This window comes from Salvelinus namaycush, chromosome 38, assembly GCF_016432855.1.
Source record: "Salvelinus namaycush isolate Seneca chromosome 38, SaNama_1.0, whole genome shotgun sequence".
Classification (NCBI taxonomy): Eukaryota; Metazoa; Chordata; class Actinopteri; order Salmoniformes; family Salmonidae; genus Salvelinus; species Salvelinus namaycush.
Genome location: NC_052344.1, coordinates 14,621,134 through 14,693,222, shown reverse-complemented (window position 1 = coordinate 14,693,222; position 72,089 = coordinate 14,621,134). Strand labels below are relative to the sequence as shown.

The following is a 72,089-nucleotide window of genomic DNA, read 5'->3' as shown; positions in this document are numbered from 1 at the left end:
CTAATGTTATAGAGTAGTAGTGGTAGCTGACCCTCTCCTCTCCTAATGTTATAGAGTAGTAGTGGTAGCTGACCAACTCCTCTCCTAATGTTATAGAGTAGTAGTGGTAGCAGACCCTCTCCTCTCCTAATGTTATAGAGTAGTAGTGGTAGCTGACCCTCTCCTCTCCTAATGTTATAGAGTAGTAGTGGTAGCTGACCCTCTCCTAATGTTATAGAGTAGTAGTGGTATCTGACCCTCTCCTAATGTTATAGAGTAGTAGTGGTAGCTGACCCTCTCCTCTCTTAATGTTATAGAGTAGTAGTGGTAGCTGACCCTCTCCTAATGTTATAGAGTAGTAGTGGTAGCTGACCCTCTCCTATCCTAATGTTATAGAGTAGTAGTGGTAGCAGACCCTCTCCTCTCCTAATGTTATAGAGTAGTAGTGGTAGCTGACCCTCTCCTCTCCTAATGTTATAGAGTAGTAGTGGTAGCTGACCAACTCCTCTCCTAATGTTATAGAGTAGTAGTGGTAGCAGACCCTCTCCTCTCCTAATGTTATAGAGTAGTAGTGGTAGCTGACCCTCTCCTCTCCTAATGTTATAGAGTAGTAGTGGTAGCTGACCCTCTCCTAATGTTATAGAGTAGTAGTGGTAGCTGACCCTCTCCTAATGTTATAGAGTAGTAGTGGTAGCTGACCCTCTCCTCTCCTAATGTTATAGAGTAGTAGTGGTAGCAGACCCTCTCCTCTCCTAATGTTATAGAGTAGTAGTGGTAGCTGACCCTCTCCTCTCCTAATGTTATAGAGTAGTAGTGGTAGCTGACCCTCTCCTCTCCTAATGTTATAGAGTAGTAATGGTAGCTGACCCTCTCCTCTCCTAATGTTATGGAGTAGTAGTGGTAGCAGACCCTCTCCTCTCCTAATGTTATAGAGTAGTAGTGGTAGCTGACCCTCTCCTAATGTTATAGAGTAGTAGTGGTAGCTGACCCTCTCCTCTCCTAATGTTATAGAGTAGTAGTGGTAGCTGACCCTCTCCTCTCCTAATGTTATAGAGTAGTAGTGGTAGCTGACCCTCTCCTCTCCTAATGTTATAGAGTAGTAGTGGTAGCTGACCCTCTCCTCTCCTAATGTTATAGAGTAGTAGTGGTAGCTGACCCTCTCCTCTCCTAATGTTATAGAGTAGTAGTGGTAGCTGACCCTCTCCTCTCCTAATGTTATAGAGTAGTAGTGGTAGCTGACCCTCTTCTCTCCTAATGTTATAGAGTAGTAGTGGTAGCTGACCATCTCCTCTCCTAATGTTATAGAGTAGTAGTGGTAGCAGACCCTCTCCTCTCCTAATGTTATAGAGTAGCAGTGGTAGCTGACCCTCTCCTAATGTTATAGAGTAGTAGTGGTAGCTGACCCTCTCCTCTCCTAATGTTATAGAGTAGTAGTGGTAGCTGACCCTCTCCTCTCCTAATGTTATAGAGTAGTAGTGGTAGCTGACCCTCTCCTCTCCTAATGTTATAGAGTAGTAGTGGTAGCTGACCCTCTCCTCTCCTAATGTTATAGAGTAGTAGTGGTAGCTGACCCTCTCCTAATGTTATAGAGTAGTAGTGGTAGCTGACCCTCTCCTCTCCTAATGTTATAGAGTAGTAGTGGTAGCTGACCCTCTCCTCTCCTAATGTTATAGAGTAGTAGTGGTAGCTGACCCTCTCCTCTCCTAATGTTATAGAGTAGTAGTGGTAGCTGACCCTCTCCTCTCCTAATGTTATAGAGTAGTAGTGGTAGCTGACCCTCTCCTAATGTTATAGAGTAGTAGTGGTAGCTGACCCTCTCCTAATGTTATAGAGTAGTAGTGGTAGCTGACCCTCTCCTCTCCTAATGTTATAGAGTAGTAGTGGTAGCTGACCCTCTCCTCTCCTAATGTTATAGAGTAGTAGTGGTAGCTGACCCTCTCCTCTCCTAATGTTATAGAGTAGTAGTGGTAGCTGACCCTCTCCTCTCCTAATGTTATAGAGTAGTAGTGGTAGCTGACCCTCTCCTCTCCTAATGTTATAGAGTAGTAGTGGTAGCTGACCCTCTCCTCTCCTAATGTTATAGAGTAGTAGTGGTAGCAGACCCTCTCCTCTCCTAATGTTATAGAGTAGTAGTGGTAGCTGACCCTCTCCTCTCCTAATGTTATAGAGTAGTAGTGGTAGCTGACCAACTCCTCTCCTAATGTTATAGAGTAGTAGTGGTAGCAGACCCTCTCCTCTCCTAATGTTATAGAGTAGTAGTGGTAGCTGACCCTCTCCTCTCCTAATGTTATAGAGTAGTAGTGGTAGCTGACCCTCTCCTAATGTTATAGAGTAGTAGTGGTAGCTGACCCTCTCCTAATGTTATAGAGTAGTAGTGGTAGCTGACCCTCTCCTCTCTTAATGTTATAGAGTAGTAGTGGTAGCTGACCCTCTCCTAATGTTATAGAGTAGTAGTGGTAGCTGACCCTCTCCTCTCCTAATGTTATAGAGTAGTAGTGGTAGCAGACCCTCTCCTCTCCTAATGTTATAGAGTAGTAGTGGTAGCTGACCCTCTCCTCTCCTAATGTTATAGAGTAGTAGTGGTAGCTGACCAACTCCTCTCCTAATGTTATAGAGTAGTAGTGGTAGCAGACCCTCTCCTCTCCTAATGTTATAGAGTAGTAGTGGTAGCTGACCCTCTCCTCTCCTAATGTTATAGAGTAGTAGTGGTAGCTGACCCTCTCCTAATGTTATAGAGTAGTAGTGGTAGCTGACCCTCTCCTAATGTTATAGAGTAGTAGTGGTAGCTGACCCTCTCCTCTCCTAATGTTATAGAGTAGTAGTGGTAGCAGACCCTCTCCTCTCCTAATGTTATAGAGTAGTAGTGGTAGCTGACCCTCTCCTCTCCTAATGTTATAGAGTAGTAGTGGTAGCTGACCCTCTCCTCTCCTAATGTTATAGAGTAGTAATGGTAGCTGACCCTCTCCTCTCCTAATGTTATGGAGTAGTAGTGGTAGCAGACCCTCTCCTCTCCTAATGTTATAGAGTAGTAGTGGTAGCTGACCCTCTCCTAATGTTATAGAGTAGTAGTGGTAGCTGACCCTCTCCTCTCCTAATGTTATAGAGTAGTAGTGGTAGCTGACCCACTCCTCTCCTAATGTTATAGAGTAGTAGTGGTAGCTGACCCTCTCCTAATGTTATAGAGTAGTAGTGGTAGCTGACCCTCTCCTCTCCTAATGTTATAGAGTAGTAGTGGTAGCTGACCCTCTCCTCTCCTAATGTTATAGAGTAGTAGTGGTAGCTGACCCTCTCCTCTCCTAATGTTATAGAGTAGTAGTGGTAGCTGACCCTCTCCTCTCCTAATGTTATAGAGTAGAAGTGGTAGCTGACCCTCTCCTCTCCTAATGTTATAGAGTAGTAGTGGTAGCTGACCCCCTCCTCTCCTAATGTTATAGAGTAGAAGTGGTAGCTGACCCTCTCCTCTCCTAATGTTATAGAGTAGTAGTGGTAGCAGACCCTCTTCTCTCCTAATGTTATAGAGTAGTAGTGGTAGCAGCCCCTCTCCTCTCCTAATGTTATAGAGTAGTAGTGGTAGCTGACCCTCTCCTCTCCTAATGTTATAGAGTAGTAGTGGTAGCTGACCTTCTCCTCTCCTAATGTAATAGAGTAGTAGTGGTAGCAGACCCTCTCCTCTCCTAATGTTATAGAGTAGTAGTGGTAACTGACCCTCTCCTCTCCTAATGTTATAGCGTAGTAGTGGTAGCTGACCCTCTCCTCTCCTAATGTTATAGAGTAGTAGTGGTAGCTGACCCTCTCCTCTCCTAATGTTATAGAGTAGTAGTGGTAGCTGACCCTCTCCTAATGTTATAGAGTAGTAGTGGTAGCTGACCCTCTCCTCTCCTAATGTTATAGAGTAGTAGTGGTAGCTGACCCTCTCCTAATGTTATAGAGTAGTAGTGGTAGCTGACCCTCTCCTAATGTTATAGAGTAGTAGTGGTAGCTGACCCTCTCCTCTCCTAATGTTATAGAGTAGTAGTGGTAGCTGACCCTCTCCTCTCCTAATGTTATAGAGTAGTAGTGGTAGCTGACCTTCTCCTCTCCTAATGTTATAGAGTAGTAGTGGTAGCTGACCCTCTCCTCTCCTAATGTTATAGAGTAGTAGTGGTAGCTGACCCTCTCCTCTCCTCCAGCTGCTCCCTCTGTCAGGCCCGCAGTATCTCTGCTCCCCCCTCCCTCTGAGCAGCACTCTTGCCTGCCTGCTGAGCGGCTACTCCCCCCAGGGGGCGATGGTGAACTGGGAGGTGGACGGGGTGGAGGTGAAGGAGGGGTCCTGACCACCACAGAGGAAGAGAAGGGCGGGCGCCGCAGCAGCACCCTGACCCTGAGCAAGGCACGCTGGGAAGAGGGAGAGGTGAACACCTGCAGGGTCGCCAACAACGACACCAGTGATTCGGCCGCCTTCCGGAGAAATCACTAGTGTCTAGAAGCCATTGCTGGAGGATAGAGTCTCCACATGGTGTTTGTGTTTTAGTGTTTTAGAGCTGAATGTTACAGTATAATAGTGAATAATATCAGTAGTGCTGTGTGATAAACTATTTTGAGATTTAGTTGTACATGTCTTCTTGCCTCTGAGTTTAAATAAAGCTTGTTTTGATTGAAATATAACCCCAGGAGTTGATTTAAGTGGGATTCCAGTGATCACTATCTCATGAATAGGCAGCATATTTCATACTAATTTATATCAATCAGCTTCTTTCATAATTTAACATTGTAGTTTACAGCTACTCTCATGTTTTCAAACAGAATTAAAAGGGCATCTGATCAAACAAATACTTTGTAATCATTTATACAACTGTATGATTCTGTTAACACCAATACCAGTGATAATAATTAGTGATATTTGATAATAAACCTCTAAGATTTGCTCTCAGAACTCACACTGCTAAACAGTTACTTTCCATAACATATGTATGTTTCCAATGTTTAATTCTTAATATGATTTTATTAAATTAGATGTTTTAGCAATGGTTTTCAACAATATGTAGTGTAAACTACTCCATAAAATTTCCCAAGATCTTCTCTACCTCCAACCCCCTGGGGACAGAGTGAACATCTGGTGACAGTGCTGCTCTATTCTGGGACAAGCAGAACCACCCAGTCCTGTCTATGTAAATCTCAGTTTCACTCCCACAGCTACCAGTCTAGCAGTTGACCAGTTTCACTGTCTGAAACACCCTGGACTGGGACAGATGTGAGGGAGTGTCTGGTTTTAACTTCTATAGTGGATGCAGGAAGGGAAACATAACAGATATGCCATAATGCAATTGATGACAGATAAAATGTGTATTATACTTTATGTAGTATGTGTATATAGTAGTTGGATAGTATACATGTGTTTAATGGTTGAGTCCAGCATCAGGTCTCATTCACAGGTCTAGCAGTCAGTAACCTACTAAGGACAACAAGTTAATATTTTGCTGTAGATGAATATATCCATTTAAATCAGACATTAGGTTCAGGTCCATATGAGGACTTGTTTTGGGGTCTGAAGTAATGAAGAGGTCAAAACACCTTTTGTTTAGCTTCTCATGTGGACTGGTAATAGCTCCCATTTGACCTGTGTACCTACATTGTCCAGCAGACAAATGACAACTATCGTCTACACATGACTGTATCTTGTTGACTGTACCTAAGGCCTGTACAGAGCTGGGGGCAAAAAGTGTTCCAGTTCTCTGATAATGATGATGATGATGATGATGATGATGATGATGGGGAACATGTGATCTGAATGATGCTTTCTAACCTTATTCAATGTTTCCTCTACTAATCAGTGTTCCATGTCACTGTCTCTTCCCCCTCAGCACCTGCAGTAGGTCCCAGCTGTAGCAGGACAGTCACTGTGCAGTCTGACTGAGGGAGGTTTTTGTACGGCTCTGTATCATTGTGTGAACACTGGACCACTGTGTTCACTCTGACAGTAGTAATCTCCTGCATCTTCAGCCTGGACTCCACTGATGGTCAGAATGAAGTCACTCCCAGATCCACTGCCACTGAATCTAGATGGAATCCCAGACTGAAGTGTTGTAGCATAGTAAATAAGGAGTTTAAGAGCTCCTCCAGGTTTCTGTTGGTACCAGGCTAGATAGTTATTACTATACACATTACTGCTGGTTTTACAGTTCAGAGAGATTGGCTGTCCTGGGACAACAGCTTTCACTGCCGGAGTCTGTGTCACAACGTACTGTCCTCTGGATTCTGAAAAATATAGTAAAAACATTTATATGAATGAAATGTTACATATTGTAATGAATAGTTCTGAATAGAAATAGTAACATTGATATACTGTTCATGTAAACACTGTAGATTTAATAAATTTTCAACAATAAATTCTGAAAATTGTAACCTTGTATGTAGAAAACAAGTGTCCAGATGAAGATGGTGATAAAAGTCATGGTTGTTGTGGGTTCTGTTGTCATGAAGGACAGCTCTCAGTCATGAAGTGTTAAACTCACAGGGATATAAACACTCCCAGAGCACTGAAGCATGTTCTGTCTGTGCAGAGCATCATCACTATGCAAATAATCTTTTGGTCTTCTCCCCATCCACCATTATTCAGTAAACTTAGACCACTAAGGATTCATTTAAAAAAAAAAATGTTACCTTTATTTAACTTGGCAAGTCAGTTAAGAACAGTTAAGAACAAATTCTTATTTTCAATGACGGCCTAGGAACAGTGGGTTAACTGCCTTGTTCAGGGGCAGAACGACAGATTCCATCAGTCGGATTAGAACTGATTCCATCAGATTAGAACTGAGAGTCCATTACAATCTGATGATCTTGTCACCTAATAATCATAGAATTCCATAATAATATGTAAATAAATAAATGTAATAAAAAGGGTATAAATACAATGCTATTATTGGTTTAAGGGCTATCACATATGATCACTATCAATATTGTACAGCAAGACTATACTATAATGAATGCTGGAGAGAAGAAAATACAAGTAATACATTATGTTATCATATAACATACATCACTTTGTCTGTTAATTAGTGTTATGGTAATATGGTATGGTAACATACTGATGTCTATGGAAAAGAGGAATACCAGTCAGTTTGCACCTCCTAGTGATCATTGGCCAGGTGTCGCCCCCTGCATGGAGACTAGTGTTAGTGCAGTGAGCTGTGTGGACTGAGTGGACTGAATACTGTACTACTGGACTATTGGACTGACACTGAGAGAAGAGGGGCTCCACTGTGTATGACTGCTACTCTGTCCCTGACTGAGTCCAGCTCCCTCCTCTCCTCTCCTGTGTCTCTGATCAGACACACTGGGACTCTGTAGACTACCATTACAGTACATGAAACCCAGCATCTCCTCTACATCTTAAGATTTCATTTTATTTATTTATTCTTATTTAAACTGAACTGAATGACTACCGACCCGTAGCACTCACTTCTGTCATCATGAAGTGCATTGAGACGCTAGTTAAAGACCACATCACCTCCTCCCTCCCTGGCACACTCGACCCCCTCCAATTCGCCTACAGCCCTAAAGGGTGAGGCCAGTCACGGCCTATCTACATAACTTTGTCTTTATTATTCCTGTTCCTAAAATGAAAAACTTGAACCACCAACTAACCATACTGTGCCAGAGCCCGGACTTGAACACGATCGAACATCTCTGGAGCGACCTGAAATTAGCTGTGCAGCGACGCTCCCCATCCAACCCGGCAGAGCTTGAGAGGATCTGCAGAGAAGAATGGGAGAAACTCCCCAAATACAGGTGTGCCAAGCTTGTAGCGTCATACCCAAGAAGACTCGAGGCTGTAATTGCTCCCAAAGGTGTTTCAACAAAGCACGAAGTAAAGGGTCTGAATACTTATGTAAATGTGATAAAACTTCTTTTGCTTTGTCATTACGGGGTATTGTGTGTAGATTGATGATGGGAAAAAACAATTGAATCCATTTTAGAACAAGGCTGTAACGTAACAAAATGTGGAAAAAGTCAAGGGGTCTGGATACTTGCCGAATGCACTGTATACCACTACATCATAAAAAACACTTTAACACTTCTGCAGTAAAATCTTGTACACCAGGTACTTCTCTTCAGTTACCACCTACACATTAAAACCCACTACCCCATTCCACTACTTTGACCCTATCTGCTCCTGTACCATGCCAACGACCTGGGAGGACGGGACACCACCCCTCAACACACCCTATAACTCTTCTGAAGTCTAATCTCGTATACCCATATACTTCTCTGCAGCTGCCACGACAACATCTATTCTCTGTGTTTTACCTACCATTCCTGTGGAACAGTTGATAAACATTGCTATGAACGCTAAGACAACAACCTTACTGAAGCGTAATTCACTCGTTGCCCTATCCCTCTGTGCTGGCACAAATCTACTACTCACTGTGATCCTCTCAGGATGCCTCACTCTTGACCCATCCTCCTGCACTTCATTCACTGCCTCAGCATATGACACCCTCTGCACTACTCAGACTCTGGCCACTTCAACCTGCCTCTCTCACACCGGACACTTCAGACCTCCAGCAACATCAGCACCCCTACAGTTGACACACACAACTTTATCCAGCGAAACTACACAATCCTCTGTCCCATGCCCTCCTGCAGACTTCCAACACCTGAAACAGAGCAGTGGTTTCTGCACAAAAGCTTTAACAGGATAACTAATATATCCTAACATGACTTTGTCAGACTCAAATCAAAAGGACTGACAATGACTCCTCTGTTTCACCACTCTCCCCATTGGGTCTGCGTCGCACCAAACGGCGGGCGTCACAAACAACAGAAATGTTAAACTGCAATTGCTCCACCTCCACACTTAATGCTATCCCATAAATCACCCCTTTCAATTGTGCCCTGTTTCTAAGAACAAAGCAAGAAACAGACATTTACCCAAGTTGTGTGAGACGGAGCGCCCGCTCCCTCTGGTCAGAAGAAACACAAACAAATATCACAGGTCCACTACAGGTTACCTTCACTCATTCAGCTGCAGCTAACTCCTTTCTCACCCACCCACCCTGATACCACAAATTATATAAACAATCTAACTTCTACATTCATATTTAGACGGCATTTCCAAATCACTTTATTGTGATGTGTACTTTGCTGAAGATAATCTCTTACTGTAGCTGTACTTGGAGTTACTTAGTTGATGTGATCTGTTTGTTCCAGGTAACAGTGCCCCCACCCTCACCGTTCTGCCCCCCTCTAGTGAGGAGCTGTCCAGTGCAACAACAGCCACACTGACGTGTCTGGCCAACAAGGGCTTCCCTTCAGACTGGACCATGAGCTGGAAAGTGGACGGGACCAGCCAGATACAAGAGGCCAGTTCTAGGGTCCTGGAGAAGGATGGTCTGTACAGCTGGAGCAGCACCCTGACTCTCTCTGCCCAGGAGTGGACCAAGGCAGGAGAGGTGACCTGTGAAGTCCAGCAGAAATCCCAGACTCCAGTCACCAAGACCCTGAGGAAGGCTGACTGTTCTGGGTAGGACCCCTCAGTCACACATCCCTGTGGAGAGAGGCTGCTGGTTCCTCTGCTTTGACTCTGTTCTGAGATCAGATGTTCTCTGTCTTATTGATCACTGACATGTAGACTAACAGAGGACTTTCCTCTCTGAGAGTGCAATCCTCTCTGTAGACTGAGGTTGTATCAGTGATAGATTTGATTTGTTCTGTTTTATTGGTATTAGATACCAATAAAGTAGGTATCCTTATACACCATGACAGCGCAACACACAACGGGTGGAACAGTGGCAAAGGTACCCACAGGACAAACAGAATAATATTAGTCTGAGGAGAGATTAAATAGCATTAATACAACAAAAATAATTCAAAACACACTCCTTTAGTTTACACCAAAGTTAAACAGATGTATTTTTTCTTCAGTAGGAATGTTTGTTTTGATGCTTTGATTAATAGATGAAAATAAAGATTTCCCTTTGGACAAATATTTTTATTGTCTCTTTCAATAATTAGACTTTAGTCTTAAATGTTGAATGATATAGAAATACATTCATAATGCCAGATTCACAGTTTCTATGAAAACTATCCGACCTAAACCTTATTGCTTAGTTATTTATGTTCTAACCACAACGTCATCAACCAGTAGTTCATACTAACAAAAGATACTACTATTTTCACAGATTAACAGGAGAGGTTTAGCCATGTGTATTAGGTACTCTATTCATGTTTCTTGGAAGTTTTTGACCTGCTTGACTTATAGACTTATAAAGACAGTAATCTAATGCTATTGAAGATCGATATCTTCGATTACCACCAATGTGATTACACCTCCATTAAGCTACATTTGCTTCAAAAGTTGTTCACATAATATCACCAGTATCATATCTTCAAGATAGTCATAGAGTCTTCTCTACCTCCAACCTCCTGGGAACAGAGTGAACACCTGGTGACAGTACTGCACTATTCTGGGACAAGCAGAACCACCCATCCCTGTCTACGTAAATCTCAGTTTCACTCCCACAGCTACCAGTCTAGCAGTTGAACAGTCTCACTGCCTGAAATACCCTGGACTAGGACAGATGTGAGGGAGTGGATTGGATTTAACCTCCATGGTGGATTCAGGGAGGGAGACATAACAGATATGCCATCATGCAATTAATGACAGATCAAACGGATATTATACTTTATGTACTATGATAGTGTATGTAGTGTAGTGTAGATACATAGTGTAGTGTATATGTTGAATGTAGATAGTGTATGTAGGTAGTGTAGAGTAGATATTGTAGAGTAGATAGTGTAGAGTAGATATTGTAGAGTAGATAGTGTAGAGTAGATAGTGTAGAGTAGATAGTGTAGAGTAGATAGTGTAGCTGGTGTATGTAGATAGTGTAGTGTAGATCGTGCAGTGTAGATTGTGTAGATAGCATAGTGTAGACAGTGTAGCGTAGATAGCGTAGATAGTGCAGTGTAGATAGTGTAGTGTAGATAGTGCAGTGTAGATAGTGCAGTGTAGATGGATAGTGTAGTATAGCTAGTATAGATATCATAGTGTAGATAGATACTGCCTCTGATCTAGCAGACTCACTGAACACAAATGCTTCGTTTGTAAATGATGTCTGAGTGTTGAAGTGTGCTATCAGTAAATTTAAAAAACAAGAAAATCATGCCGTCTGGTTTGCGTAATATAAGGAATTTATTTTTATTTATTTATTTATTAAAATTTTACCCCCTTTTCTCCCCAATTTCGTCATATCCAATTGTTAGTAATTACTATCTTGTCTCATCGCTACAACTACCGTACGGGCTCTGGAGAGACGAAGGTCGAAAGCCATGCGTCCTCCGAAGGACAACCCAACCAAGCCGCACTGCTTCTTAACACAGCGCACCTCCAAACCGGAAGCCAGCCGCACCAATGTGTCAGAGAAAACACTGTGCACCTGGCTACCTTGGCTAGCGCGCACTGCCCACCACAGGAGTCGCTGGTGCGCGATGAGACAAGGCTATCCCTACCGGCCAAACCCTCCCTAACCCGGACGACGCTAGGCCAATTGTGCGTTGCCCCACGGACCTCTCGGTCGCGGCCGGCTGCGACAGAGCCTGGGCGTGAACCCAGAGTCTCTGGTGGCACAGCTAGCGCTGCGATGCAGTGCCCTAGACCACTGCGCCACCCGGGAGGCAATATAAGGAATTTTCAATGATTTATTCTTGTACTTTTACTTTTGATACTTAAGTATATTTTAGCGATTACATTTACTTATGATACTTAAGTATATTTTAGCGATTACATTTACTTTTGATACTTAAGTATATTTTAGCGATTACATTTACTTTTGATACTTAAGTATATTTTAGCGATTACATTTACTTTTGATACTTAAGTATATTTTAGCGATTACATTTACTTTTGATACTTAAGTATATTTTAGCGATTACATTTACTTTTGATACTTAAGTATATTTTAGCGATTACATTTACTTTTGATACTTAAGTATATTTTAGCGATTACATTTACTTTTGATACTTAAGTGAATTTTAAACCAAATACTTATTAACTTTTACTCAAGTAGTATTTTACTGGGTGACTTTCACTTTTACTTGAGTCGCTTTCTATTAAGGGATCTTTACTTTTACTCAAGTATGAAAATTGGGTACTTTTTCTACCACTGGTAGGTTCACGGATCCCCCATTTACTGCTGCTCATTCCGTTCACCAGCTCCGGAGGTCTATGTCGGCGCTCTTCTAGGCATCACGCAACTAGATTCATTACCACCAAAACCGGACTGTCTTGTCTCATTACGCACACCTGGTTCCCATCCCCCCTGATTAGTATGTATATATATGTGCCCTCTGTTCCCCATTGTCTTTGTCGGTTATTGTTGGTTATTGTTATTGTGGTTGTAACTGAAGTAATTGTAACTTTGAAGTAATGTTGATGTCACAACACCTTTTGTTTTACTTCAGTATTTACATATGGAAAGGCATTGTGTTTCAAAACATCTAATAAATTGTATATACACTTTCAGGGCATAATAAATACTATAAGTAATAACCATGATGATGATGATGATTATGGTCATGTGATCTGAATGATTGCTTTCTAAACATATTGTCACATGTCACAGTTGACCTCGTCTAGTAACCAGTGTTCCATGTCACCGTCTCTTCCCCCTCTGTACCTGCAGTAGGTCCCAGCTGTAGCAGTACAGTCACTGTGCAGTCTGACTGAGGGAGGTTTTTGTACGGCTCTGTATCACTGTGTGAACACTGGACCACTGTTGTAACTCTGACAGTAATAATCTCCTGCATCTTCAGCCTGGACTCCACTGATGGTCAGAGTGAAGTCACTATGAGATCCACTGCCGCTGAATCTAGATGGAGTCCCAGACTGAAGTGTTGTAGCATGGTAAATAAGGAGTTTATGAGTTCCTCCAGCTGTCTGTTGATACCAGGCAAGACGGGCATCAGAGTAACCTGCTCGATACACATTACTGCTGGTTTTACAGTTCAGAGAGACTGGTTTTCCGAGAAGAACAGTTTCCACTGTAGGAGTCTGAGTCACAGTGTACTGACCTCTGGATTCTGAAAAATAGACTCATTATTATTTAAGAACTCATTATATATGTGATAACATTTGACCATGTTGTCTAAATCTCTAATGTCTAATTTTCTCAATTTGAGGCAAAATTAAGATACAATATTTGAAGAAAGTAATTTTAGACCAACAAAGTATAAATCATACCTTGAATTAGGAACATCAATATCCACACACAGCTCATTATAAAAGTCATTGTTGAAATTCTGTTGGTCAGGACAGCTCTCAGTCATGAAGTGTTCAACTCACAGGGATATAAACACTCCCAGACCACTGAAGCATGTGCTGCTAATGCAAAGTGTCTTATATGTAAATAGTCGTCCTGGACAGTCAGACTTTATTAATAAATGTTGTGTGATGTGATGTAGAAACATGATAACTATTTAATCCCTGACATGGTTTCTGATAGAACTGCTGAATTGGGAGTGATATTGATTTTAGACATCTACAATTGAAGCATATTCAGTAACTGCAGTCTGTCTGTGGACTGTGTGATGCTGCTGGCTGATCTAAAGGGGAGATCTCCAGAGCTCTGACGTCTCCAGTCTCCTGCTTCACCTGCTGCTCTCTGGAACTACGTCAGTAGTGTGAGGGAGGATGTCTGGGCAATGTTTAGGGGTTTTATTGTACGTTTTTGTATCATGCTGATGAAATTCTAGCTATTCGAAGTGCAGGTCACTATATATTTTACCTCTTGGTGATGTCATTCGGAAACATAATGTTAACTTTCACTGCTATGCGGACCATACACAGCTGTACATTTCGATGAAACATAGCGAAGCCCCAAAATTGCCCTCCCTGAAAGCCTGTGTTTCTAATTTAAGGAAGTGGATGGTGGCAAATATTTTTACTTTTAAACTCTGACAAAAAAGAGATGCTAGTTCTAGGACCTAAGAAACAAAGAGATCATCTGTTGGATCTGACAATTATTCTTGATGGTTGTAAAGTCGTCTCAAATAAAACTGTGAAGGACCTCTGCGTTACTCTGGACCTTGATCTCTCTTTTGACGAACATATCAAGACTATTTCAAGGACAACTTTTTTCCATCTTCGTAACATTGCAAAAATAAAGAACTTTCCGTCCCAAAATTATGCAGAAAAGTTCATCCATGCTTTGTCACTTCTAGATTAGAATACTGGAATGCTCTACTTTCTGGCTACCTGGATAAAGCACTAAACAAACTTCAGTTAATGTCACGATCGTCATAATGATTAGACCAGATGCAGCGTGGTATGTTTCCATCTCTTTTATTAGGAAGAGAAAACTCAAAGAACAAAAACAATGAAGCGAACTAACGAAACGTGAAGCTAATATAATGCTCACAGGCAACTAATACATAGTCATGATCCCACAAATCACAATGGGGAAATGGCTACCTAAATATGATCCCCAATCAGAGACAACGATAAACAGCTGTCTCTGATTGGGAACCATACCAGGCCAACATAGACATATAATTCCAGCTGGGTTCAATTAAAGAATGAGAAGGTGCTGAAAGGATCAAGCCAGGAGTGACAGGAGAGGAATTATGCCTTGACAGAACAACAGGACTTTTTAGGGGGTTATAATCATGTTATATCATCTCAATAAAATGTTTTGATTCTTTGATTGAAATTCACTACCTGACTGAGGGACCTTACAGAAGCTGGGTTATTTATTCTGAGATGATGTGAGACATTACTATTGCACATAGATGGAGTCCATTCAAATTATTGTGTGACATGTTACGAAAAAGTTTGACGTTGAGAAAAGGATGGACATTACATTATGACCGTTGGTGAAGAAAAATTATAATAGGAGACGATAAAAATAGAACCCATACCTTACGAGTTGTGAAGGGAAATACCAATTTTATTTTATAAGAGAGTTGTTATAATTGTATTAATTGTGTTAAGAAAGACTAGCCTTGAGGTTAGCCTAGCATCGTGTGACACCGAGAGAGAATTGCTTGGGAAAGATTAACGAGTTCATGTTCCCATGGGATATTGGTTACTGCTAAAGAGTACTGTCTGCATTGATAGCGGTGCTTGGTGTGGATCTTGTGAGGAAACCTGCAAGGAACTGCCATACTTCGCTGAGGGAATATCTACGAGTAGTGAGTAACCACAACGGTGGGGTGCTTCGGGACTTTGTGTGTGTCGTAAAAAAAAAAGCTCCAACGGGTTAAGCAAGCTTTGGACATGTGTTGTGCACGACTCATTGGGGTTTATTTTTTATCTTTATTTTGGTGTGGTGCATTGAAAATGTAAAAACACATCTTGAACCTAATGTACTGTATGTTGCTTTGGTGGAGTCATTTCCTGTTTCAATTTCATTTAAATGGGAGCTTATATCCTTATACAATAACAAAAATCTATAGTCATTCCATCTGAAGTTAATACCCTATTTGTCATCACCCTAGATAGTTTACAACAGGGATTCTTATTGGAGATGTCCTTCTCACCTAACATCCCATGCTGTTGAGATTCTCTACGTAAGTTAATATTGTTAATAAGTTAATATTGTGAGAGTCAAATTCGAGCCTGGTGAGAGGGTTACACAACATTGTAGAGGGTTACACAATGTAGAGGGTTACACAACATTCCGACTGTAGCATACAGTCGGAAGTCTACATACACCTTAGCCAAATACATTTAAACACATTTTCATAATTCCTGACATTTAATCCTAGTAAAAATTCCCTGTCTTAGGTTAGTTAGGATCACCACTTTATTTTAAGAATGTGAAATGTCAGAATAATAGTAGAGAGAATTACTTATTTCAGCTTTTATTTCTTACATCACATTCCCAGTGGGTCAGAAGTTTACATACACTCAATTTGTATTTGGTAGCATTGCCTTAAAATTGTTTAACTTGGGTCAAACGTTTCCGGTCGCCTTCCACAAGCTTCCCATAAAAAGTTGGGTGAATTTTGGCCCATTCCTCCTGACAGAGATGTTGTAACCAAGTCAGGATTGTAGGCCTCCTTGCTCTCACACGCTTTTTCAGTTCTGCCCGCAAATTTTCTATGGGATTGAGGTCAGGGCTTTGTGATGGCCACTCCAATACCTTGACTTTGTTGTCCTTAAGTCATTTTGACACAACTTTGGAAGTATGATTGGGGTCATTGTCTATTTGGAAGACCCATTTGCGACCAAGCTTTAACTGTCACGAATCCCGCCGAAGATGGTGCCTCTTCCTGTTCGGGCGGCGCTCGGCGGTCGTCGTCGCCGGCCTACTAGCTGCCACCGATCCCCTTTTCTGTTTCAGTTAGTTTTGTCTGATTAGTTTCACCTTTTTCTTGTTTGGGTTTTGTTTTGGGCTATTTAAACCTGCTTTTGTGCGGGCTTGTTTTTCTGTTCATGGTGTGTGGATTATTTTGGATTCCGTTTTCCTGGACAGTTTCATCCTATTTGTTGGACTGGGTATTTTATGCGCCCTTGTGTTTGGCGTGACCGTTACTCTGTTCTTGGAATAAAGATCCACGTTTTGAACTACCCTGCTCTCTGCGCCTGACTCCTCCACACACTACTCCTAGAAGCCATTACATTAAATTCCTGACTGATGTCTTGAGATATTTCTTCAATATATCCACATAACTTTCCAACCTCATGATGCCATCTATTTTGTGAAGTGCACCAGTCTCTCCTGCAGCAAAGCAACCCCACAACATGATGCTGCCACCCCTGTGCTTCACGGTTGGGATGGTGTTCTTCAGCTTGCAAGCCTCTCCCTTTTTCCTTCAAACATAACGATGGTCAGTATGGCCAAACAGTTATATCTTTGTTTCATTAGACCAGAGGACATTTCTCCAAAAAGTACGATCTTTGTCCCCATGTGCAGTTGCAAACCGTAGTCTGCCTTTTTTATGGCGGTTTTGGAGCAGTGGCTTCTTCCTTGCTGAGCGGCCTTTCAGGTTATGTTGATATAGGACTCGTTTTACTGTGGATATAGATACTTTTGTACCTGTTTCCTCCAGCATCTTCACAAGGTCCTTTTCTTTTGTTCTGGGATTGATATGCACTTTTCGCACCAAAGAGCGCTCATCTCTAGGAGACAGAACACGTCTCCTTCCTGAGCAGTTTGATGGCTGCGTGGTCCCATGGTGTTTATACTTGCGTAATATTGTTTGTACAGATGAACGTGATACCTTCAGGCGTTTGGAAATTGCTCCCAAGGCTGAACCAGACTTGTGGAGGTCTACATTTTTTTCCTGAGGTTTTGGCTGATTTCTTTTGATTTTCCCATGATGTCAAGCAAAGAGGCACTGAGTTTGAAGGAAGGCCTTGAAATACATCCACAGGTGCATCTCCAATTGACTCAAATTATGTCAATTAGCCTATCAGATTCTTTTAAAGCCATGACATCATTTTCTGGAATTTTCCAAGCTGTTTAAAGGCACAGTCAACCTAGTGTATGTAAACTTCTGACCTCCTGGAATTGTGATACAGTGAATTATAAGTGAAATAATCTGTCTGTAAACAATTGTTGGAAAAATTACTTGTGTCATGCACAAAGTAGATGTCCTAATCGACTTGCCAAACTATAGTTTGTTTACAAGAAATGTGTGGAGTGGTTGAAAAACGAGTTTTAATGACTCCAACCTAAGTGTATGTAAACTTCCGACTTCAACTGTAAATTTACTCTCATGTTTTCAAACAGAATTAAAAGGGCATCTGATCCAACAAATACTCTCCAATAATTTCTACAACTGATAATTTGATAATTAACCTTGAAGGTTTGCTCTCAGAAATCACACTGCTAAACAGTTACTTTCCATGACATACTGTATATATTTATCATGTTTAATTCCAAATATGATTTTATTAAATGAGATGTTTTAGCAATGGTTTTCTTCAAAGTGTAGTCTACACTTCATTATATTTCCCCTGGTCTTCTCTACCTCCAACCCCCTGGGGACAGAGTGAACATCTGGTGACAGTGCTGCTCTATTCTGGGACAAGCAGAACCACCCAGCCCTGTCTATGAAAATCTCAGTTTCACTCCCACAGCTACCACACTAGCAGTTGAACAGTTTCACTGACTGAAATACCCTGGACTGGGCCAGATGTGAGGTAGTGACTGGTTTTAAGCTCTTTGGTGGATTCAGGGAAGTTACAATAACAGATATTCCATCATATAATTAATGACAGATAAAATATATATTATTCAAACATGTTTCATGTTTGAGTCCAGCATCATGTCTCATTCACAGATGTAACAGTCAGTAACCTGCTCATCAAGATAGTTCATATAATGCTAGATGATCACATCACATATTTGGTTATGAGGTACATATGGGGATTTGATTTAGGGGTGGTGATGCTGATGTAAATTCACCATTATTAATTTTTTACATCTGTAGATCTGACACTGCATATGAACTGATAATGTGTGTTATAAAACTTCATATAACTTTTATAAGTGATCTTTTCGGCCATGACAATAATTATTCACAAGCATGATGATGATGATGATGATGATGGGGAACATGTGATCTGAATGATGCTTTGTAAATATATTCAAAGTTCACCTCCTCTACTGATCAGTGTTCCATGTCACTGTCTCTTCCCCCTCAGTACCTGCAGTAGGTCCCAGCTGTAGCAGTACAGTCACTGTGCAGTCTGACTGAGGGAGGTTTTTGTACGGCTCTGTATCACTGTGTGAACACCCAGGCACTTACATGGTGTGCACTCTGACAGTAATAATCTCCTGCATCTTCAGCCTGGACTTCACTGATGGTCAGAGTGAAGTCACTCCCAGATCCACTGCCACTGAATCTAGATGGAGTCCCAGACTGAAGTGTTGTAGCACGGTAAATAAGGAGTTTAGGAGCTCCTCCAGGTTTCTGTTGGTACCAGGCTAAAAAGTCACTGTTGTAAACATTACTGCTGGTTTTACACTTCAGAGAGACCATCTGTCCTGGGAGAACAGTTTCCACTGAAGGAGTCTGAGTCACAGTGTACTGTCCTCTGGATTCTGGAAAATAGAATAAAACATTTATATGAAATAAATGTTACATGTTGTAATGAATAGTTCTGAATAGAAATATTAACATTAATATACTGTATGTTATACCTTTGTGTAGATGTAATTATTTTTAAACAACAAATTCTGAAAATGTTAACCTTGAAAGCAGAAAGCAAGTGTCCAGATGAAGATGGTAATAAAAGTCATGGTTGTTGTGGGTTCTGTTGTCATGAAGAACAGCTCTCAGTCATGAAGTGTTAAACTCACAGGGATATAAACACTCCTAGACCACTGAAGCATTTGCTGCCTATGCAAAGTGTCCTCTCTATGCAAACAGACTGTATTGATCCCCAGGGAAACTGTAGTTGAAGAGCTCTTCTTCTTCTTCTGAATTGGGTTGGGTTGGCAGATCTCATATAATTTAAAGGTGCATACACCTCCACCTCATTAGTCCTGTTCCTAAAAGGACAAACTTACACACCAACTAATCCTACACCTATATACCACTATTTCGTAAAAAATAAAATCACCTGCCCATTAACTCTTCTGCAATAAAATCCCATACACCCTGTTACTTCTCCTCACCTACCACCTACACATTAAAACCCTCTACCCCATTCCACTACTTTGACCCTATCTGCTCCTGCACCATGCCAACGACCTGGGAGGACAGGACACCACCCCTCAACACACCATGTAGCTCTCTGAAGTCTAATCTTGTATAACCAAATAGTTCTCTGCAGCTGCCACGACAACATCTATTCTCTGTGTTTTACCTACCATTTCTGTGGAACAGTTGATAACCAATTCTATGAATGCTAAGAAGACAACCTTACTGAAGCATAACTCCCTCTATGCTGGCACAAATCTTCTACTCACTGGGATCCTCTCAGGATCCCTCCAACCTTGACCCATCCTCCTCTACTTCATTCACTGCCTCAGCATATGACACCCGCTGCACTACTCTGGCCACTTCAACCTGCCTCTCTCGCACCGGACACTTCCGACCTCCAGCAACATGAGCACCCCTACAGTTGACACACAACTTTATCCACCGAAACTACACAATCCTCTGTCCCATGCCCTCCTGCACACTTCCCACATCTTGGAATCTCCCTCCTACACACTGCTGCAACATGACCATAAATGTTGCACCTGAAACAGAGCAGTGGCTTCTGCACAAAAGCTCTGACAGGATAACTAATATATCCTAACATGTTTGGCTCAAAATTCAAAAGGACTGACGATGACTCCTCTGTTTCACCACGCTCACCACCGGGTCAGTGTTGCACAAAACGGCGGGCGTCACAAACACCAGGAATTTTCAACTTCAATCGCTACATCCACACTTAATGCTACCCTAGAAATCACCCCTTTCAATGGTGCCCTGTTCTTAAGAGTAAAGCAAGAAACAGCTCTTGACCCAAGTTGAGTGATACAGAGTGTCCGCAGCCTCTGATCAGAAGAAACACAAACAAATATCACAAGTCCACTACAGGTTACCTTCACTGATTCAATTACCCCCAACTCCTTTCCCACCCACCATGAAACCACAACTGGATCTGACAAAAGGCAAGGCTCCACCTTCTTTATCATGTCTGATGCCATTCTTCCTCAACACACATCTTCCCACTACACTCAGCTCTTCTCCTACTTCCTCGCTGTCCACAATCACATCTATCTGTTCTATGTAAATCTCAGTTTCATTCCCACAGCTTCCAGTCTAGCAGTTGAACGGTTTCACTGCCTGAAATACCCTTTACTGGGCCAGATGTGAGGGAGTGGACTGGTTTGAACCTCTATGGTGGATTCAGGGAAGGAGACATAACAGATATGCCATCATGTAATTAAGGACAGATAATATGTCTGTTTGAGTCCAGCCTCATGTCTCCTTCACGGATGTAACAGTCAGGAACCTGCTCATTAAAATAGTTCATATAATGCTAGATGATCACATCAATACCTGGTTGTGAGGTTCATATGGGGATTGTATCTAGGGGGGCTGATGCTGATGTAACATCACCTTATTTTTCTTTACTTCTCTACATCTTGTTTTGCATATTGGACCGGTATTGTGGGTATTTCAGAACTTCAAATAACTTTTGAAGGTGCACTACATTGATGATGATGATGATGGGGAACATGTGATTAGAATGATGCTTTCTAAACATATTCTAAGTTGACTTCACTGCACCACTGTTCCATGTCACTGTCTCTTGTATGACAGAACCTCAGGTTGTTTTAGTGGGTTATAATCATGTTATATGATCTCAGTAAATATTGTTCAATCTTTGCTTGAAACTCATTACCCAATAGAGGGACATAACAGAGATGGGGATATTTATTCTGAAATCATGGGAGACATTATTATTTCACATAGATAGAGTCCATTCAACTTATTGTCTGAAATGTTAAATAAAAGGTTTGTTAGCCACAGCAAAAGGGAAGGCATATTTATGTAGTCTGGACCTATGGGTGTTGTCAGTTCAGGAATGATTTCACATGAAGGTGGATAAATTAACATTATAGTCACCATCACTGATATATTTAGCTCAGTGTATTTTAGTTCAGTCAGTGTTCCATGTCACTGTCTCTTCCCCCTCAGCACCTGCAGTAGGTCCCAGCTGTAGCAGTACAGTCACTGTGCAGTCTGACTGAGGGAGGTTTTTGTATGGCTCTGTATCACTGTGTGAACACGCTGACACTGTTGGGATAGTGGAAACTCTGACAGTAGTAATCTCCTGCATCTTCAGCCTGGACTCCACTGATGGTCAGAGTGAAGTCACTATGAGATCCACTTCCACTGAATCTAGATGGAATCTCAGACTGAAGTCTGTTTGAAGAGTGCATCAGGAGTTTAGGAGTTCCTCCAGGTTTCTGTTGGTACCAGGCCATACAGGTGTAATCCCCAGGACAACCATCTGCTACATTTGTACTGGTTTTACAGTTTATAATAACTGTCTGTTCTGGGAGAACAGTTTTCATTGTAGGAGTCTGAGTCACAGTGATCTGTCCTCTGGATTCTGAAACAGAGACATTCAATAACTTTTAATTGATCTGTGTTTGTTTTGTCTAATTGTAGGTATTATTCAGTTTACATATTTCAATTAAATATTACATATTTAGATTACATATTACTTGTAAGGAAGTCATTTTAGGAGCAATAAATTGTAAAATCTTACTCTGAATTAAGAATATCAATATCCACAAAAAGCTCACGATAAAAGTCATGGTTGTTGTTCTGTTGTCATGAAGGACAGCACTCAGTCATGAAGTGTTAAACTCACAGGGATATAAATGGTCTCAGAGCAGCGGAGCAGATGCATTATGCAAATGAATGTTTCAAATCTATTTCAGTTTCCAAGTAGGCTCCCATCAGAATATAATTTGGCCTGGTTGAGCTTTCTTTTATAATAATTAGGTGGGTGCTTAAATGTGTCCTATTTCACACATGTACACGTGTGTTTTATGACCATGTGTGAATTAGATTTTTTTTTGTTGCATATCCCAACTCCCCTTGAGACATCCTATGAGAGTAGGTTCGAGACCAGGGTCTGCCAGTGCCTTGCTCAAAGTACATCAACATATTTCTCACCTTGTCGACCCGGATATTCAAAATAGTGACCTTCCAGTTACTGGCCCAACACCTCTAGCTACCTGCTGCCCCTTTAATTATATCAAACAGCAACTGTTTACTCAGATAACTAATGTATGGTAACTTTATGTCACACCACCATTATATTGTTATTCTGATGATGATCAGATATAATGAACTGTCTGTTCACTCATGCTTGGTCTCTCATATAAGTTCCTCTAATCAGTTAGTGAACAATTCTCTAAACTAAAGCTGGTAGGATTCCTCTGGTAGTGTTCTCTGTCCTCTGTGACTTTACCACCACTGTTAAATCTGAGATCAACATGTTTAATAAAGGAATATACAACATGGATCACTATCACTACTGCTGCTGCTGTTGTCTTTCATATGGACAATATGGAGGAATACTAGCAACACTGATCTAATGCTGGACTGTACCTACACACTAGGAGAACACCTGATACACAGAGGAAGGAAAAAATACTCTGGAAACTCTGGATATCTGGATTTAAGATACAATTCATATGGGTATTATCAGGAAAACAGCTAATATGAAGTGTTTGTTCTACCTGGAAGATGTTAAAGTGTATTTATGTTGATTATGATTCTGTATGAGTGATCTTCATTGTAACAGCTACAGCAACACAACACAGAGAGGTTTTTGTACCAGCAGTAACGGGGATTGTATCACTGTGGTGGACTTTTGGTAGCGGCACCAGACTTGATGTTGGAAGTAAGTAACAACCTCTCTTGATATTTCTTTCTGATGACATTTTTTTTGTATTTTACTTTCTTAAACTCTGTCTCCATGAAAATATACTTTTGGCTGAGCCTTCTTTCAAATAACATTTTATTGAATAAAATGATAAATTGTAAGTTTATTTATGTCTGGTTTGTATGATTGAGGACTATAACTCCTAACTCTGGAAAATAACTATTTAATAGTATTGTAGATAATATTCATCAATGTTGCATTGTGTTCATGGTAGCCTTCACAGTTAGTGTGAAGACAAAGGGTCTCAGTTATGGTTGTAACTGACTTCATAATCTAACATGGATGATATGTGATGAAAATACTATGAATATGAGTAGGCTATTCTGATCAGATCCATTACTAAACAATATCTGTATAACATGTATAACTGACACCATATGACTAGTAACTCTAGTTATTTAAACACTTTCTACTTGTTTGGTTCATAAATCTGCTTTGTGTCATATTACTTTAGTGTTTTCTCCACATCTTCTAAACAATCTAACTTTAACATTCATATTTAGAGGGCATTTCCAATTCACCATATTTTGACATGTACTTTGCTGAAGATAATATTTTACTGTAGCTGTACTTGATGTAGTTACTTAGTTGATATGTTCTGTTTGTTCCAGGTAACAGTGCCCCCACCCTCACTGTCCTGCCCCCCTCTAGTGAGGAGCTGTCCAGTACAACAACAGCCACACTGACGTGTCTGGCCAACAAGGGCTTCCCTTCAGACTGGACCATGAGCTGGAAAGTGGATGGGACCAGCAAGAACCAGGAGATCAGTTCTAGGGTCCTGGAGAAGGATGGTCTGTACAGCTGGAGCAGCACCCTGACTCTCTCTGCCCAGGAGTGGACCAAGGCAGGAGAGGTGACCTGTGAAGCCCAGCAGAAATTCCAGACTCCAGTCACCAAGACCCTGAGGAAGGCTGACTGTTCTGGGTAGGACCCCTCAGTCACACACCCCTGTGGAGAGAGGCTGCTGGTTCCTCTGCTTTGACTCTGTTCTGAGATCAGATGTTCTCTGTCTTATTGATCACTGACATGTAGACTAACAGAGGGCTTTGCTTGAGTTCATGCGTCAATCCTCTCTGTAGACTGAGGTTGTATCAGTGTTAGATGTGATGTGTTCTGTTTTATTACTATTAGATACTGTAGGAATGTTTGTTTTGATGCTTTGATAAATAGATGAAAATAAAGATTTCCCTTTGGAACAAATATTTTTGTCTCTTTTAATAATTAGACATTTGTTTTAAATGTTGTTGAATGGTATATACATATATTAATAAAGCCTGATTCACAGTTTCTTTGAAAACTATCAGACCTAAATGTCATTGCTTAGTTATTTATGTTCTCACTTGAAACCACATCTTCAACCAGCAAATCAAATCAAATGTTAGTCACATGCGCCAAATACAACAGATGTAGACCTACAGAGAAATGCTTAAGTACGAGCCCCTAACCAACAATGCAGTTAAAAAAAAATACGGATAAGAATAAGAAATAAAAGCAACAAGTATTTAAAGAGTAGGAGTAAAATAACAGTAGCGAGACTATATACAGGGGGGTACCGATACAGAGTCAATGTGCGGGCACCAGTTAGTTGAGGTAGTATGTACATGTAGGTAGAGTTATTAAATTGACTATGCATAGATGACAACAGAGACCAGCAGTGGTGTAAAGAGGGTGAGAGGGGGGAGGGCATTGCAAATAGTCTGGGTAGCCATTTGACTAGATATTCAGGAGTCTTATGGCTTGGGGGTAGAAGCTGTTTAGAAGCCTCTTGGACCTAGACTTGGCACTCCGGTACCACGTGCGGTAGCAGAGAGAACAGTCTATGACTAGGGTGGCTGGAGTCTTTGACAATTTTTAGGGCCTTCCTCTGACACCGCCTGGTATAGAGGTCCTGGATGGCAGGAAGCTTGGCTCCAGTGATGTACTGGGCCATACACATTACCTTCTGTAGTGCCTTGTGGTCAGAGGCCGAGCAGTTGCCATACCAGGCAGTGACGCAACCAGTCAGGATGCTCGATGGTGCAGCTGTAGAACCTTTTGAGGATCTGAGGACCCATGCCAAATCTTTTCAGTCTCCTGAAGGGGAATAGGTTTTGTCATGCCCTCTTCACGACTGTTTTGGTGTGCTTGGACCATGTTAGTTTATTGGTGATGTGGACACCAAGAAACTTGAAGCTCTCAACCTGCTCCACTGCAGCCCCATCGATGAGAATGGGGGCGTGCTCGGTCCTCTTTTTCCTGTAGTCCACAACACTCTCCTTTGTCTTGATCACATTGAGGGAGAGGTTGTTGTCCTGGCACCACATGGCCAGGTCTTTGACCTCCTCCCTATAGGCTGTCTCGTCGCTGTCGGTGATCAGGCCTACCACTGTTGTGTCATCGGCAATTTTAATTTATGGTGTTGGAGTCATGCTTGGCCATGCAGTCATGGGTGAACAGGGAGTACAGGAGGGGACTTAGCACGCATCCCTGAGGGGACCCTGTGTTGAGGATCAGCGTGGCAGATGTGTTGTTACCTACCCTTACCACCTGGGGGCGGCCCGTCAGGAAGTTCAGGATCCAGTTGCAGAGGGAGGTGTTTAGTCCCAGGGTCCTTAGCTTATTGATGAGCTTTGAGGGCACTATGGTGTTGAAAGCTTAGCTGTAGTCAATGAATAGCACTCTCACATAGGTGTTCCTTTTGTCCAGGTGGGAAAGGGCAGTGTGGAGTGCAATAGAGATTGCATCATATGTGGATCTGTTGTGGCGGTATGCAAATTGGAATGGGTCTAGGGTTGCTGGGATGATGTTGTAGATGTGAGCCATGACCAGCCTTTCAAAACACTTCATGTCTACAGACGTGAGTGCTACGGGTCGGTAGTCATTTAGGCACGTTACCACTTGCCAGTTGGTCAGCACATGCTCGCAGTACATGTCCTGGTAATCCATCTCGCCTTGCGGCCTTGTGAATGTTGACCTGTTTAAAAGTCTTACTCACATCGGCTGCGGAGAGCGTGATCACACAGTCTTCCATGACAGTTGGTGTTCTCATGCATGTTTCAGTGTTATTTGCCTCGAAGCGAGCATAGAAGTAGTTTAGCTTGTCTGGTAGGCTTGTGTCACTGTGCAGCTCTTGGGTGTAATTCCCTTTGTAGTCTATAATGGTTTGCAAGCCCTGCCACATCCGACTAGCGTCAGAGCAAGTGTAGTACGAGTCGATCTTAGTCCTGTATTGATGCTTTGCCTTTTTGATGGTTCGTCGGAGGATATAGCGGGATTTCTTATCAGCTTCCGGGTTAGAGTCCCGCTCCTTGAAAGCGGCAGCTATAGCCTTTAGCTCAGTGCGGATGCTGCCTGTAATCCATGGCTTCTGGTTGGGGTATGCATGTACGGTCGGTCACTGTGGGGACGACGTCATCGATGCACTCATTGATGAAGCCAATGACTGATGTGGTGTTCCTCAATGCCATCGGAGGAATCCCGGAACATATTAGTCTGTGCTAGCAAAACAGTCCTGTAGCTTAGCATCTGCTTCATCTGACCACTTTTTTTATTGATCGAGTCACTGGTGCTTCCTGCTTTAATTTGAGCTTGGAATCAGGAGGATAAAATTATGGTCAGATTTGCCAAATGGAGGGCGAGGGAGAGCTTTGTATGCGTCTCTGTGTGTGGAGTATAGGTGATCCAGAGTTATTTTTCCTCTGGTTGCACATTTAACATGCTGATAGAATTTTGGTAAAACGAATTTAAGTTGCCCTGCATTAAAGTTCCCGGCTACTAGGAGCACCGCCTCTGGGTGAACGTTTTCTTGTTTGCTTATGGCGGAATACAGCTCATTCAATGCTATTTTAGTGCCAGCCTCTGACTGTGGTTGTATGTAAACAGCTATGAAGAATACAGATGGAAACTCTCTCGGTAGGTAGTGTGGTCTACAGTTTATCATGAGATACTCTACTGAAGGTGTGCAATAGCTCGAGACTTCCTTAGATATCGTGCACCAGCTGTTATTTACAAAAATACATATTCTGCCGCCCCTTGTCTTACCAGACGTCGCTGTTCTATCCTCCCGGGAACATCGTATAACCAGCCAGCTGTATGTTGATGTTGTCGTCGTTCAGCAATGACTCCATGAAGCATAAGATGTTACAGTTTTTATTGTCCCGTTGGTAGTTTAATCTTCCTCGAAACTCGTCGATGTCTCCAAAGATTGCACGTTTGCTAGCAGAATGGAGGGAAGTGGGGGTTTATTAGATTTGCCTACGAATTATCAGAAGTCAGCCCGCCCTTTCGGCCCCTCTTTCTCCGCCTCCTCTTCACGCAGATCACTGGGATTGGGGCCTGTTCCCGAGGAAGCAGTATATCCTTTGCGTCGGGCTCGTCAGAGTCGGAAAAGGAAATGAAGGACTCTGCTAGTCCGTGGTAATCGCAGTCTTGATTTCTAGAAGTTATTTTCGGTCATAATAGACGGTAGCGGCAACATTATGTACAAAATAAGTCAAATAAGTACAAACAACACAAAAAAATTGACGTAAAATGTCTGCCTTCTTCTCCGGCGCCATTTTACAGCAGTTCATATTAACACAAGATGCTACAATGTCAACAGATTAACAGGAGAGGTCTAGATACTACAACGTTAACAGATTAACAGGAGAGGTCTAGATCCTAGAATGCTAACAGATTAACAGGAGAGGTCTAGATACTACAACGTTAGCAGATTAACAGGAGAGGTCTAGATACTAAACTCAGCAAAAAAAGAAACGTCCTCTCACTGTCAAATGCATTTATTTTCAGCAAACATACGTGTAAATATTTGTATGAGCATAACAAGATTCAACAACAGACATAAACTGAGCAAGCTCCACAGACATGTGACTAACAGATATTGAATAATGTGTACCTGAACAAAGGGGGGTCAAAATCAAAAGTAACAGTCAGTATCTGGTGTGGCCACCAGCTGCATTAAGTACTGCAGTGCATCTCCTCCTCATGGACTGCACCAGATTTGCTGTGAGATGTTACTTCACTCTTCCACCAAGGCACCTGCAAGTTCCCGGACATTTCTGGGGGGAATGGCCCTCGCCCTCACCCTCCAATCCAACAGGTCCCAGACGTGCGCAATAGGATTGAGATCCGGGCTCTTCGCTGGCCATGGCAGAACACTGTTATTCCTGTCTTGCAGGAAATCACACACAGAATGAGCAGTATGGCTGGTGGCATTGTCATGCTGGAGAGTCATGTCAGGAGGAGCATGCAGGAAGGGTACCACATGAGGGAGGAGGATGTCTTCCCTGTAACGCACAGCATTGAGATTGTTCCACAATAAAAAATATTGCAGGCAAACAAGATATAAGACAACAAAAAAAACTAAACAACAGTCCCAGTCTCGAATCTCTGGAAGACTGAAACAGGTTTCCCGCAAGAATTTCCCAGTATTTAGCACCATCCATCATTCCTTCAATATTGACCAGTTTCACAGTCCCTGACGATGAAAAACATCCCCACAGCAGCATGCTGCCACCACCATGCTTCACTGTGGGGATGGTATTCTTAGGGTGATGAGAGGTGTTTGGTTTGCGCCAGACATAGCGTTTTCCTTGATGGCCATAAAGCTCAATTTTAGTCTCATCTGACCAGAGTACCTTCTTCCATATGTTTGGGGAGTCTCCCACATGCCTTTTGGCAAACACCAAACATGTTTGCTTATTTTTTCTGGCCACTCTTCCGTAAAGCCCAGCTCTGTGGAGTGTACGGCTTAAAGTGGTCCTATGGACAGATACTCCAATCTCCGCTGTGGAGCTTTGAAGCTCCTTCAGGGTTATCTTTGGTCTCTTTTTTGCCTCTCTGATTAATGCCCTCCTTGCCTGGTCCGAGCAATTTGGTGGGATGCCCTCTCTTGGCAGGTTTGTTGTGGTGCCATATTCTTTCAATTTTTTAATAATGGATTTAATGGTGCTCTGTGGGATGTTCAAAGTTTTGGATATTTTTTTATAACCAACCCTGATCTGTACTTCTCCACAACTTTGTCCATGACCTGTTTGGAGAGCTCCTTGGTCTTCATTTTGCCGCTTGCTTGGTGGTGCCCCTTGCTTAGTGGTGTTGCAGACTCTGGGGCCTTTCAGAACAGGTGTATATATACTGAGATGTATATATACTGTGACACTTAGATTGCACACAGGTGGACTTTATTTAACTTATTATGTAACTTCTGAAGGCAATTGGATGCACCAGATCTTATTTAGAGACTTCATAGCAAAGGGGTCGAATACATATGCACGCACCACTTTTCACCAAGGGGGGTGAATACTTTTGTAAAGCACTGTATATACTCATAAAGACAGTAAGCTAATGTTAATGAACATTTGATCGATCACACCTGTATTGAGCTACATTTGTTTTACAAGATCCACATCATTCCACCGGTATCACATCTTCAACATAGTCATAGAGTCTTTTCTACCTCCAACCCTCTGGGAACAGAGTGAACATCTGGTGACAGTGCTGCTCAATTCTGGGACAAGCAGAACCACCCAGCCCTGTCTATGCAAATCTCAGTTTCACTCCCACAGCTACCAGTCTAGCAGTTGAACAGTTTCACTGCCTGAAATACCCTGGACTGGGCCAGGTGTGAGGGATTGGACTGGTTTTAACCTCTATGGTGGATTCAGAGAGGGAGACATAACAGATATTCCACCATGTAATTAATGACAGATAAAATGGGTATTATACTTCATGAGGATAGTTTATGTACAAGTAGTTTACATGCGTCTCATGTTGAATTCAGCATCAGGTCTCATTCACAGAGCTAACAGTCGGTAACCTACTCATGAAAAAAGTGAATATGCTGCTGTAGATGATCACATCCATTGAATTTCCACAGTTGGTTGTAAGGTCCATTTGGGGACTTTTGAGGGTTTGGGAGCCTGAGGCGATTGTAACTTTCAAGTAATGTTCAATTACGTGAATAAAAAGGGCAAAAATACAATGAATTCCAGTCAGTTTCCACCTTCCAGTGATCATTGGCAAGGCCAGCCCGCTCATTAGGCAGGATTAGGCGACATTTTTTGAGCTAAACTGACCAAGACACACATTCAGCAACACATAAAACCTCACATAATTTTGCCCAAAAACAATGATAATTTCTCTCAACCAGTGGCATATGGGCTTTTTAGGTGAGCGCTGATGCAGCCCTATGATTAGCAGTACCCACTTTGACAAAGGCAGGGGTGCAAAACATTTTGCTTGTCCATTCCCAGTGCTCCTCTCCAGGGTGCTGTTGGAGAGACACATCGCTGTGGCGTTCCACCAACGTTCCATAGAAAATAATCATCTAACATAAATCATGTAGCGGATATAGGATATGGTAGAAAGAGTATGTGGCTTTTTCTGTAGCCTACAGGACATAAAATGTATGACAGTGTAATGAGACGGACACTTACATCATGCAGGTTTCTCCGATCAATTTCTCTATTTATTTCACCTTTATTTAACCAGGTAGGCCAGTTGAGAACAAATTCTCATCTACAACTGTGACCTGGCCAAGATAAAGCAAAGCAGTGCGACAAAAACAACAAAACAGAGTTACACATAAACAAAGGTACAGTCAATAACACAAAAGAAAATAAAAATATATGTACAGAGTGCAAATGTAGAAGAGTAGGGAGGTAGGCAATAAATAGGCCCTAGAGGAGACAATAATTACAATTTAGCGGCAGGTAGCCTAGTGGTTAGAGCATTGGACTAGTAACCGAAAGGTTGCAAGATCAAATCCCTGAGCTCACACTGTAAAAATCTGTCGTTCTGTTAACTTCTAATTGGTCCCAATCCCGGATCCAGGAGCACCCCCATCAGTAAAAAAGCTGACTAGCATAGCCTAGCATAGCGTCACAAGTAAATACTAGCATCTAAATATCATTAAATCACAAGTCCAAGACACCAGATGAAAGATACACATCTTGTGAATCCAGCCATCATTTCTGATTTTTTAAAATGTTTTACAGGGAAGACACAATATGTAAATCTATTAGCTAACCACGATAGCAAAAGACACAACTTTTTTTTCCCACCATTTTTTTCCTGCATAGGTAGCTATCACAATTTCGACCAAATAAAGATATAAATAGCCACTAACCAAGAAACAACTTCATCAGATGACAGTCTGATAACATATTTATTGTATAGCATATGTTTTGTTAGAAAAATGTGCATATTTCAGGTATAAATCACAGTTCTACATTGCAGCTGCAATCTGAAATAGTGCCGAAGCAGCCAGAATAATTACAGAGACCAACGTCAAATACCTAAATACTCATCATAAAACTTTTCTGAAAAATACACAGCGTACAGCAAATGAAAGACCAACATCTTGTGAATCCAGCCAATATTTCCAATAGTTTTACAGCGAAAACACAATATAGCATTATATTAGCTTACCACAATAGCCAGAAACACAAGCCGTTTACCAGCAGCAAAGGTTAGCGATCCTAACAAACCAGCAAAAGATATATAATTTTTGACTAACCTTCATATACTTCATCAGATGACAGTCCTGTAACATCATATTACACAATGCATATAGGATTTGTTCGAAAATGTGCATATTTAACGGCACAAATCGTGGTTATACAATGTGATTAGTAGTCAAACTTCAAGCAATCTGTCCGGCGCCATCTTGGAGAGGCACCTAATCTAATCGATAACTAATCATAAACTTGACTAAAAAATACAGGTTGGACAGCAAATGAAAGATATATTAGTTCTTAATGCAATCGCTGTGTTAGATTTTTAAAATTAACGTTACTATGATATACAGCGTGCGCTAAAGCGAGACCGCACCGCAATTCATGGCGGAATTATTGTTTCACATTTTTCAACATAAATACGAATTAATAGCATAAAGACCTCTTACTATTTGTTGAGCTTCCATCAGAATCTTGGGCAAGGTGTCCTTTGTCCAGAACAATCGTCTTTTGGTTGAAAGATGTCCTCTTCAACCGTGTAATTAGCAGCTAACGTTAGCCATATGCCGGAGAGGTGTCCAACTCGCGACGACGCATGACAAAGAAATTCCAGAAAATCGCAATAAACTGCTATAAACTGCTATAAGTCGGTTTAAATTAACTACCTTATGAAGTTTTTAAGACAAAAAAACAAATTAAATCAGAGCCGGAGATATAGAACTGCTAAACCGAAAGCTTTTCAGGACGCCATGCTTGGTGTCCCTCCTGCGTCAGGCCCCGCGTCGAAAAGGTCGGTCCTTCCGTTCCAAGAGGATTTATACTCCCCCAGATGGTGCTATCCACTCCATTCAAAGTCTCACCGCTTACTGACATCTAGGGGAAGGCGTATGCAGTGCATGTAGCCCCATAGCTTACAAGGGAATTTATAAACCGACCCTGGAACAGAGACCTCGATTTCAGAAATCTCACTTCTTGACAGGAAGTGAGCTGCAGAATGAGTTCTGTTTCACTCAGAGAAATAATTCAAACGGTTTTAGAAACTAGAGAGTGTTTTCTATCCAATAGTAATAATAATATGCATATTGTACGAGCAAGAATTGAGTACGAGGCAGCTTAATTTGGGAACGAATGTTTTTCAAAGTGTAAACAGCACCCCCTATTGAGAAAAGGTTCCCACTGTTCCTAAGCTGTTATTGAACATAAGAATTTGTTCTTAAATGACTTGCCTGGTAAAATAAATAAATACTGGAGTAATATATGTGCAGATGATGATGTGCAAGTAGAGATACTGGGGTGCAAGAGGGTAAGTAATAATATGGGGATGAGGTAGTCAGGTGTGCTATTTACAGATTGGCTGTGTACAGGTACAGTGATGGGTAAGCTGCTCAGACAGCTGATGCTTAAAGTTAGAGAGGGAGATATAAGACTCCAGCTTCAGAGAGTTTTGCAATTCATTCCAGTCATTGGCAGCAGAGAACTGGAAGAAAAGGCAGCCAAAGGAATTGTTGGCTTTGGGGATGACCAGTGCAATTTACCTCCTGGAGCGCATGTTACGGGTGGGTGTTGCTATGGTGACCAGTGAACTGACATAAGGCGGGGCTTTACGTAGCAAAGACATATAGATGACCTGGAGCCAGTGGGTTTGGTGACGGATATGTAGTGAGGGCCAGCCAACGAGAGCATACAGGTCTCAGTGGTGGGTAGTATATGGGGTTTTGGTGATAAAACGGATGCCACTGTGATAGACTACATTCAGTTTGCGTGTTGGGGGCTATTTTGTAAATGACATTGTCGAAGTAAAGGATCAGTAGGATAGTCAGTTTTACGAGGGTAAGTTTGGCGACATGAGTGAAGGAGGTTTTTTTGCAAAATAGGAAGCCGATTCTAGATTTCATTTTGGATTGGAGATGCTAAATGTGAGTCTGGAAGGAGAGATTACAGTCTAACCAGACACCTAGGTATTTGTAGTTGTCCACATATTCTAGGTCAGAACCGTCCAGAGTAGTGATGCTAGTCGGGTGGGAGGGTACGAGCAGCAATCGGTTGAAGAGCATGCACTTAGTTTTACTAGCATTTAAGAGCAGTTGGAGGCCACAGAAGGAGTGTTCTATGGCGTTGAAGCTCGTTTGGAGGTTTGTTAGCACAGTGTCCAAAGAAGGGCCAGATGTATACAGAACGGTGTCGTCTGCGTAGAGGTGGATCAGAGAATCACCAGCAGCAAGAGTGACATCATTGATATATACAGAGAAAAGAGTCGGCCCGAGAATTGAACCCTGTGGCACCCCCATAGAGACTGCCAGAGGTTCGGACAACATGCCCTCCGATTTGACAGACTGAACTCTATCTGAGAAGTACAGTAGTTGGTGAACCAGGCGAGGCAGTCATTTGAGAAGCCAAAGCCATTGAGTCTGCCGATAAGAATACTGTGATTGACAGAGTCGAAAGCCTTGGCCAGGTCGATGAAGACGGCTGCACAGTACTGTCTTTTATCGATGGTGGTTATGATATCGTTTAGGACCTTGAGCGTGGCTGAGGTGCACCCATGACCAGCTCGGAAACCAGATTGCATAGTGGAGAAGGTACGGTGGGATTCGAAATGGTCGGTGATCTGTTTATTTACTTGACTTTAGAAGATTTTTGAAAGGCAGGGCAGGATGGATATAGGTCTATAACAGTTTGGGTCTAGAGTGTCTCCCCCTTTGAAGAGGGGGATGACCGCGGCAGATTTCCAATCTTTGGGGATCTCAGACGATACGAAAGAGAGGTTGAATAGGTTAGTAATAGAGGTTGCAACAATTTCGGCGGATCATTTTAGAAAGAGAGGGTCCAGATTGTCTAGCCCAGCTGATTTGTAGGGATCCAGATTTTGCAGTTCTTTCAGAACATCAGGGTTGGGGTAGCCAGGTGGAATGCATGGCCAGACGTGGAAAAATGCTTATTGAAATGATCGATTATCGTAGATTTTTCGGTGGTGACAGTGTTTCCTATCCTCAGTGCAGTGGGCAGCCGGGAGGAGGTGCTCTTGTTCTCCATGGACTTTACAGTGCCCCAAAACTTTTTGGAAATAGTGCTACAGGAAGCAAATTTCTCTAACCTAAATGGGGCTCAATCAAATAAAGAATGTGTTGTAATGTTAACAAACAACATATCCTAAAAACAGGACAGGTCATAAAAATGTACAATATGGAATGGACAATCACAACTGTCCGGTACGAACACTGTTACCCAGTGGTGCAAAGTACTTAAATAAAAAATACATTAAAGTACTACTTTAGTCATGTTTTGGTGTACATGTACTTTTTGGTGTATCTGTACAACTTTTACTTCACTACATTTCTAAAGAAAATAATGTATTTTTTACCCCATACATTTTCCTTGACACCCAAAAGTACTTTTTTTGGTAAATGATGTCTGAGTGTTGGAGTGTGCCCCTGGCTATCCGTAAATAAATAAAAAAACAAGAAAATGGTGCTGTCTGGTTTGCATAGTAGGAATTTGAAATTATTTATACTTTTACTTTTGATCCTTAAGTATATTTAAAACCACACAGCACTAGTGGACTGCCACTGAGAGAAGAGGGGCTCCACTGTGCAGGACTACTACTCTGTTCCTGACTGAGTTCAGCTCCCTCCCTCCTCTCCTGTGTCTCTGATCAGACACATTGGGACTCTGTGGGCCATAATTACAATACATGAAACCCAGCATCCTTTCTACATTTTAAGATTTCATTTAATTTAAGTATCCTTTATTTACATGAGAAGTCACATTGAGATCGAGATGTTTTTCAAGTGAGCCCCGGCCAAGAGAGCAGCATCCATACAGTGTACACATGAGACACAACACCACAACATAATGAATGGAAGTTAAAACAGTGCAAACTGCGTACAAGAGTAGGTTTAAAAACATGTGCAGTTATTGGTCAGCAGTCCTCAAATCCAGGATTTAAAATCAATAATCCGAGTACGATGATCTAATTTGAAGCCCTTTTTCAAAGTGTTCCAAGATGATGAGGCAGCAAATCTAAAAGCACTCTTACCAAACTCAGTTCTTATGTTGGGGACATTATATAAAATACAGTTCTGTGATCTCAGACAGTAATGTCCATGACTGTAGTGTGAATAGTTCTTAAATATATTGGCAGCTGTCCTAAGATGTCCTCATAGACAAACATGTACCAGTGAATATTTTGACTCACAGTTAAGGATGGCCATCCTGCTAACTGATACAAGGTACAGTGATGTGCTAGAGGTCTTGTGTTAGTTACAAATCTAAGATTATCATGGTAGACTGTCTAGTGTGTGCAGGTAAGATCCTGGAACATTCCAGAATATCACCATAGTCCAACAAAGGCTAAAAGGTATTTTCTAGCTTGAAATGAAAAACAAGACATATTCCTAAAGAAAATGCCCAGCTTAAGTTTAAGCTTTTTAGTGAGCTGTTGAATGTACAAGTCATTTATGTTCGTAACCGACTTCATGATCTAACGTGGTTGATATGTGATTAAAACTCATTTATGTTCAAATTCTTCAAATACTATGAATATGACTAGGCTATTCTGATCAGATCCATTCCTAAAAAATATCTGTATAACATGTACAACTGACACCGTATGACTAGTAACTCTAGTTATTTAAACACGGTCAGCATCCCGGAGTCGCCTCTTCACTGTTGACGTTGAGACTGGTTGACGTTGAGACACAGCGTTGTACGAGATCTTCAGTTTCTTGGCAATTTTTCGCATGGAATAGCCTTCATTTCTCAGAACAAGAATAGACTGACGAGTTCAGAAGAAAGGACTTTGTTTCTGGCCATTTTGAGCCTATAATTGAACCCACAAATACTAATGCTCCAGATACTCAACTAGTCTAAAGAAGGCCAGTTTTATTGCTTATTTAATTAGCACAACAGTTTTCAGCTGTGCTAACATAATTGCAAAAGGATTTTCTAATGATCAATTAGCCTTTTAAAATGATAAACTTGGATTAGCTAACACAATGTGCCATTGGAACACAGGAGTGATGGTTGATGATAATGGGCCTCTGTACGCCTATGTAGATATTCCATAAAAAATCTGCCGTTTCCAGCTACAATAGTCATTTATAACATAAACAATGTCTACACTGTATTTCTGATCAATTTGTGCTTTTCTTTCAAAAACAAAGACATTTCTAAGTGACCCCAAACTTTTGAATGGTAGTGTAGCTAGCTGACTTGCTGTTGCTAGCTAATTTGTCTTGGGATATAAACATTGGGTTGTTATTTTACCTGAAATGCACAAGGTCCTTTTTTTCTGGATCTTTGTAGAATTTTGACCCATTTTGAGTCACACAAAATCATGTGTTCTCTACTCTGACATTTAATCCACAGATAAAAGGGGAAACATAGTTAGTTTCTAGTAATCTCTCCTACTTCAGTAGTAGTAGTAGTAGTAGTAGTAGTAGTCTTCTTCTTCTTCTGTGGACTTTATATGTCGGTTGGCAACCACCTTTAAGGTAGATTACCACCCCCAACTGGACTGGAGTGTGGATTTCAGTTCATCTTTTGTGGGTATATGCGCCTAAAAACCAATGAAGAAATGGGAGAGGCGGGACCTGCAGCGCATCAAGTGTAAAAAATAGAATCAAGTTCTATTTTAACGTCTGGCTAGCCGCCAGTTTAGAGAGAAATAAATAAAAATATAATTTTGTTTTATTTAGCCTAGATAATTGTTTGTACAGTATGTTGAATTTGGTGTCTATTTCAGAACTTATGTCATTTTTCAAGGATGAGCACAAGAGCATTTAAAGGAGAGAAGTCCACTATAATTCTGGCAATGTGGAGAAGTGCAGCTATAGTGAGGGGCAACTTACTGGTTTGGTCAGGGCCAGCATGAGGGATAAAGTTTATCCAGTGTCGTAGAGTGTAGCTATTAAGTTAAGTTTGAGCGTATAATATCAATGATATAATCATTAACCAGATTAACCCGGATACCAGACTTCGATGAGTGATAACTCAGTTCTAGAATGTTGTCATTGATGAGAATGAATCTAAAAGTCTATTGACATTCAGACTTGACTTTGTTTAGACATCCAGCCTGTACTGTAGTTTCATTACCAGAGACAAATATTCAAAGGCACATTATTTATTTATTCGGAGTGGTACATGCATTCACACTGTCTTGATTTATAGGATCCTTCCAACTATACGATTGATATGTCAAGTGATAAAAGTTATCAATTAAAAGTTTATGGAAAAACTCATGAGAAAATTACAGTTTATTAAAAATTCTACATCCTTAATGTCATCAATTAAATCCAACTTAATTTATCAAGCACATTTCTTACAATATATGCATTTTAAGGTGTTCAAAGTCATGCATTGAAAGGCATGTGGCACTTAACATCCTTCTTCTTGGCAGGTCTCTATAGGTGACCAGGGGATTCTCTCTACCACATGCAAATGCTTCCGTGGAGCTCAAAAGTGTAGCCATGCAGCAGATTTTGGCGATTCACAATATCGGCCGTACGGATATAGAATGTGATTGGAGGAAGCCAGCCGTGCCCAACCAGGTGCTTTCAGTGGAGGACCTGTACCCGGCCGAAGACTACAACCCTCTGTCCTAAGAGCCCACAGAGGAGGATCTTCAGTGGCTGAGGAACCGTCTACAGGACAGGTTCAGTGGAATGGCATGTCTCCTTGAACCTGTCCCAGAACAACCACTACCCTCCCTGTCATCCCTGTCTGTACCGGACATTGTTAAAAAACAAGGGGAACTGGGGCTTACAGGCATCCTGGCTGGCATGGCTCTGTCGGTGGAGCAGCAGGAGGATATACGGCAGGCAACTGTTGGACAGCGCGCCAACACCAACTGGCACACCATGAGGAGAAGGAGGTTGACGGCCAGCAATTATGGAGCAGTGGTTTGGGCCAAGCACTTTACTTCGTCGCAGCTAAAATGGGTCCTCAGATCAGTCGTTGGATGGGGTGTTGTCTATAAAGTAGGTCACAGATAACAAAGAGGAGGGCATCAAGGCATTCAAATGGCTACAGGGATGGGTGTGCAGGAGTCAGGGCCTTGGGTCACGGGGTCTGGGGTCCTGGGTGCCTGATAAGAGAATTATGTTCTCAAGGTACATAACCCAATTTAATTATATTACTCAGTCTGCAAACTAGAATTTGTAAGATCCTGGTCGAATGAAACAGACTGAGGCCCAGCTAAAATAGTCAAAAAGGTTTATTCACGGGAATGTTCTAAAGTCAAGAATACAAAACAATTCATTTTATACTGACTTCTCACGCACACACATTCACGCAACCATACGCACACACATTCACACAAACATACGCACACAATGTCCTGCTACGCACACACTGTCTCACTACCCAGCCGACAGAGATTATGGAGACCTTGTCCTTGAGACGTACTCCCCGTTCTCTCCCACATCTCTATTCAGGTCGGCACCGAGCTCAGACAGTCTGTGTTTAAAATACCATAAAGGCATATTGTTTTACCCTAATTCTGACTAGGACTACACATTTATTGATTATGATTTTATACATTCTAATCAATTCCATACAATTATATGTTTCAGGGCAGAACATTCTAATCATTCAATTAACAGATAAATCCAACTAACAGTGCCTCACCAGATGGTCTGGTGTGCACCACAGCAGTGGTGGAGGTCAACTGTCTTTATGGTGCAAGGGACCTTACCATTGACGGACAGTGATGTTGAAGGAATTCTATATCAAGTAGGGAGGGCCTTGCAGCCTCTGTGAAGACTATCCTTACTGGCACCAGGTCCAAGGTCAGCTCCACATCACTAGAAGTGACACCTACTTCTTTGTTGTGTGGATCATAAAAAACTTCCATCAACATCCCCATCGAGTGTGACGACCTCTGACAGACTCATATTGCTCCTCCTGTCAATAGTCCAAAAATATTCCACATAGTTCATACACGAACTAGGTTATATTACATACAAGTTCTCAAAGCAGCCAACTAAAGGCATGTACTGTAGTTAACTTTATCATGGGCACAGTGGGAATTATCTATCTGTGATGTTCAAATTATTTCTTACCCCCTGTGTTTTACTTGCTGAAGGCCCCAGTCATCCCTGCCTGTACCTGACGCTGTTGAAAAACAAGTGAACAATTAATGAAGATCATACACAAACAATAAGCTCCTAGAATAGGTTACATTACAAAGGCTGAGTCCATGTCCTCAGTTTCATTCAGTAGTACAACACAATTCACATTGCAGTTTATCATGGGCACAGTGGGAATTTATATCTGTGATGTTTAAATTAGGTCTTACCCCCAGAGTGAGAGAGTACGTCACTTCCAGCAGATCTTCTTGCTGAGGGTGGTGTTGATCACGTGGGGTGAGCCTGATGTTCCGCATGTCACGCTCCATGTCCAAAACATGGGGAAAAGGGGACATAAAGTCAACGTCTCCATATATCTATAAATTCAATGTTTTACACAATATTGTATCATATTTGATGAGTACTGACCTGGCCGTCCACAGGCTTGATGTGCTGCAGTCTCCACAACTGGACGCTCACTCTCGGATCACACAGGATATCCATGCACCGGATGGTCTGAAGGATGCATCCCTGTTGGACTGGAAAACAAAGAGACATTTGGTCAGTGGTGGGTCTTTTTCAATGCTGTATCACAATCTTTATGTGGACAGAAAACACATTGTTTATCATAACACAAACACACCTTGGACAATGTGACAGGTTGTCCCAACACCCCAAAATATTGCAAAGTTGCTTAGGAGCCAGGAACACGGCGATCAAGTCTATCGGCGCCATCTTAAAAAACATGAAGGTTATGGTGATGATGATGATGATGATGGTGATGATGATGATGATGACGATGGAGAACGTGTTCTGAATAATGCTTTTTAACATATTCAAAGTTGACCTCCTCTACCGACCCGTGTTCCATGTTATTGTCTCTTCCCCCTCAGCACCTGCAGTAGGTCCCAGCTGTAGCAGTACAGTCACTGTGCAGTCTGACTGAGGGAGGTTTTAGTACGGCTCTGTATCACTGTGTGAACACATCTTTACTATTGATGTTGTGGTAACTCTGACAGTAGTAATCTCCTGCATCTTCAGCCTGGACTCCACTGTTGGTCAGAGTGACGTCTTATCAAAGAACATCTCTTGTCATCCCTACTGCCTCTGACCAGGCAGATCCAAAAAAAAAAATAAGTAAAAGTGAAAGTCACCCAGTAAAATACTATATTGCGTGCAGACTAGCCTATAGCCTATCTTTTGTTCAGTTTGAGAAGGACAGCGCAAAGATGAGAAGGAGGACCGGAAGTCAACTTTGATTTTATTAAAAACAATATGTTTCTTGCCCATGATGTAGGCTATTCATATGAGTTATTGACCTCACAATAATCCAGATTCAAGTCATTGACATTGTGCTGAAACTTGAAGCTGCAGCCGCGGCACAATAGTCAGACAGCTCATGGTGCTGAAAGTAGGCAAATTCAAGTAGACATAATTAATTTCAATATGTCTTCATTTTAATTAGTCTTTACTAACAGCAAGAGGGCTTTGTGTTGATGCCTATTTCTTCCTATTTAAGAAATAAGAGGTAGGGCTATCCGTTTGACCAGCGAAATTAGGCTATAGGCTGCTATATCCATAGATTTGTCGGTCAATTCCTCGACCCACCATGCACGCTTTAAATAGCCTACAATCTTATAATTTTTTTTCTTCCAAAAGGGTTCTTCTGCCGTCCCCATATGATAGCCCCTTTTGGTTCCAAGTAGTTCTACCTAGAACCAAAAAGGGTTCTTCAAAAGGTTATCCTATGGAAACAATCTATAAAGTGATCTATAACTGCTCTTTGGTCGGCGATGCTTTATGCTAGAAACAAGCTGAGAAATTGACTTTGCTTGGGATGTAATCCAATTCTGTCACAATTAATTGATTAAACTATGAACATTCTGTACATTAGACGATGTTTAAACCCAGACAGCTTTTAGGGAAACACTTGTAACCTTCCTTCATTTGTCACGTTCCTGACCTGTTTTCCTTGTTTTTGTATGTGTTTAGTTGGTCAGGGCGTGAGTTGGGGTGGGCATTCTATGTTATGTGTTTCTATGTTGGGTTAAATGTGTTGCCTGATATGGTTCTCAATTAGAGGCAGGTGTTTGACGTTTCCTCTGATTGAGAACCATATTAAGGTAGGCTGTTCTCACTGTTTGTTTGTTGGGTGATTGTTCCTGTGTCTGTTGCACCACACGGGACTGTTTCGTTTGTTCGTTCGTTTGGCTAGTCTTTCCTGTTCGTGCATTCTTCGTGTCTATGTAAGTTCTCAAGTTCAGGTCTGTCTACGTCGTTTTGTTGTTTTGTTTCTATTCAAGTGTTCTTCGTGTGTTCGTCTTTGCTTTATTAATAAATTCATTATGTCATCGTACAACGCTGCATTTTGGTCCGACCCTTACTCCTTCTCCTCATCCGAGGAGGAGGAATTAGACAGCCGTTACAGAATCACCCACCAACCAAGGACCAAGCGGCGTGGGAGAAAGCAACAGCGCACGAAGGAGGAATGGACATGGGAGGATGTTTTGGACGGCAAGGGTTGCTACACATGGGAGGAGATCCTGGCTGGTAAAGATCGCCTCCCATGGGAACAGCTGGAGGCAATTAGGAGAGCAGAGGCAACCGGAGAGAGGAACCGGAGTTATGAGGGTACGCGGCTAGCACGGAAGCCTGTGAGTCAAGCCCAAAAATTTCTTGGGGGGTGGCTACAAGGGAGTGTGGCTAAGTCAGGTAGGAGACCTGCGCCAACTCCCCGAGCTTACCGTGGAGAGCGAGAGTACGGGCAGACACTGTGTTATGCGGTAGAGCGCACGGTGTCTCCTGTACGTGTGCTTAGCCCGGTGGGGGTTATTCCACCTCCCCGCACTGGCAGGGCTAGATTGAGTATTGAGCCGGATGTCATGAAGCCGGCCCAACGCATCTGGCCTCCAGTGCGTCTCCTCGGGCCGGCATACATGGCACCAGCCTTACGCATGGTGTCCCCGGTTCGCCTACATAGCCCAGTGCGGGTTATTCCACCTCCCCGCACTGGTCGGGCTACGGGGAGCATACAACCAGGTAAGGTTGGGCAGGCTCAGTGCTCAAGGGTGCGTACACCACGCACCAGGCTTCCTGTGCGTCTCCAGAGCCCTGTTCCTCCTCCACGCACTAGCCCTATGGTGCGTTTCTTCAGCCCGGTACCACCAGTTCCGGCACCACGCACCAAGCCTCCTGTGCGTCTCCAGAGCCCTGTTCCTCCTCCACGCACTAGCCCTGTGGTGCGTGTCTCCAGCCCAGTACCTCCGGTACCACGCACCAAGCCTCCTGTGCGCCTCCAGAATCCTGTGCGTACTGTTGCTGCTCCCCGCACTAGCCTGAAGGTGCGTGTCCTTAGCCCGGTACCTCCAGTTCCGGCACCACGCACCAGGCCTACAGTGCGCCTCAGCCGGCCAGAGTCTGCCCGTCTGCCCAACGCCGTCTGAGCTGTCCGTCTGCCAAGCGCCGCCTGAACTGCCCGTCTGTACTGAGCCTTCAAAGCCGCCCGTCTGTACTGAGCCTGCAAAGCCGCCCGTCTGTACTGAGCCTTCAAAGCCGCCCGTCTGCCATGAGCAGCCAGAGCCGTCCGCCAGACAGGAGCAGCCAGAGCCGCCAGCCATCCATGAGCAGCCAGAGCCGCCAGCCATCCATGAGCAGCCAGAGCCGCCAGCCATCCATGAGCAGCCAGAGCCGCCAGCCAGCCATGAGCAGCCAGAGCCGCCAGCCAGCCATGAGCAGCCCCTCAGTCCGGAGCAGCCCCTCAGTCCGGAGCAGCCCCTCAGTCCGGAGCAGCCCCTCAGTCCGGAGCTGCCCCTCAGTCCGGAGCTGCCCCTCAGTCCGGAGCTGCCCCTCAGTCCGGAGCTGCCCCTCAGTCCGGAGCTGCCCCTCAGTCCGGAGCTGCCCCTCAGTCCGGAGCTGCCCCTTAATCCAGTGGGGTTAATTTGGAGGGTGGCCATTTGGAGGAGGCTACGGAAGCGGGGTTTGACTATGGTGGGGTGGGGACCACGTCCGGAGCCGGAGCCGCCACCGTGGACAGATGCCCACCCAGACCCTCCCCTAGACTTTAGGTGGTGCGCCCGGAGTTCGCACCTTGAGGGGGGGGGGGTTCTGTCACGTTCCTGACCTGTTTTCCTTGTTTTTGTATGTGTTTAGTTGGTCAGGGCGTGAGTTGGGGTGGGCATTCTATGTTATGTGTTTCTATGTTGGGTTAAATGTGTTGCCTGATATGGTTCTCAATTAGAGGCAGGTGTTAGACGTTTCCTCTGATTGAGAACCATATTAAGGTAGGCTGTTCTCACTGTTTGTTTGTTGGGTGATTGTTCCTGTGTCTGTGTCTGTGTCTGTTGCACCACACGGGACTGTTTCGTTTGTTCGTTCGTTTGGCTAGTCTTTCCTGTTCGTGCGTTCTTCGTGTCTATGTAAGTTCTCAAGTTCAGGTCTGTCTACGTCGTTTTGTTGTTTTGTTTCTATTCAAGTGTTCTTCGTGTGTTCGTCTTTGCTTTATTAATAAATTCATTATGTCATCGTACAACGCTGCGTTTTGGTCCGACCCTTACTCCTTCTCGCGAAATTCAAAAAATATTTTTTTGAAATATTTAACTTTCACACATTAACAAGTCCAATACAGCTAATGAAAGATACACATCTTGTGAATCCAGCCAACATGTCCGATTTTTTAAATGTTTTACAGGGAAAACACAATATATATTTATGTTAGCTCACCAACAAATAGAAAAAAGCACAGACATTTTTCACAGCACAGGTAGCATGCACAAAATCAACCAAACTAACCTAGAACAAACCAAAGAAACCAAGAAACTACTTCATCAGATGACAGTCTTATAACATGTTATACAATAAATCTATGTTTTGTTCGAAAAATGTGCATATTTCAGGTATAAATCATAGTTTACATTGCGGCTACAATCAGAAATTGCACCGAAAGCAGCCAGAATAATTACAGACACCAACGTGACATACCGAAATACTCATCATAAAACATTTCTGAAAAATACATGGTGTATAGCAAATGAAAGACAAAGATCTTGTGAATACAGCCAATATTTCCGATTTTTTAAAAGTGTTTTACAGCGAAAACACAATATAGCATTATATTAGCTTACTACAATAGCCTACCACACTACCGCATTCATTCATCAAGGCACGTTAGCGATAGCAATAGGCACGTTAGCGTTAGCAAATAAACCAGCAAAAGATATTAAATTTCACTAACCTTCATAAACCTTACTCAGATGACAGTCCTATAACATCAGGTTATACATACACTTATGTTTTGTTCGAAAATGTGCATATTTAGAGCTGAAATCCGTGGTTATACAATGTGCTAACGTAGCAACTTTTTCCCAGAATGTGCGGATATTTCTATTAGACTCTCACCTATTCTGACCAAATAGCTATTCATAAACATTACAAAAAAATACATGTTGTATAGGAAACGATAGATCCATTAGTTCTTAATGCAATCGCAGTGTTAGAATTCTAAAAATATCTTCATTATGACATAAGACTTAGTTATGGTAAGGGAATAACCAAAACCTGAGCGCAAAGCTACTAGTACACAGTTCGACAGATTGTAACGGCAGTCCTCCTCCTCTTCATCTGAAGAGGAGGAGTATTGAGGGAACCAAGGCGCAGCGTAGTGAAATGACATATTTTATTAACGAAACACGAACTTGATTAAACTAACAAAAACAACAAACGGTGTAGACAGACCTAGACGACGTACTTACATAAAACAAGAAAACGCACGAATAGGAACATAGGCTACACAAACCGAACAAACCGTAAACAGTCCCGCGTGGTGTACAAACACAGACACAGGAGACAATCACCCACAACGAACACTGTGACAACGCCTACCTAAATATGACTCTTAATTAGAGGAACGCCAAACACCTGCCTCTAATTAAGAGCCATACCAGGCAACCCAAAACCAACACAGAAACAGAAAACATAGAATGCCCACCCAACCTCACGTCCTGACCAACTAACACATACAACAAACTAACAGAAATAGGTCAGGAACGTGACATAACCCCCCCCATAAGGTGCGAACTCCGGGCGCACCAGCACAAAGTCTAGGGGAGGGTCTGGGTGGGCATCTGACCACGGTGGTGGCTCAGGCTCCGGGCGAGGTCCCCACCCCACCATAATCAATCCTAGCCTCCCTCTCCCCCTACAAATGTCCACCCTCAATTTACCCCCACAAAATCCTCTTAGTAACATAAATGACAGGGACAGCACCGGGACAGAGAGATTGATCAAGACAGAGGGATAGCACCAGACAGAGGGATAGATAAGAATAAAGAGGTAGATCAAGATAGAGAGGGAGATCATGATAGAGGGGCAACTCCGGACTGAAAGGCAGCTCCGGACAGAGAGACAGCTCTGGACTGAGGGGCAGTTCTGGGTATATAGCCGTTGCTGGCTGAAGGGCAGCTCATGGCTGACTGACGAATCTGGACGCTCATGGCAGGCTGACGGCTCTCGACGCTCATGGCAGGCTGACGGCTCTCGACGCTCATGGCTGGCTGACGGCTCTCGACGCTCATGGCTGGCTGACGGCTCTCGACGCTCATGGCTGGCTGACGGCTCTCGACGCTCATGGCTGGCTGACGGCTCTCGACGCTCATGGCTGGCTGACGGCTCTCGACGCTCATGGCTGGCTGACGGCTCTCGACGCTCATGGCTGGCTGACGGCTCTCGACGCTCATGGCTGGCTGACGGCTCTCGACGCTCATGGCTGGCTGACGGCTCTCGACGCTCATGGCTGGCTGACGGCTCTGGCAGATCCTGTCTGGTTGGCGGCTCTGGCGGATCCTGTCTGGTTGGCGGCTCTGGCGGATCCTGTCTGGTTGGCGGCTCTGGCGGATCCTGTCTGACGGGCGGCTCTAGCGGCTCCTGTCTGGCGGGCGGCTCTAGCGGCTCCTGTCTGGCGGGCGGCTCTAGCGGCTCCTGTCTGGCGGACGGCTCTGTAGGCTCATGGCAGACGGGCGGCTTTGCAGGCTCATGGCAGACGGGCGGCTTTGCAGGCTCATGGCAGACGGGCGGCTTTGCAGGCTCATTGCAGACGGATGGCTCAGACGGCGCTGGGGAGACGGATGGCTCAGATGGCGCTGGGGAGACGGATGGCTCAGATGGCGCTGGTGAGACGGATGGCTCAGATGGCGCTGGTGAGACGGATGGCTCTGGCCAGATAAGGCGCACAGTAGACCTGGTGCGTGGTGCCGGAACTGGAGGCACCGGGCTAAGGATACGCACCTTCATACTAGTGTGGGGAGCAGGGACAGGGCACACTGTACTCTCAAAGCCCACTCTATACCTGGTGCGTGGTACCGGCACTGGTGACACCGGGCTGAGGACAAGCACATCAGGATTAGTAGGGGGAGAAGAAACAGTGTGTACAGGGCTCTGGAGACGCACAGGAGGCTTAGTGCGTGGTGCCGGAACTGGAGGCACCGAACTGGATACACGCACTACAGGGAGAGTGCGTGGAGGAGGAACAGGGCTCAGGAGACGCACTGGTAGCCTAGTGCGTAGTGTAGGCACTGTAGGTACTAGGCTGGGGCGGGGAGGTGGCGCCGGAAATACCGGACCGTGGAGGCGTACTGGCACTCTTGAGCATTGAGCCTGCCCAACCTTACCTGGTTGAATACTCCCGGTCGCCCGACCAGTGCGGGGAGGTGGAATAACCCGCACCGGCCTATGTAGGCGAACCGGGGAAACCATGCGTAAGGCAGGTGCCATGTATGCCGGCCCGAGGAGACGCACTGGAGACCAGACGCGTTGAGCCGGCCTCATGACACCTGGCTCAATACCCAATCTAGCCCTACCAGTGCGGGGAGGTGGAATAACCCGCACTGGGCTATGCACTCGTACAGGAGACACCGTGCGCTCTACTGCGTAACACGGCGCCTGCCCGTACTCCCGCTCTCCACGGTAAGCCTGGGAAGTGGGCGCAGGTCTCCTACCTGCCCTTGGCCCACTACCTCTTAGCCCCCCCCCAAGAAATTTTTGGGTGTTACTCACGGGCTTTTTGGGCTTCCGTGCCAGACGCGTTCCCTCATAACTCCGGTTCCTCTCTCTCTTTTCCTCCACTCTCCGAGCTGCCTCCAGCTGTTCCCATGGACGGTGATTCACTTTAGCCCATGGTCCTTCTCCGTTAAATATTTGCTCCCAACTCCACAAGTCCTGTATACTTCCCCGTTGCTCCAAATTACGCTGCTTGGTTCTGGATTCTTGGTGGGTGATTCTGTAACGGCAGTCCTCCTCCTCTTCATCTGAAGAGGAGGAGTATTGAGGGAACCAAGGCGCAGCGTAGTGAAATGACATATTTTATTAACGAAACACGAACTTGATTAAACTAACAAAAACAACAAACGGTGTAGACAGACCTAGACGACGTACTTACATAAAACAAGAAAACGCACGAATAGGAACATAGGCTACACAAACCGAACAAACCGTAAACAGTCCCGCGTGGTGTACAAACACAGACACAGGAGACAATCACCCACAACGAACACTGTGACAACGCCTACCTAAATATGACTCTTAATTAGAGGAACGCCAAACACCTGCCTCTAATTAAGAGCCATACCAGGCAACCCAAAACCAACACAGAAACAGAAAACATAGAATGCCCACCCAACCTCACGTCCTGACCAACTAACACATACAACAAACTAACAGAAATAGGTCAGGAACGTGACACAGATATATGAAATAGCATCACAAAATGGTTCCTACTTTTGCTGATCTTCCATCAGAATGTTGTACAAGGGGTCCTTTGTCCAGAACCGTCGTTGTTTGGATTCAGAACGTCCTCTTTCCCTCTTGAATTAGCAAGCACACTGGCCATGCGGCGCTAACCTCTCCTTCGTGAACAAACGCAAACGACGCAACACGCCTAACGTCCCGAATAAATTTCAATAGTCTAATAAAACTATATTGAAAAAACATACTTTACGATGATATTGTGACATGTATCAAATAAAATCAAAGCCGGAGATAGTATTCGCCCATAACGACAGCTTTCCAGTAGGCAATAACAGGTCCCACCACGCGCCTTGCAGAGAACAGAAAATGGGGGACACGTCGTTCCAAGAGGGTTTATTCAACCTCAGACCGAGATAATCAACTCCTTTCTCCTCTCACTTCCTCTTGACATCTAGGGGAAGGTGTATGACGTGCACGTATAGTCATACGTATCATGCCCATTTATAGGCAGACACTTGAACACAGCATCGATTTCAGACTTTCCACTTCCTGGTCAGAAAGTGTGCTGCCAAATGAGTTGTGTTTTACCCACAGACAAAATTCAAACGGTTTTAGAAACTAGAGAGTGTTTTCTATCCAATAGTAATAATAATATGCATATTGTACGAGCAAGAATTGAGTACGAGGCCGTTTAAATTGGGTACGATTTTCCCCCAAAGTGAAAACAGCGCCCTCTGGTCCTCATCAGGTTAAAGGTTATATTTCACTACGTCGGAAGACCTACTCAGTCTGGGATGGAAAGGCTAACTTTTGAAAGTATCGTGCTCAGATTCCTAATTACATCTCAGATTGAATTATTTGCATTACAGGGACAGTTTTGTTGCAAACAAGATGTGATTTGGCATTAGAGAAACATGATAAGATGCACACGTAAGAATATCTCTCTGTCCATTCTTAGCCTGCAATTTCGGTAATTTGTATGGTATTAAAAAAACATTCTGCTAATATGTAAAATGATGTAGAATTTTTATAAAATGTCCTGCAAATACCATGCAATGCTTTTATTATAAAGGAGATCTTTCCACCCCTACTCTTGTCCACAACGTTCTGGCCTTCAGCCCTGTGCGTTATCAACATTCCAGTGTTGCCATGGAGGCCTGATGCTTACAGGGCGAAGAGCACTTTATAAAACTGCATATCAAAGCTCTGGTCTGTTCAAGAAATTAGGGTAAACGGTAGGCGTGTTCCCTGCTATCCATTTTATGTTTTAATTATTATTGTGGGTAAAGGGGAGGGTCACTTGTATCATTTTCAAGCGTTCAGTGAGGGCCATCCATTTTCGTTTTAGAGACGTCCGATTTTCTCCATGTAAGCATAACTTTCCCTCCCTAACACAAGATAATAATAAAATTTTCGCAGATTAACAGGTGAGGTCTAGCAACATGTAATAGACCGTAGCCCTTGTTCAGTTTTTGACCCAGCTGACTTCTAGACTTTTAAAGACAGTAAGGTAATGCTATTGAATATTTTATTTATATCTTGGACTCTTACCAATGTGATGATCACACCTGCATTAAGCTACATTTGTTTTAAAAGTTGTCCACATAACATTAATAGTATCACATCCCGGATCTCAATCCCATTGAGCACGTCTGGGATCTGTTGGATCGGAGGGTGAGGGCTAGGGCCATTCCCCCCAGAAATGTCCGGGAACTTGCAGGTGCCTTGGTGGAAGAGTGGGGTAACATCTCACAGCAAATCTGGTGCAGTCCATGAGGAGGAGATGCACTGCAGTACTTAATGCAGCTGGTGGCCACACCAGATACTGACTGTTACTTTTGATTTTGACCCCCCTTTGTTCAGGGACACATTATTCAATATCTGTTAGTCACATGTCTGTGGAGCTTGCTCAGTTTATGTCTGTTGTTGAATCTTGTTATGTTCATACAAATATTTACACGTATGTTTGCTGAAAATAAATGCATTTGACAGTAAGAGGAAGTTAATTTTTTTGCTGAGTTTAGATACTGTATGTAGTGTAAATGTGTCTGATGTTTGAGTCCAGCATCATGTCTCATTCACAGATCTAACAGTCAGTAACCTGCTCATTAAAATAGTTAATATAATGCTAGAAGATCATATCAATTTAAATCAGACATTTGGTTGAGGTTCATATGACGACTTGTTTTGGGGGCTGAAGTGATTGTAACTTTGAAGTAATGTTGAGGTCATAACACCTTTTGTTTTACTTCTGTAGATCTTGCTTTGCATATGGACAAGTATTGTGTTTCAAAACATCAAATAACTTTTATATACACTTAAAGGCCATGACAAAACTATAAGTCACAACCATGATGATGATGATGAGGATGGTCATGTGATCTGAATGATTGCTTTCTAATATTGTCACATGTCACAGTTGACCTCCTCTCGTGACCATTGTTCCATTTCACTGCCTCTGCCCCCTCACCACCTGCAGTAGGTCCCAGCTGTAGCAGTACAGTCACTGTGCAGTCTGACTGAGGGAGGTTTTTGTACGGCTCTGTATCACTGTGTGAACACTCCACCACTGTGTTCACTCTGACAGTAGTAATCTCCTGCATCTTCAGCCTGAACTGCACTGATGGTCAGAGTGAAGTCACTCCCAGATCCACTGCCACTGAATCTAGATGGAGTCCCAGACTGAAGGGTTTTAGCTAAGTATATTAGGAGTTTAGGAGCTCCTCCAGGTTTCTGTTGGTACCAGGCCAAATAGTGTCCATTGCTGTTACTGTATACTGCGCTGCTGGTCTTACAGCTGAGACTGACTGAGAGACCCACTGAAACAGCTTTCACTGCGGGGGTCTGAGTCAAAATGTACTGGCCTCTTGACTCTGAAACAGAGGTGTTGTGTAGAGTTAGCACTACATTGTTCATTCATTTGTCAATATAGCATATTCAATAAAACTATAATGAGGTTATATCATTGCAATTGTCCAGGTAATTTTCTGTAAAATGCATTACCTTGGAGACAGAAGGCAAATATCCAGATGAAAATGGTGATAAAAGTCATGGTTGTTGTGGGTTCTGTTGTCATGAAGGACAGCTCTCAGTTATGAAGTGTTAAACTCACAGGACTATAAACACTCCCAGAGCACTGAAGCATTTGCTGTCTATGCAAAGTGTCCTTACTATGCAAACATACTTTTTGGTGCCACATGGATACTGTAGTTGAAGTGATCTGTGTGAACAGCAGCATTTTAATGGTTGAGGATGATTGTCCAGCCAGTCATGGCCTTGATTGGTAAACAAGCCTCATCTGGGCTCAATCATAGGCTGGGAAGGTTCTGGAAGGTTCTAGCCGGGCGTGGCAGGAGAGAGTTTAACCTGACAGAACCTTAGATCGTTTAAGTGGGTTATAATCATGTTAAGTTATCTCAAATCAAAGTGTCTTATATGTAATTATAAACCTGGGGGTTCGAGCCCTGAACGCTGATTGGCTGACAGCCGTGGTCTATGAGACCGTATACCATGGGTATGAAAATAACTTTTATTTTTACTGCTCTAATTATTTTGGTAACCAGTTTATAACAGAAACAAAGCACCTCAGTGGTTTGTGATATATGTCAAATATACCAGGCTAAGGGCTGTGTCCAGACACTCCGCGTTGAGTCATGCTTAAGAACAGCCTTTAGCCATGGTATATTGGCCATATACAACACCTCCTCTGGCTTTATCACTTAAATAGTCTTCCTGGACAGTCAGATTTTAGTAATAAATGTTGTGTGATGTGATGTAGAAACATGATAGCTATGTAATCACTGACATGGTTTCTGTTATAAGTGCTGAATGAGGACTGATATATTGATTGTAGACATCTACAAATGGAGCATATTGTTATTACTGTGTTTATTAGACCAGACAGTATCTGCTTTCTGTCTCCCTCCAGTGGCCAGGGTTAGTAACTGCAGTCTGTGTGTGGACTGTGATGCTGCTGACTGATCTAAAGTGGAGAGCTCCAGAGCTCTGACGTCTCCAGTCTCCTGCTTCACCTGCTGCTCTCTGGAACTACCACAGTGGTGTGAGGGAGGATGTATGGGTAATGTTTGGTGGCTTTATTGTATGTGCTTGAATCATGTTGATTAAATTCTAGCTGTTTAAAAAGCAGGTCATCTTTAGGGGTTTGGATCATTGCACATCATCTATATTCATATTGGTTGATGGTTTTCCTTGAATTACTCAACAGAGTTAACATGTAGTTAATGGTCAGGAGAAACATTTAGTGATCAGTTATGATCTAAGGTCTTCTAGACACAGCTCTAGTTTGACTCTATTGTTGTTCAGCTCTCCTACACACTGTGTCACTGTACTGGATCATCTCCTCCCCTCAGCACCTGCAGTCGGTCCCAGCTGTAGCAGTACAGTCACTGTGCAGTCTGACTGAGGGACGTTTTTGTACGGCCTCTCCCATTATACATTAGTAGTAGTAGCTGAACCTCCTCTCTCCTCTCCTCTCCTCCAGCTGGTCCTTCTGTCAGGTCCACAGTGTCTCTGCTCCCCCCCCCCGTCCTCTGAGCAGCTCTCTGGGGGCTCGGCCACACTGGCCTGCCTGCTGAGCAGCTACTCCCCCCAGGGGTTGTTGGTGATCTGGGAGGTGGACAGGGCAGAGGTGATGGAGGGGGTCCTGACCACCGCAGAGGAAAAGAGTGGCGTCTTTCACAGCCGCAGCAGCAAGAGGGAAGAGGGAGAGGGAGTGGTGTACACCTGCAGGGTAGCCCAGGACGACACCAGTGATTCGGCCACCTTCCGGAAAAGTCAGTGTAGCATCTAGAGACAGGAGAAGCCATTGTAAAGGGCTTGAGAGTCCCCACATGGTGCTAGTTCTGGAAACATTAGCGTTTATTTCTCCTATAGAGCGCCATTTTTATGGAATGGTCTGCCTACCCATGTGAGAGACGTAGACTCGGTCTCAACCTTTAAGTTTTTATTGAAGACTCATCTCTTCAGTAGGTCCTATGATTGAGTGTAGTCTGGCCCAGGGGTGTGAAGGTGAACGGAAAGGCTCTGGAGCGACGAACCGCCCTGCTGTCTCTGCCTGGCCGGTTCCCCTCTCTCCACTGGGATTCTCTGCCTCTAACCCTATTACAGGGGCTGAGTCACTGGATTACTGGTGCTCTTCCATGCCGTCCCTACGAGGGGTGCGTCACTTGAGTGGGTTGAGTCACTGACGTGGTCTTCCTGTCTGGGTTGGCGCCCCCCTGGGTTGTGCCGTGGCGGAGATCTTTGTGGGCTATACTCGGCCTTGTCTCAGGATGGTAAGTTGGTGGTTGGAATTATCCTTCTAGTGGTGTGGGGCCTGTGCTTTGGCAAAGTGGGTGGGGGTATATCCTGCCTGTTTGGCCCTGTCTGGGGGTATCATCGGATGGAGCCACAGTGTCTCCTGACCCCTCCTGTCTCAGCCTCCAGTATTTATGCTGCAGTAGTTTATGTGTTGGGGGGCTAGGGTCAGTCTGTTATATCCGGAGTATTTCTCCTGTCTTATCCGGTGTCCTGTGTGAATTTAAGTATGCTCTCTCTATATTCTCTCTTTCTCTCTTTCTTTCTTTCGCTCTCTCAGAGGACCTGAGCCCTAGGACCATGCCTCAGGACTACCTGGCATGATGACTCCTTGCTGTCCCCAGTCCACATGGCCGTGCTGCTGCTCCAGTTTCAACTGTTCTGCCTGTGGCTATGGAACCCTGACCTTTTCACCGGACGTGCTACCTGTCCCAGACCTGCTGTTTTCAACTCTCTAGAGACAGCAGGAGTGGTAGAGATACTCTCAATGATCGGCTATGAAAAGCTAACTGACATTTACTCCTGAGGTGTTGACATGTTGCACCCTTGACAACTACTGTGATTATTATTATATGACCATGCTGGTCATTTATGAACATTTGAACATCTTGGCCATGTTCTGTGATAATCTCCATCCGGCACAGCCAGAAGAGGACTGGCCACCCCGCCTGGTTCCTCTCTAGGTTTCTTCCTAGGTTTTGGCCTTTCTAGGGAGTTTTTCCTATCCACCGTGCTTCTACACCTGCATTGCTTGCTGTTTGGGGTATTAGGCTGGGTTTCTGTACAGCGCTTTGAGATATCAGCTGATCTAAGAAGGGCTATATAAATACATTTGATTTGATTTGATTTAGAGCTGAATGTTACAGTATAATAGTGAATAATATCTGTAGTGCTGTGTGTTAAATTAACTATTTTGAGATTAAGTTGTCCAGGTCTTCTTACCTCTGAGTTGAAATACATCTTGTTTTGATCAGGAAAATAACCAGAAGAGTTCATTTAATATTGATTCCAGTGATCACCATCTCATGAATAGGCAGCATATTTCATACTAATTTATATCAGTCAGCTTCTTTCATAATTTAGCATTGTTAGGCCCCTTGGTTCCAGTGAAGGGAAATCTTAATGCTACAGCATGCAATGACATTCTAGACAATTCTGTGCATCCAAATTTGTGGCAACAGTTTGAAGAAGGCCCTTTCCTGTTTCAGCATAACAATGTCCCCGTGCACAAAGCGAGGTTCATACAGAAATGGCTTGTCGAGATCGGTGTGGAAGAACTTGACTGGCCTGCACAGAGCCCTCACCTCAACCCTATCGAACAGCTTTGGGATGAATTGGAACAACGACTGTGAGCCAGTCCTAATCGCCCAACATCCGTGCCCGACCTCACTAATGCTCTTGTGGCTGAATGGAAGCAAGTCCCCAAAGCAATGTTCCAACATCTAGTGGAAAGCCTTCCCAGAAGGGTGGAGGCTGTTATAGCAGCAAAGGGTGAAACAACTCCATATTAATGCCCATGATTTTGGAATGAGACGTTCGACGAGCAGATGTCCACATACTTTTGGTTACGTAGTGTAGTTGATTTAATCATGATTCTAGTGATCACTATCACATGAATAGGCAGAACATGTCATAATTATTTATATTAATCAGCTTCTTTCATAATTTAGCATTGCAGCATATAGCTACTCTCATGTTTTCAAAAAATAATTAAAAGGGCATCTGATCCAACAAATATTCTGCATTAATTTCTACAACTGAATGATCCAGTTATACTGTAGCATCAATACCAGTGATGATAATTAGTGATATTTGATAATAAACCTCTAAGATCTGCTCTCAGAACTCACACTGTTAAACAGTTACTTTCCATAACATAGATATTTACAATGTTTAATTCCTCTATTTGATTTTATTAAATGAGATGTTTTAGCAATGGTTTTCAACTATGTGTAGTCTACACTTCTTCATTATATTTCCCCTGGTCTTCTCTACCTCCAACTCCCTGGTGACAGAGTGAACATCTGGTGACATTGCTGCTCTATTCTGGGACAAGCAGAACCACCCAGCCCTGTCTATGAGTTTTCTCAGATTCACTCCCACAGCTACCAGTTTACCAGCTTCACTGCCGGAAATACCCTTGACTGGGCCAGTGTGAGGGAATTGACTGGTTTTAACCTCTATGGTGGATTCAGGGAGGGACACATAACAGAAATGCCATCAATAATTTATCTGAATTGCTATCTAGGTATGGTAAATCTGAAATATTAATTTTGGGCGATTTTAATATTGATTGGAGGACACCAGTGTCAGATATGCTGAACGATTTTTGCTCTGAGCTAAACCTGTCTCAGCTCATAACTTACCCTACACGGCCCAATCCTAAAGAGCCATCAAAATCTACCCTGATTGATCTTATCTTGACGAATACTCCACTTAAACATGTTGCTAGTGGAGTTTTCCCACTGGATTTTTCTGAGCATTGCCCAGTTGTCTGCATCAGACAAGTGAGAATACATAAATATCAGCCTTGTGTCATCACTAAGAGGAACTTTAAAAACTTTAGTGACTTTTTACATGATCTTTATTTTAGTGACATTGAATGTATCTCAGCTACCCCTGATCCCGATTTAGCTTTAAGGTTTTTTGTAAATGTCCTCAATATGTAGATAACCATGCCCCCTTCAAAACTCTGAGAGTTAAAGGTAGATCGAATGCCTGGATCACTCCGGAATTATTCGAAGTAATTTGTAACAGAAATGTTGCTTGGGTCAACTCCAGGAACACGGGCTTAGGCCCAGATTGGCAATATTTTAGGCAACTGGGGAATTAAATCAAATTGTATTTGTCACATGCGCCGACTACAACAGGTGTAGACCTAACCGTAAAAACAATGCAGTTCAAGGAATAGAGTTAAGAAAATATTTACTAAATAACTAAAGTAAAAAATAAAATAAAAAGTAACAATAAAATTACATAACAATAACGAGGCTATATGCATGGAGTACCGGTACCGAGTCAATGTGTGGGGATACAGCTTAGTTGAGGTAATTTCTACATGTAGGTATGGGTAAAGTGACTATGCATAGATAATGAATAGCAAGTAGCAGCGGTGTAAAAACAAAGGGGGGGAGGGGGAGGGTAAAATAGATGTTTAATCTCAGTGAGACTAACCTGGGAAAATAAAGGTGAAATTAAATAAATGTTCAGCGGTCTCTTGATAGCTTGGGGTAGGAGCTGTTAATGAGTCTTTTGGACCTAGACTTGGTGATCCGGTACCGCTTGCTGTTCGGTAGCAGAGAGAACAGTCTATGACCTGGGTGACTGGAGACTTTGACAATTTGTTGGTCCTTCCTCTGACACCGCCTGGTATAGAGGTCCTGGATGGCAGGAAGATCGGCCCCAGTGATTTACTGGGCCGTACTCATTACCCTCTGTTGCACCTTACGGTCAGATGTTGAGCAGTTGCCATACCAGGCGGTGAATGTGTAAGACTAGTCAGAAAGGCTATATCTGATTATTATGTAATCACTCTTTCTGATTGTAAGGGGAATCTGGCTACATTTTGGAAAACTGTCAAATCTCTGAAAGGTTGCACTTCCACCTCTCTGCCCCAACAAATCAATTTAGATTCTGGCCCCATTACGGACACAAATGCCATCAAATGGGGATTCAGAAATTTTGCAAATTGACTTGAAAATGGTAGTCAAGTTTTTGCATTTCAGCAATTCACAGAAAAATAAGTACACTGCTCAAAAAAATAAAGGGAACACTTAAACAACACAATGTAACTCCAAGTCAATCACACTTCTGTGAAATCAAACTGTGCACTTAGGAAGCAACACTGATTGACAATAAATTTCACATGCTGTTGTGCAAATGGAATAGACAAAAGGTGGAAATTATAGGCAATTAGCAAGACACCCCCAATAAAGGAGTGGTTATGCAGGTGGTGACCACAGACCACTTCTCAGTTCCTATGCTTCCTGGCTGATGTTTTGGTCACTTTTGAATGCTGGCGGTGCTTTCACTCTAGTGGTAGCATGAGACGGAGTCTACAACCCACACAATTGGCTCAGGTAGTGCAGCTCATCCAGGATGGCACATCAATGCGAGCTGTGGCAAGAAGGTTTGCTGTGTCTGTCAGCGTAGTGTCCAGAGCATGGAGGCGCTACCAGGAGACAGGCCAGTACATCAGGAGACGTGGAGGAGGCCGTAGGAGGGCAACAACCCAGCAGCAGGACCGCTACCTCCGCCTTTGTGCAAGGAGGAGCACTGCCAGAGCCCTGCAAAATGACCTCCAGCAGGCCACAAATGTGCATGTGTCAGCATATGGTCTCACAAGGGGTCTGAGGATCTCTCCAGGTCTAGTAGAAATAGTAGAAATGTTAAAATAATGTAGGAGAACATAGCACAATAGATATGGTAGGAGAATATCCAAAGAAAAAAAAGTTTTTTCTTTTTTTGAGAGAGACCATCGTCTTAGAAAGGCAAGAGAAAGGTCATATTGAAAATTAGCTTCCTGGATGCAATTCCTATGGCTTCCACAGGGTGTCAGCAGTCCATGTTCAAGGTGTCAGGCTTGTAACTTCAAAAACGAATAAGAAATATCAGTTTTAGCAGAAGGACACAGTCTTGGAAATTTGTGTTTGCACACGCATGATGACACTATTGAACATGCTTCTTTCCGTAGAAAATGTTATAGTTTGATTACATTTTAGGGTATCTGAGAAGTATTAGAAACGTATTTTGACTTGTTGAAACAAAGTTTAGGGGTAGATTTTCAGATTCCTTTCTCTGCATGTTGAACGAGTGGATTACTCAAATCTATGGTGCCAGACTTTCTGGGATATAAAGAAGGATTTTATCTAAAAAAATGACACTACATGTTATAGCTGGGACCCTTTGGATGACAAATCAGAGGAAGATTTTCAAAAAGTAAGTGAATATTTAATCGTTATTTGTGAATGTATGAAACCTGTGCCGGTGGAAAAATATTTTGATGTGGGGCGCCGTCCTCAAACAATCGCATGGCATGTTTTCGCTGTAATAGCTACTGTAAATCTGACAGTGCAGTTGGATTAATTATTACACTTAAACTGCTCGCGCGTGCTAACGGGCGTCTGCGTTGCCAAGGGCTAAAATAGAAGTCGGTTCTATTTCTGATGCAGATTGCGCTGCAAGTCCTGCCTCTCCCATCTCCTCATTGGTTTATAGAAGCAGGTACCCACGTGTCATCTCCTCATTGGTTATACCTACGTGGATGATTGAAAGACGAACTAGGTCAGTGGTGGTAATGCACCTAATTTATGAAAGTTGCCAATCGCAATATAAAGTCAAGAGAAGAAAAATCCTGGAAGGAGGAGAGATGACTAGAAACGATTCGGTTGACCGTTTTATTTGTGGATTAATTGGCAGAGTAGAGGACCTTGTGCATTTCAGGTAAAATAACAACTCAATGTTTAACGTTATATCCCATGACAAATTAGTTAGCAACATCAAGCTAGCTAAATGGGACAAATTAGCTATAATCAATTCAAATCAAATTTTATTTGTCACATACACATGGTTGGCAGATGTTAATGCGAGTGTAACGAAATGCTTGTGCTTCTAGTTCCGACAATGCAGTAATAACCAACGAGTAATCTAACCTAACAATTTCACAACAACTATATATACACACAAGTGCAAAGAATGAATAAGAATATGTACATACAAATATATGAATGAGTGTCACGTTCCTGACCTGTTTTTCCTTTTTCTTGTATGTATTTAGTTGGTCAGGGCGTGAGTTGGGGTGGGTTGTCTATGTCAGAGCTGTCAGAGCCTTCCTCCTCTCCAGCGCAGCCAGTGTCTGAGCTGCCTGCCTGCGCAGCGCTGTCTAAACTGCCTGCCTGCCCAGCGCTGTCTGAGCTGTCTGCCTGCCCAGCGCTGTCTGAACTGTCTGCCTGCCCAGCGCTGTCTGAGCTGCCTGCCTGCCCAGCGCTGTCTGTCTGTCCCGAGCCTTCAAAGCCGCCCGTCTGTACTGAGTCTTCAAAGCCGCCCGTCTGTACTGAGTCTTCAAAGCCGCCCGTCTGTCCTGAGCCTTCAGAGCCGTCCGCCAGACAGGAGCCGCTAGAGCCGTCCGCCAGACAGGAGCCGCTAGAGCCTTCCGCCAGACAGGAGCCGCTAGAGCCCTCCGCCAGACAGGAGCCGCTAGAGCCTTCCGCCAGACAGGATCAGCCAGAGCCTTCCGCCAGACAGGATCAGCCAGAGCCTTCCGCCAGACAGGATCAGCCAGAGCCTTCCGCCAGACAGGATCAGCCAGAGCCTTCCGCCAGACAGGATCAGCCAGAGCCTTCCGCCAGCCAGGACCAGCCAGAGCCTTCCGCCAGCCAGGACCAGCCAGAGCCGTCCAGCCAGGACCAGCCAGAGCCGTCCAGCCAGGACCAGCCAGAGCCGTCCAGCCAGGACCAGCCAGAGCCGTCCAGCCAGGACCAGCCAGAGCCGTCCAGCCAGGACCCGCCAGAGCCATCCAGCCAGGACCCGCCAGAGCCGTCCAGCCAGGATCCGCCAGAGCCGTCCAGCCAGGATCCGCCAGAGCCGTCCAGCCAGGATCCGCCAGAGCCAGCCAGCCAGGATCCGCCAGAGCCAGTCAGCCAGGATCCGCCAGAGCCAGCCAGCCAGGATCCGCCCCTCAGTCCGGTGTTGCCCCTCAGTCCGGTGTTGCCCCTCAGTCCGGTGTTGCCCCTCAGTCCGGTGTTGCCCCTCAGTCCGGTGCTGCCCCTTAATCTAGTGGGGTTGATTGGGAGGGTGGCCAGTGGGAGGAGGCCAAGGAAGCGGGGTTTGACTATGGTGGGGTGGGGACCACGACCAGCGCCAGAGCCGCCACCGTGGACAGACGCCCACCCAGACCCTCCCCTAGACTTTATGCTGGTGCGCCCGGAGTTCGCACCTTAAGGGGGGGGGGTTATGTCACGTTCCTGACCTGTTTTTCCTTTTTCTTGTATGTATTTAGTTGGTCAGGGTGTGAGTTGGGGTGGGTTGTCTATGTGTTATTTTTCTATGTCGGGTTGTTTGTGTTCGGCCGGGTATGATTCTCAATCAGAGGCAGCTGTAAATCGTTGTCTCTGATTGAGAATCATACTTAGGCAGCCGGGGTTCACGTGTGTGTTGGTGGGTGGTTGTATCTCGTGTTAGTGTTCGTGCCACACGGGACTGTTTTCGGTTTTGTCACGTTTGTTGTTTTTGTATTTGTAAGTGTTCTGGATTGTTTCGTTATAATAAATCATCATGAACGCAAATCACTCCGCATATTGGTCTGATCCTTCTCGCCTCTCCTCGTCCGAGGAGGAGGAAGACGACAGCCGTTACAATGAGTGATGGTACAGAACGGCATAGGCAAGATGCAGTAGATGGTATTGAGTACAGTATATACATATGAGATGAGTAATGTAGGGTATGTAAACATTAATTGAACTGGCATTGTTTAAAGTGGCTAGTGATACATTTTTCATCCATTTTTACATTATTAAAGTGGCTGGAGTTGAGTCAGTATGTTGGCAGCAGCCACTCAATGTTAGTGGTGGCTGTTTAACAGTCTGATGGCCTTGAGATAGAAGCTGTCTCTCGGTCCCTGCTTTGATGCACCTGTACTGACCTCGCCTTTTGGATGATAGCGGGGTGAACAGGCAGTGGCTCGGGTGGTTGTTGTCCTTGAAGATCTTTATGGCCTTCCTGTGACATCGGGTGGTGTAGGTGTCCTGGAGGGCAGGTAGTTTGCCCCCGGTGATGTGTTGTGCAGACCTCACTACCCTCTGGAGAGCCTTATGGTTGTGGGCGGAGCAGTTGCCTTACCAGGCGGTGATACAGCCCGACAGGATGCACTCGATTGTGCATCTGTAAAAGTTCAGTTTGTCTGTGATGTGTACGCCGAGGAACTTAAAACGTACTACCCTCTCCACTACTGTCCCGTCAATTTGGATAGGGGGGTGCTCCCTCTGCTGTTTCCTGAAGTCACGATCATCTCCTTTGTTTTGTTGACGTTGAGTGTGAGGTTATTTTTATGACACCACACTCCGAGGGCCCTCACCTCCTCCCTGTAGGCTGTCTCGTCATTGTTGGTAATCAAGCCTACCACTGTAGTGTCGTCTGCAAACTTGATGATTGAGTTGGAGGCGTGCATGGCCACGCAGTCGTGAGTGTACAGTCAGTACAGGAGAGGGCTCAGAACGCACCCGTGTGGGGCCCCAGTGTTGAGGATCAGCGGGGTGGAGATGTTGTTACCTACCCTCATCACCTGGGGGCGGCCCGTCAGGAAGTCCAGTACCCAGTTGCACAGGGCAGGGTCGAGACCCAGGCTTAATGACGAGTTTGGAGGGTACTATGGTGTTAAATGCTGAGCTGTAGTCGATGGACAGCATTCTCACATAGGTAGTCCTCTTGTCCAGATGGGTTAGGGCAGTGTGCAGTGTGGTTGCGATTGCATCGTCTGTGGACCTATTGGGGCGGTAAGCAAATTGGAGTGGGTCTAGGGTGTCAGGTAGGGTGGAGGTGATATGGTCCTTGACTAGTCTCTCAATGCACTTCATGATGACGGAAGTGAGTGCTATAGGGCGGTAGTCGTTTAGCTCAGTTACCTTAGCTTTCTCGGGAACAGGAACAATGGTGGCTCTCTTGAAGCATGTGGGAATAGCAGACTGAGATAAGGATTGATGGAATATGTCCGTAAACACACCAGCCAGCTGGTCTGCGCATGCTCTGAGGACGCGGCTGGGGATGCCGTCTGGGCCTGCAGCCTTGCGAGGGTTAACACGTTTAAATGTTTTACTCACGTCGGCTGCAGTGAAGGAGAGTCCGCAGGTTTTGGTAGCGGGCCGTGTCAGTGGCACTGTATTGTCCTCAAAGCGAGCAAAGAAGTTGTTTAGTCTGTCTGGGAGCAAGACATCCTGGTCTGCAACGGGGCTGGTTTTCTTTTTATGGTCCGTGATTGACTGTAGACCCTGCCACATACCTCTTGTGTCTGAGCCGTTGAATTGCGACTCTACTTTGTCTCTATACTGACGCCTAGCTTGTTTGATTGCCTTGCGGCGGGAATAGCTACACTGTTTGTATTCGGTCATGTTTCCGGTCAACTTGCCCTGATTAAAAGCAGTGGTTTGCGTGCTTTCAGTTTCGCGTGAATGCTGCCATCAATCCACGGTTTCTGGTTTGGGAATATTTGAATAGTTGCTGTGGGTACGACATCGCCGATGCACTTGCTAAGTGCAAGCTAGCTAAATTGCCATAAATGTTAGTCATGCAGAAATCAGTAACGTTAGCGCTGCTATAGACGACATAGAAAAGGAAGTTAGGACGGTAGCTACATCAAGACCGACCAACTGGGCAGTGAAGTGCTTTCTGGAATGGCTGTCAGAAAAGGGGATACACATCTTTAATACCCTTGTAAAAAAACAAGTATAAAGTTTATTTGTTATAATTAATTGGTATTTGATTTAAAAGGTGTTCCAATTGCTCCTGATTTGTAATGTCGTTAATGCATTTTTTGTAAGCAATGCTTCTTTATTAATGTACAAGTGAATAGGTTGGTTAACTTTTAAATTTGATCCCACATATCTTGTTAAGTTTTGGCCAATAATGTAGCTTGTTAAGTTGTGGCCAATGGGAGAGTGGACCTGGTTAACAGGAGGCCTGGGAAGAAAGTAGTGTAGAGACTTGATCGGTGTTGGTGACGATAAACGACTAAAGGAGATGATAAAGAGAGAACAAAACACAACTACAGAGTTTTGAAGGGAAATCCTGATTTTATTTTTATAAAAGAGTATTATTATTTTGTTAATGGGGAGGCAAGTAACCTAGTGGTTAGAGCGCTGGACTAGTAACCGAAAGGTTGCAAGATCGAATCCCTGAGCTGACAAGGTAAAAATCTGTCGTTCTGCCCCTGAACAAGGCAGTTAACCCACTGTTCCTAGGCCGTCATTGAAAATAAGAATTTGGTTCTTAACTGACTTGCCTAGTTAATTAAATAAAGGTAAAATAAAAATTAAGACCTATTGGAGACTGAAGCTGCCTTCGCATTGTGGGGACAATCGACATCCTCAAGGTTAGCCTAGCATCATGTGAGACCTGGAGAGAATTGCTTGTGGATGCTCGACGAGTTCGGGTTTCCATGGGATGTCTGTTGCTGCTATGGAGTACTGGCTGCATTGGTAGCTGTGTTTGCTTGTGGATCTTGTCCTCACAAGCAAGATCCACTTGTCGATCGAGGACACCTGCACGGAACTACTATACTTTGCTAAGGCAATATCTACGAGTAGTGAGTAACCACAAATGGGGGTACTTTGGAACTTTGTGTATGTCGTCATTGTTTTAGCTCCAATGCGCACCAATGGTTTAAGCAAACTTGCAAGTAATTTGGACATTGGTTGTGCACAAATCATTGGGGTTTATTATTTTTATTTATTTTGATGTGGTACATTGAAAATGTGATAAAATGTCACTTGACAACCAGTGTTAGTGAATGTAGCATCACGTTTTGTTGAGAAATACATGGTTTGGGAAAAAAAAAAAAAAAGGTATGCTGGCAACCTGTCACGCCCTGACCTTAGTTATCTTTGTTTTCTTTATTATTTTGGTTAGGTCAGGGTGTGACGAGGGTGGTATGGGTGTTTTTGTCTTGTCTATGGGTTTTTGTATATCTATGGGGTTTTGGTATTGTCTAGGTAATATGGTGGCCTAAATTGGTTCCCAATCAGAGACAGCTGTTTATCGTTGTCTCTGATTGGGGATCCTATTTAGGTTGCCATTTCCCATTTTGGTTTTGTGGGTTATTGTCTATGTGATGTTGCATGTCTGCACTCGTGTCATTTAGCGGTCACGTTCGTTTTGTTATTTTGTATATTTTGTTCAGTCTTCTTATTTATTAAAAGGAAGATGTATATTAATCACGCTGCGCCTTGGTCTCCTCTCTACGACGTTTGTGACAAAATAACCCACCAAACAAGGACCAAGCAGCGTGAAAAAAAGGGACAGCGCTTAATGGGGGAAATGGACCTGGGAGGAGATATTAGATGGATCAGGACCCTGGACACAGCCGGGGGAGTATCGCCTTTCTGAAGAAGAGATAGAGGCAGCGAAAGCAGAAAGGCGATACTACGAGGAGAAGTGCCGGAGAATAGAGGAACGGCAACGAGATGAGGAAACACGGCTTGCACGGAAGCCCGAGAGGCAGCCCCAATAATTTTTTGGGGAGGGGCACACAAGGAGGGGCAAACATTTGCCGGGCTAGAATGGGCATCCAGCCAGGACATATTGAGCCAGCTCTATGTTCTGGATCTCCAATGCGTCTCCACGGTCCAGTGTATCCTGTTCCTCCTCCCCGCACTCGCCCTGAGGTGCGTGTCCTCAGCCCGGTACCACCAGTTCCGGCACCACGCACCAGGCCTCCAGTGCGCCTCCAGAGTCCAGTACGTCCTGTTCCTCCTCCCCGCACTCGCCCTGAGGTGCGTGTCCCCAGCCCGGTACCACCAGTTCCGGCACCACGCACCAGGCCTCCAGTGCGCCTCCAGGGTCCAGTACGCCCTGTTCTGCTCCTCGCACTTGCCCTGAGGTGCGTGTCCCCAGCCCGGGACCTCCAGTGATGATCCATGGCACGAAGCCTCCAGTGATGATCCATGGCACGAAGCCTCCAGTGATGATCCATGGCAAGAAGCCTCAAGTGATGATCCATGGCACAAAGCCTCCAGTGATGATCCATGGCAAGAAGCCTCCAGTGATGATCCATGGCAAGAAGCCTCCAGTGAGGAGTCATGGCATGAAGCCTCCAACAAAGGCTGCCAGTACGGAGCCTCCAGAGACGTTCTCCAGTCCGGAGCCTCCAGCGACGCCCTCCAGTACGGAGCCTCCAGCGACGCCCTCCAGACCGGAGCCTCCAACGACACCCTCCAGTCCGGAGCCTCCAGAGACGTTCTCCAGTCCGGAACCTCCAGCGACGCCCTCCAGTACGGAGCCTCCAGCGTCGCCCGTCAGTCCGGAGCCTCCAGCGGCGCCCTTCAGTCCGGAGCCTCCAGCGACGCCCTCCTGTCCGGAGCTGCCAGAGTCGCCCTCCTGTCCGGAGCTGCCAGAGTCGCCCTCCTGTCCGGAGCTGCCAGAGTCGCCCTCCTGTCCGGAGCTGCCAGAGTCGCCCTCCTGTCCGGAGCTGCCAGAGTCGCCCTCCTGTCCGGAGCTGCCAACGACGGTCCCCAGCCCGGGGTCTCCAGCGAAGGTCCCCAGTCCGGGGTCTCCAGCAACGGTCCCCAGTCCAGAACATCCGGCGTTGATCCACGCAGCGAGGGTCCCCAGCCCGGGGCCTCCGACGATGATCCACGGGTCTGTGCTACAAAAGCGGACTCAGTGTAAAGAAGGGGGGCGGCGTCCAGAACCAGAGCCGCCACCGAGGTTAGATGCCCACCCAGACCCTGCCATATATGTTTAGGTTTGCGGACGGGAGGGGGGGGGGGTACTGTCACGCCCTGACCTTAGTTATCTTTGTTTTCTTTGTTATTTTGGTTAGGTCAGGGTGTGACGAGGGTGGTATGGGTGTTTTTGTCTTGTCTATGGGTTTTTGTATATCTATGGGGTTTTGGTATTGTCTAGGTAATGTAGGTCTATGGTGGCCTAAATTGGTTCCCAATCAGAGATAGCTGTTTATCATTGTCTCTGATTGGGGATCCTATTTAGGTTGCCATTTCCATTTTGGTTTTGTGGGTTATTGTCTATGTGATGTTGCATATCTGCACTCGTGTCATTTAGCGTTCACGTTCGTTTTGTTATTTTGTATAGTTTGTTCAGTCTTCTTATTTATTAAAAGGAAGATGTATATTAATCACGCTGCGCCTTGGTCTCCTCTCTACGGCGTTCGTGACACAACCCTTTATATACTCGAGGCCATGTGTTATGAAACAGGCCATGTTCTTCGCCTCGTGGCTATAACGATATCACAGCCATGATAAAAATGTCATAAAACATGGCCTCATGCATTATTGCTTAGCCAAATTGTTTTGCTTCTTACTTGGCATTTGGACTGGTAATAGCTCCCATTTAAACTGTGTATCACCATTGTCAACCAGACAAATATCATCTACGCTCACATGACTCTATCTTGTTGACTGTACCTAAGGCCCTTACAGAGCTGTGTTAAAAAAACTTGTTCCAGTTCTCTGGCCTTTCTAGGAGGTCCTCTCTTTGAATGAGTAGCTCGGGTAAAAACTATGGTGGACAATGAAGTGTGGGGGCTGTCAATGTTTTGACCCCCAGATGCACTACACCTCTGTAAAGAATTCTTGCCTTCTCAATGTGTACATTTCTGTTTTCAAACTGTTGTGCATTGTGTTTGATGTTGTAATTGTGTGTAAAGTTTTGCTGTTATTTTGGCCAGGTATCTCTTGTAAAATAGATGTTTAATCTCAATGAGACTAATCTGGGAAAATAGTCAAATTAAATAAAAAATAAATAAAACATGTTTTTCAAAACATCTAACTTTATAAGTGAGCTTTCAGGCCATGACAAATAAAACTAGTATCAACCTTGATAACAAAGATAATGATGATGGGGAACATGTGATCTGAATGATGCTTTGTAAACATATTCAAAGTTGGCCTCCTCTACTGATCAGTGTTCCATGTCACTGTCTCTTCCCCCTCATCACCTGCAGTAGGTCCCAGCTGTATCAGTACAGTCACTGTGCAGTCTGACTGAGGGAGGTTTTTGTACGGCTCTGTATCACTGTGTGAACACATTACCACTGTGGTAACTCTGACAGTAGTAATCTCCTGCATCTTCAGCCTGGACTCCACTGACGGTCAGAGTGAAGTCACTCCCAGATCCACCGCCACTGAATCTAGATGGAGTCCCAGAATGGAGTGTGTTCCCTGGAAGCATCATGAGTTTGGGTTTTTCTCCTGGTTTCTGTTGGTACCAGGATAGACACTGATGGCCCGATGACTGACCATTGTAACAATTACCATACACATTACTGCTGGTTTTACAGTTCAGAGAGACTGTCTGTCCTGGGAGAACAGTTTCCACTGTAGGAGTCTGAGTCACAGTGACCTGTCCTCTGGATTCTGAAACAGAGACATTTAAGATTTTTTCATTAAACTGTTTTTGTTTTGTCTACATGTTCATGAATCTCAATCTTTTTCGAGGCAGAGGCAATTTACATTTAATATTTCGATAAGAAAAATAATTTGCAGATCATGATATTCAATAGTCTTACCCTGAATTAAGAACATCAATATCCACAAGAATCTCATAATCAAAGTCATTGTTGAAGTTCTGTTGTCATAAAGGACAGCTCTCTGTCTTGAAGTGTTAACTCACAGGGATATAAACACTCCCAGACCACTGAAGCATGTGCTGCTAATGCAAAGTGTCTTATATGTAAATTGTCTTCCTGGACAGTCAGACTTTATTAATACCTGTTGTGTGACGTAGAAACATGATAACTATGTTACTGGTTTCTGATATACGTGCTGAATGGGGACTGATATATTGATTATAAACATCTACCAATTGAGCATATTGTTATTACTGTGTTATTAGACCAGATAGTATCTTTCTGTCTTGGTCAGGGTTAGTAACTGCAGGGAGATCTCTAGAGCTCTGATGTCTCCTGGTTCACCTGCTGCTCTCTGGAACTACCACAGTGGTGTGAGGGAGGATGTATGGGTAATGTTTAGGGGCTTTATTATGTGTTTTAATCATGTTTAAATTCTAGCTATTCAAAACACAGGTCATCTTTAGGGTTTTGATCATTGCACATCTCTAATTCATATTGGTTGATGGTTTTCCTTGAGTTACTCCACAGAGGTAACATGTAGTTAATGGTCAGGAGAAACATTTAGTGATCAGTTATGATGTAAGGTCTTCTAGACACAGCTCTGGTTTTACTCTATTGTTGTTCAGCTCTCCTACACACTGTGTCATTGTACTGGATCATCTCCTCCCCTCAGTACCTGCAGTAGGTCCCAGCTGTAGCAGTACAGTCACTGTGCAGTCTGACTGAGGGAGGTTTTTGTACGGCTCTGTATCACTGTGTGAACACATTACCACTGTGGAAACTCTGACAGTAGTAATCTCCTGCATCTTCAGCCTGGACTCCACTGATGGTCAGAGTGAAGTCACTCCCAGATCCACTGCCACTGAATCTAGATGGAGTCCCAGAGAAGAGGACGCTTCCGTAGTAGACCAATGCTTTATGAGTTTCTCCAGGTTTCTGTTGATACCAGGCTAAACATGGTTTACCTAAACGCCTACAGTTAGGATACACATCACTGCTGGCTTTACAGTTCAGAGAGACTGTCTGTCCTGGGAGAACAGTTTTCACTGCAGGAGTCTGTGTCACAGTGATCTGGCCTCTGGATTCTGAAACAGAGAGAGAACTGATAATTGTACATAGCCAGGAATTAATAACACATTCTTAACCTTCAGTTCACTCAGACTGATTACTTTCATTATACAAACATGGAACTTAATTTTCTTTACCCTTGAAGAAGAGGGCAAATATCCAGATGAAGATGGTGATAAAAGTCATGGTTGTTGTGGGTTCTGTTGTCATGTAGGACAGCTCTCAGTCATTAAGTGTTAAACTCACAGGGCTATAAACACTCCTAGACCACTGACACATGTACTGTCTATGCAAAGTGTCCTCTTTATGCAAAAAAACTGTAGTTGAAGAGCTCTTCTTCTTCTTCTTCTTCTGGATTGGGTTGGCGGATTGCATCCAATTTAAAGGTGAATATACCGCCACCTACTGTACTAAAGGGTGAGGCCAGTCATGGCCTATCTACATGAAATTATCTGCTGCAACATGACCACAAACGTTGCACCTGAAACAGTACAGTGGATTCTGCTCAAAGGCTCAAAGAGGATAACTAATATATCCTAACATGACTTTATCTGGCTCAAAACTCAAAAAGACTGACAATGACTCCTCTGTTTTACCACTCTCACCACCAGGTCTGCGTCACCCAGGACACAAACAGGACACAAACACTTCAGTGGAAAGCTGCTGCCACCCATGTGACAAAAGCAGCAGTGTGGTGTCTCTACAAGGAATCGATGGCAACACTTGGTATGTAAAACATAAACACATATTGATTATTTAATTGACCTCCAACATGATTGCAACTACTTTTATTGATCTCACATCCCACATCGGGTGTGGGATGTGAGTTCTCCATGGCTAACGTTATTTATTTTGAAAAAAACTGCAGTAGAAAGAATTATCTACGCATAACGAGCAGCTCATTTTATAGACACAAGATGCTACACCGCAGACCAATCTGAAACTCATCTCTCGGCATGTCCAGCCAACTCATTATTCTTCAAAGGGAATCTTTCTGGATCCACAGGCTCAACACACTGCATTGTCTTGGCCTTAACGAGGAGTTTGACTTGAAACCGTTTTTATCGTTTCAATATGTCTAAATATTTTTTTTTTTATCCTAATTGAATATTGTATGTGTATTACTGTAAATATTGAACACATTCTCTGTGTATGTAACGGCTTTCTTCCTGGGGTGAAGGAGAGGACCAAAATGCAGCGCGGCTAGTGTTCAACATGATTTAATAAAGAAGAGACAAAATACAAAATGTGAAAACCGAGACAGTCCTATCTGGTGCAGAACACAAAGACAGAAGACAACCACCCACAACTCCCAACACAAAACAAGCCACCTATATATGATTCTCAATCAGGGACAACGATTGACAGCTGCCTCTGATTGAGAACCATATTAGGCTGAACACAGAAACAGACAAACTAGACACACAACATAGAATGCTCACCCAGCTCACGTCCTGACCAACACTAAACAAGCAAAACACACAAGAACTATGGTCAGGACGTGACAGTGTATGATCATATATTTTGATACATTGAATGTTAATATTGTGAAACTATGTTATACATTTTTTTTACATGTTTCAGGAAGTGATGTCACTGAGTACTGCCCTTATATAGGACCTTCCACCCCCACCTGGGATATGGATACCTTAGGGTCAAAACGTTGTTGTAAATAAATATCACCTGGGAGCATGAGCAGCAGTGTGCAGCGTTATCCTTCCTGTTTTCCATGAGTTTGCCACCAATCCAGCACCTGCGGAAAGTAGCTGGATGTGCGTATGTTCTTCAGCTTTTGTACATGAACTCTCTACCATACAGCACTCCTTTTTGAGACTCTTTTCAAGTCTAGCGGTCTTTTGACATTATGGCTGAAATAGCAGACTCTCAAATGGCGGGCCAAAGTAGGTCATTTGAGTTCTCAGAGGATGATGATTCCCGGATCATAATGAAGGACTCGCTTTTTGATGAAACTGGCCCAATGACAGACTGCAATGCAGACTTAGTTATCACGTCTCTCAAGAATCTACGGATCCGTGAGACAAAACAATATTATCATGCAGTCACCTTAAGTGTTTATTTAAGGAATAAAATAATTCCACGAGGATTACTGATACAAAAAGCACCTGCTCTTGGTTCGAACAATCCCTCTTTTTGTGACCGATGGTGCGAGATTCTTAATAAATTGTTATGTCCGTCGTCGGAATGAGGCCAAGGCACAACGTCGTAAGCGTACATCTGTAACGGTCGTCTGTTGAAGAAGGTGTGGACCAAAGCACAGCGTGGTAAGTGTTTTATTTCAAACAACCACTTGTACAAAATAACAAAGAGCAAAACGACAACGAACAGTTCTGTCAGGTGCAGAAACACAAAACAGAAAACAACTACCCACAAAAACCATGTGGGAAAAAGCTACCTAAGTATGGTTCTCAATCAGAGACAACGATAGACAGCTGCCTCTGATTGAGAACCACACCCGGCCAAACACAACGAAATACAAAACATAGAAAAGGGAACATAGAATGCCCACCCAAATCACACCCTGACCAAACCAAAATAGAGACATAAAAAGCTCTCTACGGTCAGGGCGTGACAACATCTTTCTTTATTTTGATGAACACCAAAAAAACAACAAAAGATAAACGAACGTAACGTTCTGCAGGCTGTACAGTAACTGTACAAAAACAAGATCCCACCACTGAAGGTGGGAAAAAGGGCTGCCTAAGTATGATCCCCAATCAGAGACAACGATAGACAGCTGCCTCTGATTGGGAACCATACCCGGCCAACAAAGAAATAGACAAAC

General features: G+C 43.8%; 2 protein-coding genes and 2 gene segments (V, D, J or C); 2 read left to right on the top strand and 2 right to left on the bottom strand.

Moving 5' to 3' along the window:
* The window catches only part of LOC120031858 (immunoglobulin kappa light chain-like), a 15,304-nt gene extending 5,819 nt beyond the window's left edge, over positions 1-9,485 (top strand). Inside the window, exons 2-3 of the mRNA XM_038977673.1 lie at positions 4,149-4,403; positions 9,169-9,485. Coding sequence (XP_038833601.1) covers positions 4,149-4,403; positions 9,169-9,485 — 572 coding nt within the window. The remainder of the gene's footprint in view (positions 1-4,148; positions 4,404-9,168) is intronic.
* Positions 9,486-18,715: 9,230 nt separating this feature from the next.
* LOC120031857 lies at positions 18,716-24,419 on the top strand. The segment is given in 3 exon segments: positions 18,716-18,773; positions 23,232-23,330; positions 23,984-24,419. Coding segments are annotated over 3 exon segments (474 nt in total).
* Positions 24,420-51,153: 26,734 nt separating this feature from the next.
* LOC120031856 lies at positions 51,154-68,222 on the bottom strand. Its single transcript, XM_038977672.1, has 6 exons — positions 68,156-68,222; positions 67,664-68,003; positions 53,210-53,269; positions 52,617-52,653; positions 51,610-51,691; positions 51,154-51,479 (listed from the first exon to the last, which is right to left on the bottom strand). Exons 1-6 carry the CDS (start codon positions 68,202-68,204, stop codon positions 51,154-51,156), a joined length of 894 nt encoding a protein of 297 aa, XP_038833600.1. The 5' UTR covers positions 68,205-68,222.
* A 746-nt stretch (positions 68,223-68,968) lies between these two features.
* Positions 68,969-69,496, bottom strand: LOC120032157. The segment is given in 2 exon segments: positions 68,969-69,303; positions 69,424-69,496. Coding segments are annotated over 2 exon segments (408 nt in total).
* Between the last annotated feature and the right edge of the window lie 2,593 nt (positions 69,497-72,089).

What these genes read in the sequence shown, in the direction of transcription:
- LOC120031856 (XM_038977672.1), bottom strand. Translation starts at nt 68,204, where the DNA reads ATGACTTTGATTATGAGATTCTTGTGGATATTGATGTTCTTAATTCAG. An exon ending in ACCAACAACCCCTGGGGGGA is followed by an intron (nt 52,654 to 53,209) that starts GTAGCTGCTCAG and finishes CCACTGTGGTAG; the next exon opens with TTCCAGAGAGCAGCAGGTGA. An exon ending in TGAAGCAGGAGACTGGAGAC is followed by an intron (nt 51,692 to 52,616) that starts GTCAGAGCTCTG and finishes CATAACTGAGAG; the next exon opens with CTGTCCTTCATGACAACAGA.